Here is a 72089-nt window from a genome sequence, read left to right as displayed (position 1 = left end):
TTCAAAGGACAACCATTGATGAGAAATGCTCAATTGTTTACTACAATCAAGGAAGGAAAATGAGGAGTTCAGTGATGAATGAAATGTTTTTTTCTCTCAAAAAAAGGAAGGAGAAGAAGATGAACTTGTAAGAGTTTTATTAAAAAGAAATACTTAAGCTTCAAAGGGATTACACAAAAGTAAACTCACAAACTGATGTGGCTTGATGCAATATGTCTAATTGTAAAGTTACTTTTATTATAAAGTAGATCTAACGAATCACATGAAACCATATTGTGTTTATTTTTGTATAATCCTTTAGATGCACTCAATTTTTTTTCCTCCAAAATGGGAGAGATTTGGAGAGAGAAATGTTGCAATAGGAAAAAAAACTGTCAAACCATATTTTCTTCTCTTTATTTGCCTTTCACCCTTTCCCCATAATCATAATCTATATTTCTAGGGTTTTTTTCTTTTGCTTCGTAGAAAGCAAGTGGAAAGGGACTCCTCTTCTTGACAATAGTAAAAACAGTATGACCCAATGGACCAAATCATCACCAAAAGTTAGTGTTGGAATTTGTCAGGATTTCCGTTGTTGTCTCCTTAGATTATATCTATATAATATGTATTATATATACTTTCTTTTTTAATGTTTAGAAAATGATTTTTATACAGATTTATTATGCATGATTGTTTTTATTGACATAGGTTAATAAATGAGTTATATTTTACTCATAAAGAGATTCACAAAAATAAACTTATAAACTAACATAACTTAATGTGATATATTAGACTGTCAAATTATTTTTATTATAAAGTAGATCTAATATATTATATGAAATCAAGTAAATTTATAAATTTAATTTTAGCATATGTTTGTTACTACAGGAGCTCTCTATAATAAATGAGTGGCAATAGGAGTTGGTCGGGTGTGTAATATTGATTTATTCTAGACATTAATTAGCTGCCACGTGCAGATCTCAGCTACATTGAGAATAGAACAATATGCAGCAGGTCAAATATTCACAGCCTGAAGATCTCCCAAAATGTTGAACTACCTTAGAGCTCTGCTCTCTCTCTCTCTCTCTCTCTCTCTCTCTCTCTCTCTCTCTCTCTCTCTCTCTCTCTCTCTCTCTCTCTCTCTCTCTCTCTCTCCTGAAGGGTTTTAGTACCGTTATCTTACGACATCCGGCGTGGTCTCACTAGTTGTGAGATAGTATTTAGTGTTCAGTGTTTACTGTCTCTCCTCGCAACAATGGTCGAAGAAGAATTAACTAACTGATGGGAACGACTCCATCAGTCGCACGAAGAAACAACAGTTATTCAGATCCAATCTGTAGGACCACAAGCCACAACTGCTCAAGGAAATGTCTGTGTTATTGGTCGTGTCCTCTCTGAGAAAGGTGTAAACAATGAGGCATTTAGAACAACAATGGCCCAGATCTGGCAGCTTGAAGGGTGGGTGCGATTCAAAGATTTAAATGACCAATGTTTCCTGATAGAGTTTCAAAGAATGCAAGACAAAGAAAAAGTATTAAGTGGAAGACCATGGTGCTTTGACAAAACCTTGTTGACCCTCCAAGAAGTAGATGAGAAAACGTCCATCAACGCAACTCAGTTTCGATATGAACCTTTTTGGGTTCAGTGTCATAACCTCCCTCTGGCAGCTATGAATGAAGTTATAGGGGAAACATTGGGCTCCTGCTTTGGACATGTAATACGGGTTGATGCAGACTCAGATGGCTCGGTGTGGGGAAGATGTCTTTGTGTTAGAGCAGCTATTGACCTTCACAAACCTCTCCTAAGAGGCAAATGGCTGGACTTCGATGGACAAAGGTACTGGATATCTTTTAAATACGAGCGTTTGCAAAGCTTTTGTTTTCATTGTGGTGTCTTATTTCATAGAGGAAAAATATGCTCTAAAACACGATATAAGTCCCAGTCAGATGAAAAACAACACCAATATGGCTCATGGCTCAGGGCCCAGCCTATGAATTCGTCAATCTTTGATAGTAGAAAGCATAGAGGTAGTTAGTTAAGAAAGGAATAGAGAAGCCAGAAATCTGCATATAGAGATGATAATGGAGATAAGGGGAAATGGAATCAGAAAGGAACAAAGGAGGTCAGGTCTAATGAGGATGAGGGGGATGGAAAAATTAAATCTAAGGAGTCTAAACCAGTGGAAGGAGCTACGGGCAAACCTACCAGTGTGACCTTTGTGGAAGAGGAACACAATGCCCCAAAATCTCTTAAACCCCCTTTCACATGGGGAGGATCTACTAAAGGACAAACATATAGTGATGTAGAGATGGTGGGGCAGCATAAAAAGGAAAACTCCTTTCAAAAGCCTGGTCTGACTAATTATAAAGGCTCAGCCTATATGATGCAGTTGGATTAGAGCATGGGTCCAAATGGGGACAGAGCTGAACCAGATGCGTCCTTAACTACCAGTAATACCAAAACAATCAGTCAGGGGGGGGGGAATGCTCATTGGGTTTACTGAGTACTACACAAAAGCACACGCACCAGTGCAAAATCCCAACTCCTCTATGACTAAAAAGGCCCCTAATAGGACAAACATTGACCAAGAAGAGAAACCCAAAGGGGGCAAATGGAAAAGAAAGGCAAGGGGAGGAATAAGTCCATCTACTACTCTAAAAGATGTCACCAACCTCCAAGACCCAACTGGCCCCAAAAAGAGAATCTTAAGAGGAGAAAAAGAGATGGCCCCTTTACAAAAAAGAACAAAAAATAGTGCTCAAGTTTCTGAGTCCCAAAAGCAAAAGGCAGTGGCTGGTCCCCAGCACTGCCCACCCAAATGAGTCTATTAATATGGAATTGTCGAGGGCTTACCACTCAATTTGTATCCTTAGGAAGCTAACTAAGGAGAAGTTCCCCAAACTAGTTTTCCTTGTGGAAACTAAATATAACAAAAATAGAATGGAGGGAGTTAGGAGGTCCCTACAATTTGATGCATGCTTTGATGTCGAAAGTGTGGGACTTAGTGGTGGCATTGCCTTACTATGGAAGGAGGAATGGAAGGTCAAAGTTTTAAATTACACCCGATGGCACATTAGTGCAATGATCACTAGAAATGACTCAACCAGTCCATGGTTATTCATGGGTTTCTATGGACACCCTGACAAGATGAAAAGAGATGGCAGATGGGAACTCCTCACAAAGCTTAAACCTGAACCAAAGGTTCCTTGGCTGTGTGCAAGGGACTTTAATGAGATATTACACCAAAAAGAAAAGGTTGGTTGCCCTTGCAGACCCTATAGACAGATTGAAAAGTTCATAGTAGCACTAGAACAGTGAAAAATCAGAGACATACCAAGCGTAGGGCAAAGGTTCTCCTGGTCCAATAACAAAAGAGGTGAAGGCTATATAAAGGAAAATTTTGATAGGGCAATGGCAAACAAACCCTGGCTGGACCTTTTCAACTCAACAACATGTAATGTACTTGCAGAAGTGAAATTTGACCACTCCCCACTCCATGTCAATTTACCAGATCATTTTAAGAAGAGGAGAGGGAGACATAGGGTATTTAGGTATGAGGCAACATGGGAAATCAGAGAAGGAAGTGGTGCAGTGATAGAGGCAGAATGGAACAAGAATGTAATGGGAAACAACCTTGCTGAATCCATGAGGAAAAGACTAGAATCTTGTCAAAAAGGACTTACAGAGTGGAAAAAGGCTTTAAATTAGAAGGACAACTAGGCCCCTTATCAAATCTGGGCCAAAATAAGTCACCTACAAGATACAGGAGATGGTACTCACATAGATCGGTTGCAGGATTTGCAAAGGAAAGCTAAATCATTCCTTGAAGAAAATGACTTAAAATGAAAACAACGGGCACAACAACATTGGCTGAAAAATGGAGACAAAAGCACTAGCTATTTCCACATGCAAGCTACTCATAGAAGGAAGATTAACATTATTAAGTCCATAACTGGCCCATATGGAAACATAGTCACTGAACAAGAGGAGATTGGCTCAACATTCATAGGTTTTTTCTAATCCTTATTCAACTCTTCACTGCCTACTAACATTGAGACCTGCTTGTTTGGGCTTCGACCAAAAATCACAATTGAGATGAAGTTATGTTTGAGCAAACCCTTTATAGAGGATGAAGTAAGAATGGCCTTATTCCAAATGAATCCACTAAGGTCCTCAGGCCCTGATGGATTTCCTGCACAATTCTATTATAAAAATTGGGATGTGGTAAGGAAAGATGTGTGCTGTTTTGCTCTCCAAGTTCTGAACCACAATGGATCTCTGAATGAAGTGAATGATACCTACATTAACCTCATACCAAAGGTCAAAAATCCAAGGAAGATAGCTGAATACAGGCCTATAAGCCTGTGCAATGTGCTTTACAAAGTATTCTCGAAAACACTAGCCAACAGGATGAACTGATCCTCCCTCAGCTGGTTTCTATGAATCAAAGTGCATTTGTTCCTGAAAGACTCATTTCAAACAACATACTTGTAGCCTATGAGGTTCTCCACTCGATGAACACAAGAATCAAAGGAAAGAAAGGCTTTATGGCCCTCAAATTAGACATGAGCAAGGCTTATGACAGGGTGGAATGGGTCTTTGTAAATGCTGTTATGACCAAACTAGGCTTCCCTCCTCAATGGATCCAACTGGTTCAAAAGTGCCTTAATTCTGTCTCCTACTCAATATTGATTAATGGAGAGCCTCAACAGAACTTTAAGCCTACTAGAGGGATTCACCAAGAAGACCCAATTTTCCCATACATATTTATCCTTTGTGCTGAAGCCCTATCAACTCTACTACACAAAGCTGAAGAGAGGGGGGACATCTCTAATGTACCAATTGGTAGAGGATCCACAAGAGTAAGTCACGTATTCTTTGCAGATGATAATTTACTGTTTTGCCAAGCATCCCCCTTGGAACTCTCAAATATCATGGCCATTTTGGACATCTATGAACAGGCCTCGGGACAAGTTCTTAATAAAGACAAATCATCAGTCTTTTTCAGCAAGAATACTAAGAAAGAGATGCAAGCCCATGTTCTACAACATATTGGAATGAAATCCACTGGGACCTTTGAGAAATACCTCGGTCTACTAACTATCTTGGGAAGAAGTAAACTTAGAGCATTCCACTCCCTTATAGACAGAACTTGGTCACGTATTGTAAACTGGAAAACCAACCAGCTTTCCTCAACAGGCAAAGAAACTCCAAAACAGTACTCCAAGCCATTCCACTTTACTCCATGGGAATGTTTCTACTTCCTGAGTCCATAACCAAAAAGCTAAACCGACTCTTAAGAAAGTTTTGGTAGCGCTTTAATGAGGACTCATCTAAGATTCAGTGGATCCCTTGGGACCAACTTAGTTCAGCAAAAGAGAAGGGAGGTCTTGGTTTCAGGGACCTCAAAGTTTTCAACCTGGCAATGCTTGCCAAGCAAAGCTGGAGAATGATGCAAGACCCTTCCTCACTTGTTTCCAGAGTATTAAAACAGAAGTATTTCAATGCAGGGAAACTTTTGGATGCCAAACTAGGAGCTGGTCCCTATTTTGCTTGGAGAAGCATCTTAGTTGGATTGCAAACCCTCAAATTAGGCCTTATGTGGAGAATGGGTGATGGGTGTAGCATCAACATCTGGACTGCAAAGTGGATTCCATCCCTTCCTCACTTCCAAGTGATTTCTCCCAGAGAACCTAACTGCTGGTGTGAAAAAGTGTGTGATTTGGTTGAACCAGGACAGAGGAGATGGAATGAAGAACTCCTAATGGAGATATTTTCAAAAGATGAAATCAAGGCCATAACATCCATACCAATCAGTGCCAGAGGCAGGGAAGATAAACTTACTTGGGACCTTACTAACAATGGCCTATATTCTGTAAAAAGTGGATACCACCACCAAAAGCAACTAGAGGTAGAAGAATTGGAGGAGAATTCAAACAAACAGATGGAAATAGGAGTGTGGAAAAGGCTATGGAAAATGAAAGTGGCTCCTTCAGTCAAGCATTTCATATGGAGAGCATGCAAAGAAGCACTACCCACCCTAGCCAATCTGAAAAGAAGGAAAATAATTGAAGATAGTAAATGCCCTATTTGCAAACTTGAACCCAAAACCTCTGGTCATGCACTATGGGGCTGTACAGCAACTAGGGATGTGTGGAACCAGGGATGTATCAAGACCCAAAAGATGTCTTTCCAAAATGATCTATTTTTTAATGTGTGGTCAAAGCTGAATCAAAAGTTGGATACATATGAACTCAAGGAATGTGCTATCACGATGAGGGGCATATGGTCCAAGAGAAATGATCTCATTCATGGGAAGGGTTTTAAGCATCCAAATAACATTATACAAGGAGCCAAAACAAACGTCCATAACTACAAAGATGCAAACAGGCCCCAACGTGACCACCAACAGCCTGATCACCTGAAAGTTTTGTCATGGAAGAAACCAGCTAGAGGAACATACAAGGTCAATTGGGATGTAGCCCTAAATATAGAAACAGGTATAATAGGGTTGGGAGTTCTTGTTAGAGACCACTTGTTAGAGACCACCAAGGCTACGTTATTGGAGCACTAAGAGCAAGGAGACCTTTAGCAGGGAAAGCTTTTGAAGCAGAATCTTATGGTTTAGTAGTGGTAGCCACCTTTTGCAAAGAACTAGGCCTCAACCAGATCCACCTAGAAGGGGACTCAAAGCAATTTATCAACTTATTGCAGGGAATGGAAAGGAACTAGAGTCTAGGGGGTCTCTTAGTTGAAGACGCAAAGATCATCTTGTCAAGCTGTGGCAACTGGAAGGCATCACATATCTATCGAGAAGGCAACCAAGCAACTCACAAGCTAGCAAAATTTGCCTTACAATTAGATGAAGATGTATATGACATTGAAGAGTGCCCTTTGTGCATTCAATCAATTGTAATCTCTAAGCTATTTTCAACATAATCAATGAAGTTAGTATCCCATTTCAAAAAAACAAAGATCTCTCAAAATGCGATGCCAAAGATTGAGCCAACGTAAAAGTCTTGTGCCTCTCCTCCTTCCCCCACCATCGGCCTCCTCGCCCCACCATCGGCCTCCTCTTGTCTCTCTCTCTACTCTATGTGAAAAAACAATCATTATTGCTCTCACCATCCACTGTCCCACCAACCCCCGTCGGCCCACTCCCACCATGCACTGTCCATTGCCAATGATGAATTTGAGCTTCTAAAATAAATTTCTGCAGTTGGAAAAGTACTTCCTTTGAAAGAAATCTGGATCTTGGAACTTACTACTTTGATCCCATTCATACAAAATTATCCATCCTTTCTTCTTTGTTAAAATTAGAATGTACCTTTCTTTTCAATATAGCTCCAAAAATAGATAAACTTTAATTAGAAAAAAATAATTAACAAAGACTTCCTATGAAATTATCCATCCTTTCTTCTTTCTCAAAGACTTCCTCCCATCTTACAAGCCTATCAAATTGGTTTCAAAAGTCCACTTAGCAATTACAAGTGCTTGTCGATTAACAACTCTAGGAATCCATATGAACTTCAATTCTTTTTCACATACAAGTATCCATAACATAGTCAACCTAGCCTCTCAATGTTCATGTATTTGGCTTGTCAGTCTAATTGATGGCTTTGTAAACTTTCATGGAGTCACCTTTAAACTGTAATTTATCAATACAAGTTTTTCTGCAAGAAGACATGCCAATAAGGCAGCTCTACCTCCTGTGATGGTAGAGCCATTGTAGATTTCCTCCCTAAAGTTGAATGGATCAACAAAGAACTTTCAAAGTCACAGAGAACTTGTAGCAAACAGCTTATCTCCACTAGTTTCTTTTATCTCCCAGAAACTTGCAGCAAACATAGAACTTTCAAAGTTACAAACTAAAAATTTGTTCAGCAAACTAAAAGACTACTTCTAGAAATAAAAATTACTCGCCAGTAGATTACCAGCATCTTCCCTTCATGGTTCTTGATCGGTGAAGAACCCAAAGTAATTTAGAAAACAAATACAGGCATACGTAGGGAAAAAAAATAAAGGAAAGAACTTGCCTCTCCTCCCCTTGATGATTCAGATCAATCAGTCACACACCCTCTCTATGTCTATATTCTCTACAAATACACCAAAACCCACGTCAAATCCCCATGAATATAACTGACCCATTTGATAATCTCACTATTAAGGATGTGTTTCATAATACCAACCACACGGATGACCAGTAATGAACAAAGGGGCAGCACTGGTTGCCTGGGGACACTCCAATTCCAAAGTCAAAATAATAATACGAGGATAAGTCTATGTAGAAGATGAAGTAAATCAAATCCTAAACTTGGTACCTCTTGTAGACTATTTATAGAGGTTATTTCTTTGGAGTAATAGAAATTCAATTAGTCTTGTGAAGCTTTTTCCTTTTAGGAGTTTGAGCCTCTCTTCTATTAGGAATTTGAGTCTCTATCCTCTTAGGAGTCTGAATCAACTTATCTTATCTCTTCTTGACTTTATCTCTTAATTAAATTATAGGCTATGGGCTGGATTATTAGAGGATACAAATATCCCTTCCAATTATCCAACTAATTTTCTTTGTGCTGGCACATGGAAAATTAAATACTTTGCATTCTCTATACCTGCCTTTTACCCCACCGACTTGTGGGCACCTACATGCTTTTGTTGTCCCCCACCCCCGCTGAGGGCCCATGGGCATCTCCACTCTTTTGTAAAGCCTTAGAAGGCCTTGAGAATCTGCAAAATAAATTTTGAAAATTGGTCTCTAGTTTCCTGTGTGATTCCAGATTTTTTGTCTGTTTTGTGCTAGGTGGTGAAAAGCTTAGCTTAGAGAGATAGGCGGGAGATGCACTCGACCGCATTAGGGGTGAGCGCGAAACTCTACTTTGGCAGGAGGTGTACTCGGCCACATTGAGTGTGAGAGTAGATCTCTACTTTGGTGGAAGATGTACTTGACCATATTAGGTGTGAGCACAGAGCTTGATTTTGAGTTTGTTTATTGTTAGCGAAGAGTGCATATTCCATTATTAGTTTTTTGTTTATATTTTTATGGTTGTTCTTGCTATTATTGGTAGTAGTGGATTTGTTGTCCCTCGGTGTAAATTATTGTTGGTGTTGTCATTTTGTTGTTGGTGTTGTCGTAACCCATGCTTAAGTGATCAGGAAGCCCATCGACTCCCTAGGTCCACATTAGTTAGGCAGTTGCTGGGCCGTCAACTCATTCCCGAAGGAAACTAGCGTGATACGGTTGTGGAGCTCAATGGCTTGTTCCTATAGGTAACCCACTGGCGATAGTTATGGCATGAGCTTAGACGCTTGGCATCTGTTGGAGAAGATATTGTGTCAATATTGTTGTCCAAGTGAGAGAGGTCGAGCAATCTAGAAAGTTGCTAGCTTGTTAGGTGCCTAGAAGTTAGGCGGCCCTTGACTTTTCTTGCCTCTTTGCTCTTCACGAGGGAGGTCAGACAGTCTGATAACTAATCCTGCATGTTGACTCTTGGTGAGGTGTGAATGGTGGTGTGAAACATGTCCTTAACAGTGGTGCCATCTCAAGGATATTTGTACCCTCTAGTAATCAAGCCCACAGCCTATAATTTAGCTAAGAGATAAAGTTAAGAAGAGATAAGACATGTTAATTCAGATTCCTAAAAGGAAAGAGACTCAGATTCCTAATAGGAGAGAAGCTCAAACTCCTAATAGGAGAGAAGCTCAAACTCCTAATAGGAAAAGGTTTCACAAGGCTAATTGGACTTCTATCACTCTAAGGAAATAACCTCTATAAATAGTCTACAGGAGGTAACGATTTCTGGGCTTGATTTAGTTCATCTTCTACATACACTTACCCTCATATTATTATTCTGAATTTGGCATCGGAGTGTACCCAGGGCAACCAACGCCGCCCCTTTGTTCGTTACAGGTCATCCATGTGGTTGGTGGTGTGAAACACGTCCTTAACAGTGGTGTTGTCTATGGAATCTCTGTAGACTTCAACATGATTTTCACATGCCAAACATTACTTGATCATACGCAAACTGTGATCCAGAGACGTAGATACGAGATTGGTAGAAGCTAAGGAAAAACTGAAGAAAATGGTGACAGTTGTCGAGCAACTGCAAAAGAGAATGAAAAACTAAAACGGCAGAAAGACAAGCCCCCCTCCTATCCAAAACGGGCAAGTTGAAGAAGATACTCATAGTGCAGAAGGTATAAATAGTGAACAGATAGAGAAGAAAAGGTTGCACAACAAACAGCGCTGTCTGATTGACAAGTGTGAGGAGATGGCAAAGAGGATAGGTGGTTCTTCTCCAGTGGATGCGTTGCTTACTCACACAAACCTTCCTTATAGCAAGGAAGTCATGGCGATACTCCTATCATCCAAATTCAAAGTACCACAGATCAAATTGTACGATGGATCCAAGGACCCGGTTAATCACCTTGAAAATTTCAAGGCACATATGACCATTCACAGCTTCCCTGGGGAAGTGGCTTGTCGTGCTTTCCCACTAACATTAAAAGAGATAGCATGGGGCTAGTTTGGGACTTTACGTTCTGAATCTATTGGAAGTTTTGAGGAGCCAGCAAAGCAATTCCTTACACAGTTTATGATAAATAAAAGGCGTCGTAGACCAACCGCCTATCTGCTAACCATAAAATAAAAAGAAGGGGAAAGCTTAAAAGCCTATCTGACGCACTTCAACAAAGAAAAGCTCACTATGGATGACCAAGTTGAAAAGGATCACCTTGGCCATTGGCAGGCAATAAGAGAGAGAGAGAGGGAGAGGGAATGCTGGAAGCATACTACAAGTACATGCCCATTGGTAGGCAATAAGGTCCACGCCCCTTGGCAAGCAACGAGACTCGCGCCCCTCGGCCGGCAACGAGACCCACGCCCCTTGGCAGGTAACAAGACACACTCCCCTCGGTAGGCGATAAACCAATGCCCCTTGGCGAGCGACAAGACTTGCACCCCTCGGCAAACAACTAGAACACAACACATCTAGTGGGCAACAAGTCGTAGTTTCATGGAGAAGGTTTCACACAACGGCGAACAAATTTTCATGCTACAAAGCTCTTGGCCGCCTCACGGCGACCAAGTTGTGGTGACCGATGTACAACACATTGCAAACCTCAATGCAAGCAACAACTCTCCAACAACGCCTTGTTAAGCTATGGAAACCAACATGAAATGCCTTGTGCCAGGCAACAATTTCACCAAACAGTTCATAGCCCATGTTGGGCAATGATGGACGATGGGCAACTGGTTGAGGAGAACAATCCTAGCATGCGAGCAACTAATTGTAGTGAGAAAGGGCATCTGATGGAACAATTATGGTTAGTGAGGCCCCAAGCAACCACTGCCCAACTTGCTGGTCAGGAAACAAGACACCACGGGAGCTCCACGACCATCCTTTACCATGATAACTTCAAATTAGAACCATGCAACTTGGTTGCTGCACCGTAGTTGAACACAGCGGGCTACACCTTGCCAGCCTCACCCAAATAGCTCACATGATCCTTGGAAGTTAGCGACACCCCTACAAAGCTCGCCGCCCCCTTTAGTGGACAACAAGCTCATCATAGTACTTTTTGACAAAGACACGCAAGGTAAGCACAGCTCGCCCGTGGCAACAAAAAGTAAAAAAGGATATGCAAACTGGAAAATAAAAAATAAATACACATATATATAATCAGATACAAACAAAGCAAATAAAAGTCGACAGCACACAATCTCAAAAATGGAGTACCAACTACGAAGCCCATCATGTGCACTGTTAGGGCATCTTAATTTGTTATCAACAAAACAGATCATGTAGTATCACAGGCATGCCGGGCCTTCATTAATACCAAAGTATGGATGCCCACGGACATCACCTAGGGGTTACTGGACTTCACCACACTCTAGCAAAATGGCTCAGGTTAGAAAATCTCAAACTTGTAATCTATACTACACTAACCTATTTGGTTTTTGGTGAAAATCCCTCAAAGTAGTTGAACTCAGCCCCCTGCCACAACAGTGCAGTCGAGCATCCCCCCATACACTAATGACGAGTCTAAACAACTAGCAGTGCCATGTAAAAAGGGCACGGAGGTCAATAGATGACGCCACCCTTAAACACCTATGATGAGCCGTAGAAGCTCGCGGTGCCATGTAAAAAGGGTGCAATTTTCATCAAACCATGCCACCCTTAAACATCTATGACAAGCCTTAGAAGCTTGCAGTGCCATATAAAAAAGGTGCAAAGGCCATCAGACCACACTACCCTTAAACATTTATGACAAGCCTTAAAAACTTGTAGTGCCATGTAAAAAGGAAGTGGAAGTCATAAGACCACACCACCTTTAAACACCTATGATGAGCCTTAAAATCTCGTAGTGTCATGTAAAAAGGGCACGGAGGTCATTAGACCACGCCACCCTTAAATACCAATGATGAGTACAAACGACTTGCGGTGCTATGTAAGAAGGGCATGGAGATTATTGGACCACGCCACCCTTAAACACCAATAATGAGCCTAAACAACTCGTGGTGCCAATTAAAAAGGGCACGAAGAACATTAGATCACGCCACCCTTAAACATCAATGATGATCCAAAGACTCGCGGTGTCCATGAAAAATGGAAAGGTCAAGGAATGCTCGACACCACTCACCCATCGCCAAGAGTCAACAGGTAGGACAAGTTATCAGACTGCCTGACCTCCCTTGTGACGAGCAAACGGGCAGGAAAGGTCAAGGACCACCTGACCTCTAAGGCACCTAACACGCGGGCAACTCTCTGGATTGCCCAACCTCTCTCACCTGGACAGGAATATGAGCACAACATCTTTTCCAGCAAATGTCGAGCGTTTATGCTTGTGCCACAATTGCCGCCAGTGGGTTACATATAGGAACGAGCCATTGAGCTCCACAACCACATCATGCAGGTTTCCTTCAAGAACGAGTCGGCGAGCTCATCAACCGCCTAATGTGAACCTAGGGAGTCGACGGGCTTCCTGACCACTTAAGCGTGGGTTACGACAACACCAACAACAATTTACACCAAAGGGCAGAAAATCCACTACTACCAACAATAGCAAAACGACCACGAAAATATACACAAAAAATAAATCATGGAAATATGCACTCTTCGCTAACAATAAACAAACTCAAAATAAAGCTCCGTGCTCATACCTAATACAGTCGGGTACATCTCCCACCAAAGCAGAGATCTACTCTCACACTCAATGCAGTCGAGTACACCTACCTAGGGGTGTAAAAAAAGGGACCAGACCAAACTAAACCAGTGGGTTTAGTCTAGTACTGAGTTTTGTTCGGTTTGGTATCGATTTTATTTTTCTTAAAATCGGTCAAAATCAGTCTGGTTCTAGTTTTTTTTTTCTAAAACCAAACCGAACTGGACCAGTTTATATATATATATATTTTAATTTTTTATATTTTATAAAATTTTTATATATAATATATAATTATATATAAAATAGTTTTGTATTGTGTGATAAATTACTAATTAATATAATATTAAATTTTAAAATCTTATATCACTATATATACTATAATATATCATTATATTATATATTATAATATATCATTATAGTCTATAATACAATTATAATATAGTATAATATATTATCACTATAGTATTATATACTAAAATATACTATATTTTATATATTATATAATATATAATATAATATATTAAAACTGGAAAGCTGGACCGAATCGGACCGAAAATAAATAAAACTAGAGTACTGGTTTAGGAGAATAACCAGTGTATAATCAGTTTTAAAAACTGTAAAACCGGTGCATACCAATTCAGTTCAAAATTTTACCCAATAGCAGATTGAACTGAATCGGTTACACCCCTACACCTCCCGCCAAAGTAGAGTTCTGCGCTCGCCCCTAATGCAGTCGAGTGCATCTCTCGCTTATCTTTCCAAGCTGAACTCTTCACCACTTAGCACAAAACAAATAAAAAATCTAGAATCACACAGAAAACTAGAGACCATTTTTAAAATTTTATTTTGCAAATTCTCAAGGTCTTCTAAGGCTTCACAAGAGTGTAGAGATGCTCATGGGCCCTCAGCAGGGTAGGGGAAAACAAAAGCAAGCAAGCGCTCACAAGCCAGCAGGGTAAAAGGTAGGTATAGGGAATGCAAAATACTTAATTTTCCATGTGCCAGCACAAAAAATTAGCGAGGTAATTGGAAGAGATATTTGTACTCTCTAGTAATCAAGCTACAACCTATAATTTAGTTAATAGATAAAATCAAGAAGAGAAAGGGTAGGTTGATTCAGACTTCTACGAGAAAAGAGACTCAGATTCCTAATAGGAGATTCTTAAACTCCTAAGAGGAAAAGGGTTCACAAGGCTAATTAGACTTCTATCATTCTAAGGAAATAACCTCTATAAATAGCCTATAGGAGGTAACAAATTCTGAACTTGATTTATTTCATCTTTTACATACACTTATACTCATATTATTATTCTGACTCTAGTATTGGAGTGTCTCCAGGTCAACCAGTACCTCCCCTTTGTTCATTACAAGTCATCCATGTGGTTGGTAGTATGAAACACGTTCTTAATACTCATGATCTTGGACCACCAGCTTTCAAGTTCTCCTCCGATCAAGAACCATATTATTGCCTCTCTATATGCAACTCGCAGAGAATTGCTATGTGGGAGAGGAGAATCAGGAAGGGAGGGGAGAGGAAGAGCAAAGAATCGGGAGGGGAGAGAGGAGAGGGATAGAGTTGATTCCGAGAGATAAGATTCATTAGAAGAAAAATACATTTCATACATGTTGCAATCCTATTGGCTTATGTGAAAATAGGTATTACCGACCCATTTTGGGCTTTTCCCATAATAATAATACAGTTCTGCTAGGTACAAGCGCAACTATGCAAGCGGCATGTAAACGGAAAGACGTAGCAGTATCTACTATCAACTTAAGTAAGGAAAAAAAAAACAAAAAGAAATAAAAATGCAAAAAGCAGGCCATGTACCTTCGAAAACCACTTTAATCATGTTTCTCTAAAAACTCAGAAAAAAACGTTGTGAGAACAAGAAGAAAAATGATTCCCCCCCCCCCCCCCCCGAAAACCAAACCCATTTCTTAGATTTCATCTGGAAAAGAAGAAAAATGCATTTCTTCCCCATGAAAACCAAACCCATTTCTTATATTTCATCTGAAAAAGAAGAAAAACACTGGATTTCAAGACTAGCAAATTTCTCCCAAACCGATTTTGATAATTTCTCAAAAACTCATTTCACGATTTTGGCCAAACCCATTTCCGTTTATTGCTTGTTTTTGTTGATGCTAAAGCAGTCCGTTGGTTAATGTTGTTTAGCTTTCAGAACTCCCAAATCCAAAACTATGGTCGTTTTAGTACACAGTAAGCTCTCATAATAGCATTCTCATCACTTTTTTTCTTTTCGATTTTGTTAAAAATGGAGGACAAGTCTGAGGAAAGCTTAGGGAGAGAGGGAGGGAGCGAAGGATTCAGAAAAAAGGAACAAGTTCTTCGAAGGGAGAGAGACTTCGAAGGGAGTGAGACTGAAAGATGAGGGAGGGAGAATGGGAGTTTACCTGAACCAAAATGATGTGTTTTATCTAAAAGATAAAAATGAACTATTTTATTTTTCACCTAGTCACCGCTTGCGCCGCGGCTATGCGTGCCGCTTGTATCCAGCATTTTTCATAATAATAATAATACCCAAAACAAAGAAAAAAAAAAAGAACAAGGACAAAGTTGGTGTGCAATGGAATTTCACAAGAATCTGCAAAGGTGTAAAAGAAGACCAAAAGGTGCAAAAGAAGAGGCTCTCCGGATTAGACTTGTGGTGCAAAGGCCGATAACTGAATGAATATGCTTTGGTCACTTCCACACTCCAAAAACTAAAGCCCAAAAATAAACAAAAGCTGAGGTTTGAAAGAAAGAGCCCAAGCTGTCGTTCTTCTCGAGGACGGCAGTTTGCTGGGTTTTGCTTTTGTCCGGTTCTCTGTACCAATTGTGAACTACTAGATATTGACACGTGTTCTACTACCGGTCACAATGGAGAAAGTATTCGAACCGGGTGGGTCCAGTTTTCCTTAACCGAGACCCGATCCGGCTTTATAATTCGAGAACTCTCGCAATCTGCACCAACTTCCTCCTACGCGCGTGGCTTTCTCCACTCACATTCCAATAGAGGGCAGGAAATGACATTCCGTGTAGGGATGATCATTCCTAGGTTCGGAAGGAAAAAACATTCCTTTATTATCTTTAAAATATATCATTAAATTTCATTTTTTTATTAATTTATATACTTATTTTGTTTTACAATATGGTATACATTAATATATATTTTTTTTCATATTATTTAAAGAATATTTTTTATTTTTTAAATATTTCTTTTCTATTAATAAATTTGTAAAATTCATATATTATTTTATATTTACAATATATTTTGATATATAATATAATATAATTCAGTCTTATATACACAAAATAAAAATATATATATCAAATAAGAAACCAAAATATTTCTAAGATGTTTTTTTAGAAGAAAATGAAATAGAAGTATTTTAAATGATGAACAATCAAAATAATTTCATTCCATGATGAAAATCAAAGTAAAAGAAAATAAAAGAGGAAATGAAATATAAGTAATAAAACAATATTTACAAGATGAATAGAATCCGTTATATGTAGCGGATTATTGTAGCAAATTGTATTTTAGATTTCCTTTTACATAATTAGATAAAAACTCCTGTTTTGAGCAATTTTTCAAATACTTTACATTTCTTGTATAATAAGCCATTGATAATGCTATAAAACATTCACTCCTGAAAAAATAATCCCAATTATTTTACAAGTATAAAAGGAAAAAACTATTTGAACTGAGAATGTTTACAATTAAGAGTGATCGATTGTTTTTTTATTTACTTAATGATTAAGAAAGTAATTATTAGTGAATTAATATTTTTTTAAAAAAATGTTTAAAGATATATAAAAAATGGTTGAAATAAAAATAAAAAAATTAAAATAAAAGTACATTTACACTTATCGGTACAATGTGAGAGACACCATTCTCGATCTCCCTAGCATTATCTAATATAAAATACTAGTGATTTTCTGGGAAAAAAATTAAAAACACATTAACTTTGGAATTCCTTGTTATAAGATGTAACCATATTTATTTTGTTTCATTAATATTTGTATGTAAAAACTCATGAGGAATTTATTTTCGAGTTCTCAGGCCTTCTTGAAAGCTTGTATCATGGGTATTATGAGTATGACTATAAATTAATAAGATTGCTTATCAAGAAATTTGAGATGGACGCAGTCAAATTAGAATTTAACTCATTTCGTTTACTAAACATGAAGAAGATAAAATATCTAGGTCCAAGATCGAGACTAGTCCACCAGATCATTTCTAATAGACAAAAGAGAAGAGAGAAATGAGAGATAAGAATGCATAAATGAGTGAATCTATCATAAGGTAAATGAGGAGTGTCAGGAGAAAGTGAGAAATTGAGAGGTGGTCAAACACGTAAAGTGGACGTCCCTCACCACTATTGAGGTACACTCGAAAAGAGAGTTAGATAAAAAGCAAGTGGTCAGACGACTTGTGGACTCTGACTTCTTCTTTAACCTCTCGAATGGGAGTTTCAACTAGAGGGTATTCTCCAGTAAATATATTCAATATCTCTATTGTATAATGTAAAATGAGAGGTTATGAGAGATTGTAAACAAGACATTATAGTGGATTTCTTCTTACCAAACGCTTGTGGAGGTAGATATTATGCCGAGCTATATAATCTTTGTGTCTCAATCTCTTAGTTTTTATGCATTTATTTTTTATATATCGCCAAGGATATACACACCGACATCGTACAGCCACATCGAAGCACCACTGGGAGCACCAGACCACACCGATCAAGACTCGAATCATCATAGCGGGTCGTAAATGAATTTTTCTTCCATTCCAACCTGTTGTGTGATTTTTTACACATCAACAAAAATAGTTATTTATAAATATAAATTATTATTGATTATTAAACAATATATCTCATATTAAACTTAATTTGACTTGTGTAAACTTGAATAACTTTATATTAATTAATTCTTAAAACCTTATTTTGAGTTTATAATGAGAATATCTTAAATATGTAAAAAGATAGGAGGAAATCATATTCCTAATACCTTACGTACTTCTTGACTCCTTATGAATATGAATATATGATTAATATATATAAATATAATATGTATATAAAGGTATTATGATTAATAGTTCAAATTTATCTCGTTTACATCCTTAATTGTGAGGATTACCAACATAATAATATATTATAAAAATGATGTATGAAGAAACAGATAAGTGACACTAACGAGTTAAACAACTTAAGTCAAATTAAATTTATGTTGAATTTATCATAAGCTCTATTCTAATTCATTATTTTACATCATTTCGGTAACGAATTTGCGAATGATGTCAAAAATTGTCGTCAACAGGCTCCAATGAATATTATGAACTGCCCGAGAGGACCAAAAAGAAACTTCAAACCAGACATCATCTCTCGCGCGTGAGATTCTCTCTTATTTTTTTTGTAAATTAATCTTCATAATATCTACTTTTTCCCCATTCCAGAGGCCGACACAGAGTGTACCCACTACCCAAAACACAATAAATAAAGAAAATACAGGAAACCGCAGAGAGCAGACTTTGTTGTTGAGAAGATTTGGAGGTAAGATCAAGCTGTTTCAATGGCAGACTACATGGAAGAAGACCAAGAAACCATACCCACTTCACCAAGACAGGCATCATCCTCATCCTTTTCATCATCATCGTACGTCTTACTTCTTAGGGTTATGAGCAAAAGGAGAACATGGGTATGTATTTTTGTTACCGTATATGCCATGCTTTTAACTTCGTCCTGGAATTCCCTCAAATCCATACTTTCTTGGTACAAATTACAAGCCCAGCAGTCTTCCTCAGCTTCTAGATGGCCTGCCCTCTATGCCTCTGTGCTTCTTGGGGCTGTTTTTGGGGTGCTTTCAATGGTTGCAGCCCTTGCAGTGTTGGTTCCTGCCACTTTGGTGACATGGATCACAATTATGGTTTTACTCACCTTCTTTGGGAAGCCCAGGACGGCTTTGGTTGTGGAAGGGAGGAAGATTACTAGGGAAATTGTTGGCTTTGTGGTCAAGATCTTGTTGAAGGAAGGGAATGTTGTGGCCGCTGTTTGTGCTGTTTTGGGTTACTTTGCACTTGTCAAGAGGAATAGTGAGGGAGATTTAGTGAAGAGGTAAGAAGGGTTTTGGTGTTTGATTTTCTGGGTGGGATGGGTTTTTGCTGAGGGGATTTGGTAAAGTTTCCCATATTTTGGGCAATACCTTGAAACCTGACATATGTTGTTGTTTACAGTTGTGCTAGATTTGTTAATTCTAATGTAATTTATTTTTTTCACTGATTCCTGAGTTCTTCTTCTTCTTCCTCCTCTTTTCTTTTCTTTTCTTCTTCTTCTTCTTCTTCTTCTTCTTTTTTTTTTTTTTTTTTTTTTTTTTTTTTTTTTTTTTTTTTTTTTTTTGTGTATCCTTTGCTTGCTAGTGGTGTAAATTGTACGTGTTCTGCCCAAGAAAATGTTCTCCAATGTCTTATCTGTTCTTGCCAGTTTTAGCAATTAACTCAAAAGGTATATTTCAATGAAAATTTATCATAAAAGGAAGCAACCCACATCACGAAAACAATGAAGAAAACCGCAGCTTCAGTGATAACGACCAGTCAAAGCAATTTTCGCTCTAAAAATTCTATCATATGGAGATCAATTTTGCGGGAGCATGACAAATCATAACGATTAAATGCATTTTCTGCCCTTTTGATTGTTTGGTAATCAAGCAATAATGAACTTTTATTAATCTTCGTGCAAAAGTTCAGCTAATACAATAGGCTGAATACAATTCCGAATATCCTATGTGGCTGTGCACACAATGTCGTGCTCCAAAAGTAAAGCCTCCTTGCTGGCTAAAACGTGAGCAGCTACAAAGCTTCCCTCTTTACATAATCTATGTCCCAACATTGCAAAGCCCAAGTATCTCCATGCCTTTACCATGTCGGTCAACCGAATATATTAAGACGTGTTTTTAAGCTCTGAAAAATGAAAGCTGCAGCCATAAACCATGTAAAAATGAAAACTTTGGCATAAACTTCAAATAATATCAAGTCAAGGATTTAATTTCATAATTATTATCCTAATTTGGTTTTTCTTAATTATCAAATTAAGTGATTTAAGCCTCATAATTATTAAATCAAGTGGTTTGATTCAAGATATTTACCTTATCTCACATTTACGTAATTTTTCTACAAATAGAAACATGTGTCTTGTATTCAATCACAGTTAATGATGGTAAAAAGAATAAAGTTAGGAGTCCCGAACCGGGATCTCTCTCCTAGTTTTTTTTTTCTTTTCTTTAGTGATTAAGAAAAAATTATTTAATATTATTATAATTTTTTTAAATATTTAAAAGTATTAAAAAATGATATGAAAAAAAAAAAACAATGACTCTAGTAAAAATGTAGCACAAAAGTCTCTCTCTCTCTCTCTCCCCCCCCCCCCCCCCCCCCCCCCAATCCCCCGCTTGTCCTCTTCATCTCCATTTCTATAGTATTTTATTTTCTGTCATAATATCAAAACTTTTAATGTCTAACGCCAAACTCAATCCTGTAGACTATTTTTTTAGAAGTTGTTTTGCTAGATATACCTCTCATGGAATCTGCATGCCCTAAGAGTATTTTTAGTAGACGTGAGCCTTTTTTTTTTTTTAATAGGTTTTCATCTGTTGTGAATATTGCTTAAAGTCCTATACCCATTTTTAGCCTTTTAATTTTGGCTCTATAGTTGACCAAGATTTTATTTAGCTCATTATTAACTTAATTTTTCAGTCTATTGTTAGCCCTATCAACCTATTGTCAGCCATATCTCTAGATTTGATGTTTAACAATCACTTCATCACTAACGCAACTTCCATCATTTCATCAGTGATCGAAAAACGGATATGAAGACTACACTCAAATCTCAAACTCAATATTTCAAAGCTCTCCACCATAACTTTTAGGAAGATGTTGGAGATAATAATAAACCAAGAATTTGATTTGATTATTATCCTAATTTGATTTTCATAATTATTGAATCAAGATATTTGATTTTAATTATGATTAAGATATTTACTTGGATAATGCTAGTCCCACAAACAAAAGCCACCAATGTTGGTCACCAATTCTTTATTTATTTATTTATTTATTTATTTAATTTTTTACTTATTAATTAAGGAAATATTTTTAAATGATGTTGGGATTCTTTTTAAATATTTAAAAATATAAAATAAATGTATGAAAAAAGGAAAAAATAAAATAAAATAAAATAAAATAGCCCATTCGGTGGCCACATTAATGGCTATAGAGAATCCTTTTTTTTAGGAGCCGATAGCCACCCACATAGCAGCCCCGTCCCAAATTTATTAAAAAATCCTCACTTATGACAGGAGAATACTATGGTAACAATGAATCTTAGGTATCGAAAATAAATCTCAATAAACCAACCTTTCCAGAGAACCACTTTACATCTCTTAAAAAATAAACTACCCACCAAGAAAACACCATAAAAATGAATATCTAATATAAGGAATACCCAATTTATCTATGCAAATAAGACCACGAAAATAATCTTGAAATGATCCCAAACCAGAAAAATCTAAGATCATGCCTCTTATCTCATGTTTTGCCAAAAAGTCTGCTGCCATATTTGCTTCTCTAAAAATGTGCCTAAACCGAATATTCAAATCAAATGCTAATACTTTAATCTCTTCCCAATAATCCCAAAGAAACCAGTATTTACACACCCCCAACCCCAACCACTAAATAATAACAAAATATCCCTCAAATTCAGTTGTTTACACAAACGAAGGCCATTCAATACAGCTTTACATTTAGCAATAGTGTTAGTGGCATGACCATAAGAATGAGAGAAACCAGCAATCACATCTCCATTCGAATCCCGAATAATTCCCCCACCTCCTGAGGCCCCCGGATTATCACAACATCCACCATCCACATTCAACTTTAATCTTCCTCTCACTAGCTTCATCCACAAAATTAACAATGGCCTTTTCTTAACAATAGGTAAAATCGGACAAGATAAACTTTCCAGAATCACCTTATCATTTCCACCCATGTGTCGAAATAACTTCATATTGCTAGAAATATTCCTCAACCCCACTTTAACCTCCCTAATCACATTTTCAGGTTTAAATTTAAAACCTTCCATTCGAGTTGCACATATAGCTTTCCATAGATCCTAAAAAATAATAATAGGAAGGAAACCTTTAAGCCAACCCACCTGTGACTTCAAAGACGCCCTTTGCCACCAAATATTTAACATGCCTTTCCAATTCCGGATATGTGAAATATTAATATTACAAGATTTAGTAAAGAAAGACCATACCTTTTGAGCTCCTTCTCCCTCACATAAAATATGATGCAAGGTCTCCGTTTGAGGATTCACGCAACATTCACATCTTGATACCATCGGAATGCCTAAGTTTCGAATAATATCATCCATCAGAATAGCCCTTCTCTTAGCTCTCCATAAGAAAAAAGACATCTTCCTTGATATCCCATTTTGCCATAGCCATTTTTCCAGGGAAAAATTTCTCTTCTGTCAAATCAATTCCCAAGCTGATTTTGTGGTAAATTTGCCATCAACCGTATGCTTCCATACGCAAATATCATAGTCCTGCCGAATATAAATTTTTGACTCAATGATACTTTGAATCATCTCATCCGGAATCAAGTGCTACAACTACTATAATTTTAGCCCTGAAGCCTCAAACACATATTCAACTTTCAAATTCAAATCTCGTACTACAAGAATTGAATTCTTTAAAGGACCATTTCCTAACCAATTATCCATCCAAAAATTGCATTTTCCTTCCCGAATAAGCCACTTTGAATTAGATATCACTTTTGGCATTAAAGCCATTACACCCTTCCAAAATCTGGAACCTCTACTTAAATGCATCACTAAATACAAATGAGAATTACCAATATATTTAGTAGTAAAAAATATGGCCCACATGGATCCCCCTTGAATCAATCTCCAAGCAAATTTCATCATCAATGACCCTTTAACGTCATAAAGATTTGGAATACCAAGCCCCCCCTCCTCAACTGGAAAACATATATTTTTTCCATGCTATCCATTTCCTTTTTTTATTTTCCATCGATGAATTCCAAAGGAAATCAGAAAATAATTTCTCCAATTTAGATATCACCCATTTTGGCAAATTTAACACAGAAAGCATGTGAATAGATATACTATTCATATCCATGTAATATGGATCTATGCTCTGTATTCAATCACAATTGAAAATAGTAAAAGATATAGCCTTCAAAGTCTCTCATTGTCTCTCCTCCTCTTCTCCATCTCTTTTCTATTAAAAAAATTCCACTCAACAACCCTAGTACAACCACACACATGTTAAGAGAAAAAAAAATATAAAAAATAAAAACTCACATCAACTTGTGTGTGATGTAGAGCTGCTACGTAGAAGAACTCTTCATCCTCTTCTTCTTGTTGGGAATTGTGTTAAGCTCATCGAGGTGGATAGCTCGAACAAGACATACGAGCAAGTGCTACGCAAGAAAGTGCTAGGAAAGCAAGACCAACATGAGTACAATGAATAAAAAGAAACAATGAGAGCAACTTGAGTCGAGACGAAACGACTAAACTAAACTAACAAGACCTATGAGAACAAAGCGATTGCAAGAACAAGTGAACAAAATAAGAGCAGGCAAAGCAAGGACAAAAATTAGGTGAATGAAGTAGGCAAAGTGTAACACAATTGAATTAAGAGGGGACAACATTTACTATGAAAAGGTGAACAAAATGGAGGTTTGTTGAGCATAGACGAGTAACACATGCAAGGGTGACCAAGAGAAGATGGTCAGGAACGAAGTTATTAATTACAAGGCTCGAGGCATTATAACGACTCACAAAGGCAAGTACCACATAAAACTCCTATCCAAAGTTCTCTCTCCTTCTCAAAAGTTCTCCCAAAACTCATCTCCTAAGATCCTCCATTTGCCATCTAGCATCGGGTGGGAGCTTTGACACCTCATCCCCTCTTTGCCTTCATTACATTCAACATTGTCCTTCAGTTTTTTTTTTCGGTCTTTTCTTTTGTTTTCCTAAAATAACATGGAGATGGGCTGATTTACTAATTTTTGACCACCTTTGACCGTCATGTGCAGCTCCACAAGACTCCTCAGCTGCAAATCTATTAACTTATAAAATAATTGCGTCCATTTGAGTAGCACGTGAGACTCACGCTCGGCCTATATGACACTTGAGATCTACATGCTGCCTTATCATAGAGCGTGTACCACTACCATGCACGGCAAAAATGGGATCAGCGGCCTTGTATCTTGCAGATCCAACAAATGTCCTTGCATGAGCAGTGGTGCATGATTCCCACGCACCTTCACAGCACTATTGATTGTTCACTGGCATATCAGACAATCTACTAGATGCAATTTTCTTTTTCTTTATTTTTTTAATTTTGGGTTTTAGAAAATGTGTTCCTCTCTCTGGCAACGAGTGGAGGGGTGTCTACTGCCTAGTGCAGTCTTTTGTGTGGGTTCTTGGAGTGAAATTTCTGTTTCACTCCATTATTAGGAAGGCTGACAACCTACATGATTTGTATAAGCGATTGTCTTTAACAGATCAAGAGAATGAAAAAGTGGTGGTTGAGTTGGATAAATTGGATGATACGATCTGGAGTGGCAGCAAGTGTTTGATTATGTCTCTTCTCACTGATATACATTATAACTGAGAGGTGTTTATGATCACAATGAAGAAGGCATGGCATGCAGTCCATGGTGTTCGGTTTAGAGATCTCACCTCCACTCTATTCTTAACAGAGTTTGAATATTCTTGTGAAAAAGAAAGGGTGGTTCGTGCAAGCCCTTGGTCTTTTGACAAACACTTGGTGCTGAAGATGGAAGTTGATGGCAGCCTGCAAGTCCATGAACTTTAGATTTCTAAGGCACAGGATCTACCTTTATGATTTTCCTCTAAGGGCTAGAAATGAGTACGTTGATAATCTAGTTGGTGAAAAAATTGGACTGGTAGAGGAAGTAGATGTGGAAAAAGGTGAGATGGCTTGGGGAGAATATCTTCGAGTTAGGGTCACAATTGATGTTACAATACCTCGTTAACATACTGAGTTTGCTTCTCTCTTACCCTTACTCTTTATATTTATTGTTATTTCATATTTTGTTTATATTTTATATTATATATTTGATTTATAATTGTTATTTTTTTAATACAACTCAATTCACCCCCCTCTTGTGTTAGTCATCTGGGCAACAAAAACATTACCTGATTCTACTACGAAGCTCTTCACAATAATTATATTTAGCCTTCAGATCATTTACATGACAACCCTCAACCTTTGTAAAATGGTCTCATACAATCAATGGATCATTCCCTTTCCATTCTTAGGTAATGACAAGTACTACTAGTAGAGGCACTAAGGGGTTTTGATGTTTGAGTCTCTCTCAAGTCATCTCCCAAATTAATGATTAGTTCATTTGAATCAACATCAATCTGAGTCAACAAATAATCCATCTAATTTATAAATATATATATATATATATATTACATGTACATTATACATATTGCGTAACACAATAAATTATAATTACACAGCAGCTAGTTTGCAACGTGGCAAACATCATAAGTCTAAGACTCTAATATAGATTTTAGTTCATTCATCTTTCCTCTGTTTATATCAAACTATTTTTATTTTTTACAACATTGTTAGATTATGGGATCCAATGATCTCTCTTAGGAACTCGCTAGACTTATGGGAGTCTATTGGTGCTTGATAGCCTAACCCGCTAGTGCACCTTGTGTGCACTACGACACCCCTCATGCCCACCCACATCACATATAGATATAAGGCTTTGCACTGCCAAAGTGTATAAGGAAATAAATTTGCGTCTTTTCTAAAAGCGATTGCTTGTTAGTAGATATGGTAACGTAGGGGAATAAACGTAAGGCCCTTGAGGGGGTGCCCAAGTTCGAGTCCCACTAAACATAGGGAGTGCGTGCTTGGGAATAGATTAAATCCTTGTGGGGAGCCGGGGGTTCGAGGCCTTGCCAGCTACACACTCCGGCCAGCGATTGCTTTTGGCCTAGTGGTAAGCACTTGATCCTAACAAGTGGTATCAAAGCAAGGTCACGGGTTCGAGTCCCTTGGGTATCTTTTGGGGGGGGGGGGGGGGGGGAGATTGTTGGATTATGGGATCCAACGATCTCCCTTAGGGACTTGCTAGAATTATGGGAGTCTATCGGTGCTTGACAGTCGAACCCACCAGCCCACCTTGTGTGCACTGCTAAACCCCTAGTGTCTGTTTGCAACACATATAGATTTGGGCCTTTGCACTACCAATGTGTATAAGGAAATAAAGTTGCACCTCTGCTAAAAGCGATTGCTTGTTAGTAGAGATGGTAATGTGGGGGGATAGACCTAAGGCCCTTGAGGGGTGCTCAGGTTCAAGTCCTACTAGACACAAGGAGTGCGATCTAGGGGATAGATTAAATCTTTGTGGGGAGCCGGGGTCTTGAGGCCTTGCCAGCTGCACACTCTGGCCAGCGATCGCCTTTGGCCTAGTGGTAAGCGCTTGATCTTAACAAACACAATTAAAAATATCATAAATTAACAATAATAATTTTTTTCATGTAAAATAAATATTAAATCTAACCTATTAAGAAAAACCACCGTGAGAATTCGGGAATAGCACTCAGATGACTATTCACAGTCCCAAAAATTTGCTCAAAAAATTTTATAATATCTATACACAAAACATCAAGATGATCGAGTAATTTGAAAATTAGCATCTCAAATAAATATTTTCATGTATGTAACAAAGAATTCTTTGTTCGGTCATAGTGTTTTTAAGAGGCGTTGGCTATGCCCTAAAAGCCGTGGGGGTTAGTTGGCAGCTGGGACTAAATGGGAGGCTCGAGGTTGAGAGAGTTTGCCCTGAAAGTTGTGGGGATTCGTTGGGAGGTTGAGATGAGAAGTGAGAAGTAGAATACTAGAGTTGGCACAGTGAGATGAGAATCGAAATCCTAACCCAGAAGTGAGAATTGAGATACCTAAAGTCTGAGATTGGGTCAGTTTGATGAGGTGCAAGGATTTTGTTAAGTGAGATGAGAACTGAGAAGTGAGAGGGCTGAGAGTGAGAAGGAGTGAGGACTGAAGGTGTTCGCTGGAAGAAAAAGGGGGGGTTAACCCTAACTTTTAACCAAAAGACGTCGTTCTTTTTTTTTTTGTTTCTCACACGTTTTAATGCAAAATGACGGTATTGTTTTGTATCAATAATATTAAAAAAATATATAGTATATTAGCTGGCCAGACAGTTCAAACCTGATTGAATTGGAACCAAACTAGTCGACGTCAGTTTTACTAAATTTATACCATCGACCGACCAGTTCTTCACTGGTTTTGGCCAGTTATTGAATCCTACAACTCGTCTTTTTCGGCAATTGTGGGACTGGCCAGTTCCTGTTCACCCCTATTTACTACAACAACCTCAAATTACGAGGTAAATGGGTCTAATCATTTTACTGAAAAATCTCCTATCTAACTCAAACATCGAAACTATCATCTGCCGGAATCTATCAACCAAGCTTTGTCTTCTTTCTTACTGGGTTCATATGAGGAGCAGTGGACAACTCTTGGCATCGGGAAAATGTACTAATAAACCAGTTGAATATATAAGGCTTCAATTGCGGTCATATTCATATTTATCCTAGGATCCATCCCTTGATGATTTGTCACGTGTTGGTCATCCTGATCTCTTGATCTTCTCATCTCTTTCTTTTGAGTAATCTTGGAGCTTTGGTTACTTGTAAGGCATCTGTTACGTTTCCCTTTCATAAAGAGTAGGACCCGGGTGCCTTAGAGATTGGATGTTATGTAGCTTTTCAAATGTCGTCCTGCCATACTATAGTTTATGGCTGTTTGTCATCTATGAAGTCTTTTTCCACTCTTTAAGACCTATTGGCCCCAATAAGATTTAAGGATATCAAAGTGATGTACACTCTAAAGAACCTCTAAATTACATGGTTATATACCTTATAATAATGTCGTTTAGGTTCGCCTCAATTAGCAAATGAATATTTTCTCCACACAGTCAGGTCTAGGATTCAAATCCATCTACTATATATATTGAATTAACATGGACAATTTAGGTATCCGGAATAGCACCATTGATCCAGGTGTGAGTGCGGGTACCTGGCCATACCCAGATCTGTACTTAGATGTATAGCGAAAATACATATACAATCATTTTTACAATTATTTTTCATAAATTTAATGATGTGTCGAGTTATATTAACTCAATAAGACATATCAATGTAAATATAATAATAAACGATGAAGATTTTTCAGAGGGGCAGCATCACGTACATGTCAGTACTTTGACCCTACGTACTTGCTACCCGGCATCACTTTATCTAAAATCAAACAAACAAGCAAATTGAGGTGGAACTCCATATTCACACAGGAGAAATGTTACTCTCACGAAGAGAGGTCATTTTTATGTCCTTGTTTGTCTGCCAGAGGTGAAAGTGGAAAACAACTGCAAGCGAATCACACAGCTCATGCATAGACCCTAATACCATAGCAACCAGTAGACTGGATTGCATAATCAGAACAGTATTTTGGGAATTCCATAGTTTGTAATAAGACAATGGAATGTGATAAGGACATAAAATCATGAATTCCAAAAGCAAATTATTGTTAGGAGAACAAATGGATTTGTAAAGTGAGCTGAGATAAAATGTAATAAAAGTTGAATAAAATATTATTTTTATTTTAAAATATGAAAAAATTAAATTATTTATTATATTTTATTTAGATGTTTAAAAAAATTGTAATGATTAGATCAAATTATGAGATAAGATGAGAAGTTTCCTGTATCCAAACAAGGTCTAAAACTCCCATTAATGACAGATCCTACAATACTAAAAAATACAAATTAGGCAAAAGCTGTAATCAGATTAGAACCGTCCCACTACAATATGATCTCTGTAAATTAAATAAACACAGATTACCTTGGTTTTAAAAGAGCCACATATTCTTGAAATAAGTACTGGCTGAAAATTGGTGAAGTAAATAGGCTGTTTTTTGGTTGATTTTTTTTATGTTTTTGCAAGGAATTAATGCCACACTCGAATGCTCATCAAACATGGTTCCCATGTATCATGCAGCCTTGGATTCAACACCTCCAGTTTCTGTTTCTGTTAAAAAAAAAAAAACAAAGAAGCAAATTACATTATAAAAGAGTAGTTGTAATTTGCATGGTGCATGCGGCGGGAAAACTGCATAATTGATATTGAATTAGCACTTGTTGGCCATCTATTTGCTAAAGTAATGAAGGTTTGTCTACAAAGTAATTATTAACTAATCAAGACAAAAAAAAGATCAGACTGAATTAAAAAGTCTCTGTCTGTTAGTTAATAGGGATCCAATCATCTCACATGTGGCCAGTAATTACAACAGATGTTGAAGCCTCTCAAAATCATTATAAAGTATAAAATTCTACCTTTCTTAAATAATGTAGGATTCCATTTGTTAATATCTCAATCACTTCCTTTAATTTTCAGAGATAAAATATAATTTCTGAACTCATTTTTACAGTTAATTAAATCAAGCGAGACCTAGTTAAAATATTTACAGTTAATTTTCACTTTCAATTTCTCACAAAATAAAAGTTTGGAAGTAGAGCTGAACAAAAGATCCCTTGGGTACAAACCTAAATTATTTTTATTATAAAATAAATTTAAAATTTTATATATAAAATTACATCCAAAGAATTTTATTTTTTTACAGCTTGCCTTAAGTTTGTACTTTAAAAGCAACGAAAGACTACGGAATGTGGAATTGGATACTCTCCTTCCTTTTAGATCTAATTAACCGACAGTCTGATATACGAGCATTGCACCACACACAGCCATACCCACCACCATCATCCTCACTTTCACCCCCCTTCCTTCTCTCCTCAGTTTTGACTCGTTTCCCCTGGCCCATTGTTAGTTGTCCTTTCTTGGCTTTCTCTCTCATACTCGCTTAACCTCCTCCATTTATTGCGTACCCCTCCTTTAGCTCGCCTTTTCTTATTAAATCCCAAAACTCAGTCACCGACAAACAAATTCCCAACTCCCCTCTCTTTCTTTCCCTCCAAGTCACGAAATTTCGTCGCATTTTGACATGGGTATATGAAGTTTTTGAGTTTGATTGAGGATTATTGGTGTCTTCCAAGGCTTCTTTTGGGTTACCCTTCACAAAGGGGGATCTGGGTGTGGTAGAACACGGATGTTATATGCAATTTGTCTCCAAATCTGTGTCTGGGTTACTATAATCTTATCTGGGTGTCGGTGATTTCGAAGGTTTCGAGAAGTTAAGCCGAAAGGATTTTAGTTTGCGCTAATTTTGGTTGTTTGTCAATTTCCTGCTCCCAGAGTAGATACGCATTGAAAGAATGGTAGCAGGAAATGGTCCTTTTTACCCAATTCTTGGTTTTGCATTATTTGTGGCTTTCCTTTACATGTCTTTTGGGGATTTGATTTTCAATTATCATAAAGAGCCAGAGATTGGCTTCGTGGAGAGGAATGGGACTCAGTTCATGTTGGACGGAAGAGCCTTCTACATTAACGGGTGGAACTCTTACTGGTTAATGGACCATGCGGTGGAACAATATAGCAGACCAAGGATCAGGGCAATGTTGCAAGCCGGTGCAAAGATGGGTCTCACCGTGTGCAGAACTTGGGCATTCAATGATGGGGCTTACAATGCCCTCCAGATTTCTCCTGGTCAGTTCGATGAGCGAGTTTTCCAGGTATTAAACCATTGCTTTTGATACTTATGTTCTATTCGTCTCTCATGATTTATGTTTGACCTGTTTCCCATTATCATTTGATCTGATAAAAATATAATAAAGGTTTTCCTTTTTTATGTCCTTAGGTACGTTATAGCTCCTTATAACAATACATAAATGTCACAACGTTACTTCTCTCTCTGTCTCCCGGCGGGGGATAGAGTGAGACTGTGAGAGTGTTTACTGAATTCTGATTTTTTTGTAACGTAGTTCGAGACAACAATGCCTGTTTGCAGTGGGCAACCAAAGTTTTTGACACGACAAGCCTTGATACAACTTTAGCGTGCCTGCTGGTTGCTCAACTAAATTTCTGTGTCCTTGTTAACACAAATGCAAATACCATGGCTATTGGAACTGGGACAACATAAAACTGGGGACGAGCAAAAACAGAAAATTAAGCATTTTAGATATGCATTTAGGAATTCAATACACTCTGATTTCGTATGTTTTCCTGTGCTTATCTACAAATTAAATCAACTGGAAGTCTTAAGGGATTAATGTAACCCGCATTTTTATCTTATTCCAATTTTTCCAATTCTACTTTTCTTCCATTAAGTGGTTAGAAAGGTTTGGCTTCTGATTATGCTGACAACGCATATAGGCATTTACTGGATGACAATTGCAATTCTTTTCGTTTTAAAATTTTCAAAGTTAGTTTCTTCCGAAATTTTCATCTGCAACTAAAAGTTCATTGGTATGGCTCATTGATTATCAAATGTCAGTGCTGACCTGATGAAGGATGCCATAATGATGCACTCTGTTTCATTTTTGCAAGTTCTTCTGGAACCCGATGAGAACAATTGACTGGAATTTTGTTAATCATATTCTTTTAATACATTTTGACAACTGGATTGGTTGGCAGGCACTGGATCATGTCATTGCAGAAGCCAGACAACATGGAATCAGGTTGCTTCTTAGCTTAGTAAATAACTTGCAAGCATATGGTGGGAAAACTCAGTATGTAAAATGGGCATGGGAAGAAGGCATAGGTTTAAGCGCCTCCAATGACTCCTTCTTTTTTGATCCAACCATCCGCAACTATTTCAAGAATTACATCAAGGTATCTTCTTATCAAATTCTTTCTTTCCATAGAATGGTTTAGTGTTGCGAGCTTTTGTTATCTTAAATAAGAGAAGTGCTACAGCCACAAAGATATATAGAATAGAACTTTCTTTTCATAAACTCTTTCCTTTCTATTTTTCTACTTTCTTCTAATTCCGAATGCCCCTAAAAGTCTTTTTTCATAGACATTAATCATCGATGCTTTCTTTTTTCAAGCAATAGCTATCCAAAGATGTTTCTTTTTGTTATTATATCACATATTTCTATATCACATATTTCTCAAGTATGCAGGAATTATGATATTGCTATTGTATATTTGTTTAACATTATTGTTAATTTTAATTTTTTCCATTTGTCAGACTGTCCTGACAAGGAGGAACTCCATTACTGGAATTGAATACCGAAATGATCCCACCATCTTTGCCTGGGAATTGATAAATGAACCCCGTTGCATGTCTGATACTTCAGGCGATACTCTCCAAGTAAGTTGTATACCATTTTCTACTACCTGTATCAGATTCAGGAATAATTAGTAGCTGCTGTATCTATGATGTGAGTGTTCTTTTTTCCTTTCTTTCTTCCAAGGATTTGAGGTTTTTTGGTTAGGCATACAATAAGCAATGTCTACACTCAATGTGTGGAAGTGTACTGACAGACAGATTCTACTACTAATTATCAATACGAGTTCAAATACAAGTTAATCATGGCATAAAATTGCAGGATTGGCTAGAAGAAATGTCTGAGTTCGTGAAATCCATTGACAAGAACCATTTACTGACTGTTGGCCTGGAAGGATTTTATGGTCCTAAAAGCCCCAAAAGCTTGACCGCTAACCCAGAAGCTTGGGCGTCCAGGCTTGGGTCTGATTTTATTCGCAACACCAACATCTCTTACATTGATTTTGCCTCTGTTCACATCTACCCTGACCATTGGTAAGTGTTTCATGTTGATTAACTCTTTGATCTATTTTCGAGTTCTCCTATATACAAGCCTGATGTGTGATACCCCACTTACTGTGAGATCCATTATACACTAAGAAAGTCAAACCACTGATACTTTCTTATGTAAGGTAATGTGGCAGGCTACAACATAGTGGTGCGTTTGGTGCGTCATTAATCAGTTTTGCAAATTGATTTATTCTTCTTCCTATTTCCGAAAGGCAATCTTTGTGCATCTGACCTGTGTCCAATTTATTTTTAATTTTTTTTGCAGGTTTCATGAGCAAGAATTAGAAGACAAACTCAAATATGTCTCCAAGTGGATGCTTTCTCACATTGAGGATGGAGACACAGAACTGAAGAAACCAGTCATGTTCACTGAATTTGGACTGTCTAACCTGAATAAGGACTTCCTACCATCTCAACGAGATAGGTTTCACAAAACTGTTCTTGATACCATCTATAAATCTGCAAAGAAAAATGGATCAGGGGCAGGGGCTTTGGTCTGGCAGCTCTTTGTTGGGGGAATGGAAGAGTATCATGATGATTTTGCTATTGTTCCGTGGGGAAGGCCGTCAACATATAGGCTGCTAACCAAACAATCATGCAGGTTGGCTGGAATCCAGGGAGTGAGTCAACTAGATGGATATTTAAAAGAGTTGTGTTCAAAGAAAGAGTAGAAGTCTGATTCTCTCATCAGAAAAATTGGTAGTTTAACCTTTTTGTTGGGGGATGGGGGGGTTGTTATTTTTGGCTTCTTGATAATGAAAGGGTGAGAAGCAGGTCACTGTTTTTTGTACCTTTTTCCTTCTCATGTCCATACACATTATATACTTACATAGGTAAGAAGTGTTCTTCAAGAGCAGCTATAAGTATTGTAATTTTAGCTTTTTTTTTTTTTTTAACCCTTTCTGTGCCAAGTATTGTAATTTTTAGATAACATTGAAGCTTGTTTCCAAAAAGAAAGATGCCTTGATCAGAAACTCTCTGGGCTTGTAATCAATAGTATCAAGGAAAGATTTGAGCAGCTCCTACACTGTTAGCAATAGAGAGAAGAGGCACAAATCAATATTATTAAATTTGATTTGTAAAAATATTCAATTAAAATTAAATTTACTGATAAATCAAACATCAGCTTGCATATCAAATCTTAGGTTACTGTTGGAAGAATGGAATCTTGGGCGGCTCATGCCCCCGCCGTTTTCCTCTATAATCGTCGTGAAAAGAACAAAATTTGCCGGACTCCCTCAGTTACAGAGGATAATTATTTGTCAAGACAACAAATTGTGTACATAGATTTATGAAAGTACAGTTTCTAATTTCAATTTTCCTTTGTGCCAAACAAGAAACGGACATGGGCGTACAAACACGATTGCATCAAACCTAATCTAAAACAAAATTAAAAGCATACAATTAAATCAAAATACAATCGATTTCTAACTAGACCCACCCTTCTCCTTTGCCAGTCTTGGAGAGGTTCTAACCCCACTCCCGCCTGCGGAACTAGAACTACCTTTCGACTTCTTTCCCTTGCCCTTGGAACTCGATTGACGTTCTTGCTCACGCACTTCCTCCACTCCCCTGCTCCGTGTCCTAATGCCCACGATACCCGAAACCGACTCTTGGCACGATTCCTTCACTGGATCCACTTTGATCCTCGTGTTCTCCATTGCTACCCTATCAAAATCATCCCCAAGCTTCTTAACCAACCTCCTCTTAACCACATTACCTTCCTCTTCCTCGTCATCATCAACCAGAGCCATATATCTCCGCCTCTTCGTCGCGATAGGAGCCGGCGGAGGGGATTCCGAACGTGAAACAGTAACTGCTTTCTTCGGCACAGGTGGGACCGATACATTTGGAGAATCGAATTTCCTACGATCTTGGTTCGTCATGGACTTTTCGCGTTCGGCGCGGAGCTTGGTCACGTTGCCTTCGATGCGGCCCTGGAGGCGAAGGCGCTTGAAACTGAGCCCGCCCATGGACCAGTGAGCCTCTTTGGCCCACGACATAAAAGGATCTAGCACCGGGACGGGCGGATCCACCCGCTCGTCGCTGTGCTTGACGTCTGTATATATTCGCGGGCGAGGCAGACTGGAGCCATAAAACTTTCCGGGACCCAAAGGCACTACCATGGCTGTCAGGGTTTGGAGGATTTGGGGGAGTGAGTAATTTCTACAAATGTGGAGTGGGCGATATTTGGGTTATATAGAAAGAGCCAAATAGGTGGCGTGAACTGGCGCGAACCTTTTTGGCGGGAGGGTTTGGCGCGACAGGAAATTGAGGGCGGGGAGGGGAATTTCCTTCCTATTTTATTTGGGAGGTGGGGTGCAATTGTGTCTGGAGTCTCGACAGTTCAAGTAGAAGGTTTAAATGAGGGTGTAATTAGTCTAGTTCGGTCCGTTTATACGGGAGTTTTTGGACCTGGTACAAAATTTGGATCCATCTATTTTTAGGATTGAAATTGGATTAATTACTCCTAAAAATTACATTGGACCATTACATATCGGTCGGCTCAATTTGAACCAGGCCAATGTAAAATAGATGAAACATATAAAAAATTTAAAAATCACTTTTAATATATATTTTCGGCCCAATTATAGGAAAAGACCTTCCATTTTTACATTTTTGAATATCAACTATTTAATAATTTCTTCAATAATTGAGTAATTTTTTCCCTTCCTTTTTTTTTTGACAGATAAATTAATACAAAAATTATTTAAAATAGTAAAATTAAAATTAAGTGAATTCTTTACTATGGATTATGTATATAATTTATTAAAAAATAATTAATTCTAATTATATTTATAATGTTAATAGTTACTAACATAGTATTCAATAAGAAATGAATTATGATATGTAATACATATTAAACTCTTAATATTTTATATATGGTTAATGAATATTAAATAATTTTCATTGTCCATAGATACTTCATACATACTTGCAACTAGGTATCTTATAAAAAAAATGACATAATTACTTTAATTAGGTGTAGATACTACAGTATGTATCTACATGTAATAATATGATTTACCATATAATCTATTAGTTAATTGATAGTATATTGGTTAATACTTAATAGTTTATATGAATTTAACATTTTATATAGTCAATAGTGATAGGTTAGATAAAAATTATATAATTAGTTTATACAACTGCTGTATAAAATAATATATATAAAAAGTATTTTAAGAAACTATATATAAACTTTGGTCGGTCCGTTCTGGTCCAAAAATTTACACTGCGGGACTAGACTGAAAATTGAAATTCTAAGGTTATTTGGACTAAACTGACCAATATACTTATCGATTCAATCTCATCTGGTTGGTCTAGTTTTCTAGTTCGGACTGATATACTTACACCCCTAGCCCTATCAAATTCCTGGGCCTCAAATTTTCAAGATTTTACCATCTACTTCATTCAATAACTAGTGTGATCGAGCCAACCCCCGTTCCCACATCTCTTGCTAGTTTTCCTTAAACTTCGAGTTGATGTAATCCCCTACCAAGTTGATGGAGTAGGAAATGGAAACTTTCTTCAACATGGCAATTGATCAAAAACTAGTACAACCCTATCTACGATAGCCTCTCATGGTTGCAGTGGAAAATTGGGGAGGTTTTTTCTAGACATGCCAACAAAAACCATCTTTATGGTTAGTTTTCTCTTGAACCATATCGCAGTCTATTATTTAAGAGAACATGAAACCTAAGTTACTCTATTAATTCCCGATTTGTCCTCCATAACTTTTTTATACTTATTTAATTATTTAGTCCATACATTTGGAATTTTTTGGAGTGATTGTAGGGGTATCAACACCATCTACTAAATTTTTAGATTATTATAATAAAATTATTTCCTTACAAAAATAATTAAAAAAACTTATTAAATATTTATTCAACTTAAACATTGAAAAAAGTGGGCCACATAATACCCACTTGAACTTAGGATTGTAATCAGTCAAGTCTAATCAATCCAAAGAGAGATTTTCGGACCGGACCAAAACTTATGGTCCATCCATTTAACACCTTGAGATCATACTGGACCACTGGTAGTAGCTTGCCTATAGACTGTATTAGACCATTAGCTATTAGTCAACATGATAAATTTCAATCCAGGTCTGTGCAAAATGGGCTAGCTACTATTTGTTAAAGACCCAACTTACCTTTTTTTTTTGTTTATTTCGGCCTTACTAATACAAAAAGGTCCAAAATAAAAGTTTCGAATATCATCCAAACTATAAATAAAACAAAAAAATAGAAAAGGAAATAAAAAATATATATATAAATTATCAATATCCATCCATAAAGGTTCGCAATGTTCATAATAAAATTTAAACAAAATAGAGAAAAAAAAAAGAATTAAAAAAGCAATATCATCCAAACTCTAAATTAATTAAAATTAGAAAAGGAAAGAAAAACCTATACATAAACATTATCCATATCCATCCATGAAGATAGAAATTAACATAATAAAATTAAAAACAAAAAAAAAAAAATGAAAAGAAATGAAATAAATGCAATATCATCTAAACTCCATATAAAAAAAAAATTAAAAAAGGTAAGGACAAAAAATACATAAAATTTATTACAATCCAGGCATCTAGCCTTAAATCACCTACTTATAAAATAATATTATAAATTACTCTATAATCAAAATAAGATAAAATGTACCTAACCACCACCTAAATAACCAAAAGGAAATCAACACAGTCAAATGATCACAAATAAGTGCACAAGTTCAAGTCTCCACAAGTCACAATATACAATCAAACGATTTTATTTAAAAAATATGGCAATCAATATTTTTAATTTCAATATTTTATTCATACTAAAAATAAAAAATAAAAACTAGTAAAGTAGTATATTCTTCTTACCTCAATCATCTTCAACAGGTGTAGACATTATATTCGATGCCTCCAGTGAACTTTTAACTTCACTCACAAGTTCTATACATAAAAAATAAAACAAAACAAATTATATAAATTTACATAACAATAAATCATAAAAAGAACTAAAAGGAAATAAATTTTTTACATACCTCATATTTAGTTTTTCAAAATCTTCCACATCATCCATTAAAGTCCTAAGACTAATTGGAGTAGAAGAAAAACAAAGCCAATTTTGTACACAAATGAGGCCATCAACCATAATAAGAGACAAATTACTTTGAAACGAATCAAATATATGATTTGCCATGCTAAATGCAGATTCAGAGGCCTCTATAGAAACTAATATTACAATAACATCACATGCAATATTCTTAATGGAGTTTAGAATGTCAATTTTTCGTTCATCTTCCTCACAACTAGGTATCTATCCACCTCTAATTTACTTTTCAAAGAGTTTTATGTTTGCAATTGTTGCTTAAATTGAGTCAATCTCAGTGCTTTCCTACCCTCAAGTCTACTTGATGGGTCTCAAGGTGGACCGAGTTTTAAAGATCTCTTACAAGTTCTAGATGGGCCAATCACAAGGCCAAAAGTTAAGAAGATCAATGAAGCAATGCAAAGATGCAAGTATTAGTGTAATCCACTTGAGATAAAACTAGCAAGAGCCTAACACTCAAGATGAGCTTGAGAGAAGGAGATCCAGTTTTCATCTATGTGATATGCTATGGAAGACACAACTTGGGCCTATTGTTATTAAAGGCCTTGATCTTATTTATTTAATTAGTTATAGGAATTAGTCTAGACTACTTGGACTTGAGGATGCTTGGCCCACATTTGTTTTATTTTGTTGAATTAGGATTTCAAGAGGTTAAGTTACTGTAACACCGCACTATTCACTCAAGGGTAATTTTGAGAAAGAGAGACTTAATTTTCAGTTAGGGTTTTGTGAGAGTTTGGTTTAAATACCTCTTGTTGCCACATTTTAGAAAGTTTAGACAATTTGGTAATTATTTAATTAGGAGTTGAGTTTTATCTCTTCTAATTATTGATGAACTTTTGAACTTATCAAAAATAAATCACAACTTTTGTAGCGTTCCTTCTTATAATCTGGGTTCTTGAGACAAATTCTTTAACGAGTTTAGAATTTAATATAATCTAGATTCTTAAAACAAATTATTCAACGTGTATAAATTTTCCATCCATTGACTTGATTTTGGTTTTATTAGGTGAGTTTTCAAATTGATTGTAAGTTCAAGAGATTCCAATTTCGCGGGTTCATATAATTTGGTATTCAGAGCAAGGTTTCCAATCAAGTCTGATTCTATCTTTTATTGATTGCATTTTTAATTATAGGGCTTCATTGTTCTACGGTTGCCAAAAAAAAAAAGTGGCCGAAATTTCCTTGTTCCTAGGGCTGCTGCAATTGCTCTATCATTAGGGTTTGTGTTTCTTATTTTTGTGTTGGTCGAAATTTCCATCTTCTTAGTGCTGTCGTGTTCTTCATTATCTAGGATTTCGAAATTCTAGGGTTTCTTGCATATCTAAATTTGTCAATTGCTTGGAGTGTCGTTTCATTGACTCTTTTATACTTTCTTATCAATTTTTGTGTGTTTGAATTCAATTGTTTGATTTTCACAATTGAATATTGCTGTTTGTGATTCAATTAATGATAAAAGAAAAGAAATGAAAAGAAAAATTCAAAAAAAAAAAAAAGAGTATAGAAAAAAAGAAATTTGATTGAGCCTTATCATCAAAGGAGCTGAATACATTATAGTTGGTATCTTGTCTTGTGATTACTCTTTTCTTCGTATATTTTTAAGTCTCGTGTCATTTTATTCCTTCCTTATTTCTTGGACCTAATTACTAGTTAGAATAAAATAAGGTTGTATTGTCTTGATTGAGTTCAAAAGTTCAATGAAGAACAACAGGAGGGCTCCAAGGTGGATTGAGTTTTAAAGATCCCTTGTAAGTTCTAGATAGGCCAATCACAAGGCCAAGAGCTAAGAAAATCAAGGAAGTAATGTAAGGATTGGTGCAATCCACTTAGGATAAAACTAGCAAGAGCCCAACACTCAAGATGGGTTTGATAGAAGGAAATCCAGTTTTTATCCATGTGATATGCTATGGAAGACACAACTTGTGTCTATTGTTATTGAAGGCATTGGACTTATTTATTTCATTAGTTATAAGAACTAGTCTAGATTAATTGGTCTTGAGAATGGTTGGCCCACATATGTTTTATTTTATTGAATTAGGATTTTAAGAGGCTAAGTTACTATAGTGTGGCACTATTCACCTAAGGGTAATTTTGAGAAAGAGGGACTTAATTTTCCGCTAGGGTTTTGTGAGGGTTTAATTTAAATACTTCTTGTTGTCTCATTTAAAAAGTTTGGACAATTTGGTGATTATTTCATTGTGAGTTGAGTTTTTTTTATCTCTTCTAGTTCTTGATGAACTTCTGAGCTTATCAAGTGTAAATCACAACTTTTGTGGCATTCCTTCTTATAATCTGGGTTCTTGAGACAGGTTTTTCAACAGGTTTAAAATTTAATTAATCTAGGTTCTTGAAACAAGTTTCTCAACCAGTCTAAATTTTCCATCCATTAACTTGATTTTGGTTTTCTTGGTTGAGTTTTTAAATTGATTATAGGTTCAAGAGATTCCGATTTTGCGGGTTCATATCATTTGGTATTTAGAGCAAGATTTTCAATTAGGTCTGATTCTATCTTTTATTTATTGCATCTTTAATTCTATGACTTTATTGTTCTAGGGTTGCAAAAAAAAAAAAAAAATGGCCGGAATTTCTTTATTCCTAGGGCTACTGCAATTGCTATATCATTAGGATTTGTGTTTCTTACTTTTGTGTTGCCTGAAATTTCCATCTTCTTAAGGCTGCCATGTTCTTCATCATCTGAGATTTCAAAATTCTAGGGTTTATTGCATATCTAAATTTGTCAATTGCTTGGAGTGTTGTTCTCATTGACTCGATTATACTTCTTTATCAATTTTTGTGTGTTTAAATTTAATTGTTTGATTTTCACAATTGAATATTGATGTTTATGATTGAATTAGTGTGAAAAAAAAAAAGAAAAACGAAAAGAAAAATTCAAAAAAAATAATAAAAAAAAAGAGTATAGAATTTTTTTTTTATTAAGTCTTATCATCAAAGGGGTTGAATACATTATAGTTGGTATCTTGTCTTGTAATTATTCTTTCCTTTGTATATTTTTGAGTCTCGTATTATTTTATTCCTTCATTGTTTCTTGGACCTAATTACTAGTTTGAATAAAATAAAACTATATTGTTTTGATTGGGTTCAAAAGTTCAATGAAGAACAAGATAAGAGGGGGAATGATGGGCTCCAAGATGGACTGAGTTTTAAAGATCTCTTGTAAGTTCTAGATGGGCCAATCACAAGTCCAAGAGTTAAGAAGATCAGTGAAATAATGTAAGAATTGGTGCAATCCATTTGAGATAAAATTAGCAAGAGCCCAACACTCAAGATGGGCTTGAAAGAAGGAAATCCAGTTTTTATCCATATGATATGCTATGGAAGACATAACTTGGGTTTATTGTTATTGAAGGCATTGGACTTATTTATTTCTGTGATGACCCGTTTTTGAGTGTATTTTCGCTGAAATAATTGTTTTTATTTTAATTAATATATTAGCTATTTATTTTAATTTATTTGCGTTTTTTAATGTTGGTTTTTTAAATTAATTTATTTTATTTGGTGTTGTGTTTTATTTAGTTGTTTTGTGTTTTTTTTTAATCTTTTTGGCGGGTTAGTTTTGCTTTCCGGAATGAGGGTTGGACCTCATCTTTTCCCTTTTTCCTCTCTTTTTTCTTTTTCTTTTTCCTTTTTTTTTCTTTCTTCTTCTTTCTTTTTTTTTCTTTTCTTTTTTTTTCCCTCCCTTTCTCTCTCCCCGATCGGCTCCCCCCCCGTGCTCTCTCTCTCTTCCCTCCCTCTCCCGCGTCGTCTCTCTCTCTCCTCCGGCCCAGCGCCGTCCGGCCACCTCCCGACCTCCCACCGGTCCCATTTTCTTCCCCTCCCTCCGGTGCACCTCCCCACCGAAAACCACCCCCAACCGGCCGGCCATTTGGCCGGAAAAAGCTTCCAAAGGGCGCACGGATTTCACTCCGATCCGCCGCCGTCGCTCCACCTCCGGCCACCATTTCTTCACCACTTCATCACCGACCTCTTGCCGTCCTAACCCACCCATTTCCGGCCTCCATCGACCACCGGAGCAGCTCCCACGAGCTTGTTTTCCGATTTGCCATTTTTGGCCATTTCCGGCCATTCCGCCGCCACCCACGGCCGTCCGTCGCTTCCTTTAGCTTCACAACCACCTCTAGACCATTCCCTATCAATCTCGTGTCCTAGTTTGTCCCCGTTCAAAAGTGGGTTTTTCGGACCCAAGGCCACAGTGAATTTTCACTGTGACGTTGCTGTTTTTCCGCCGTTAGCAACGCCGCGAGCTTTCTAAAAATACCGTATAGCGCTGTAAGTATTTTCCAAACCCTATTTTCAGATTTTAATATATATTGCTCATTCAATTGATTGATTTATTTAATTATTTATTTAATTGTTTGTTGTTGGTTGTTGATTCCGGACTGAGTCCGAGGAGTTTCGGGAGTCGGATGGATTGAGGACGGAGTGTTTGTTTGGTTGGTTGTTATTGGTTGTTTCGATTGGGCCGTGTGGTGTGCGTTGCATTTTATTTGTGTGCGTTGCATATCGCGTGCATGTGCATCATGTTTATCGGCGTTTTGGCGTTTGGGTGCGTGTGTCTCACGAGCCCAAGCCGTGATGGGTTATTATCACGGTGGAGCTCCTCTGGTCACTCGGGAGCGGTCAATACTGAGTGACATCCCCTGAGTAGTCGTCTGGGCGCTGACGAGTTCGGTACTAGAGGATGGGTCTGGCCCGGTACATGCTGAGCACGAGTCCAGGCATCGCTCTATTCACCGATTCTGAGGCCCTGCGCGATGATGGAGTAGTATTAGAGGATGGGTCTGGCCCGGTACGTGCTGAGCACGAGTCCAGGCATCGCTCTACTCACTGACTCCGGGAGCGGAAATTAGAGGATGGGTCTGGCCCGGTACGTGCTGAGCACGAGTCCAGGCATCGCTCTACTCACTGACTCCGGGAGCGGAAATTAGAGGATGGGTCTGGCCCGGTACGTGCTGAGCACGAGTCCAGGCATCGCTCTATTCACCGATCCCGTGGCCCTTCGCTGGCGAGGGCTAGAGGATGGCCCGGCCCGGTACGTGCATGGCACGAGTCTGGGCATCGCTCGTTTAGGTGTCGCACGCGTAGCCGTTCTCTACGGTGTGGCACTGAGCCAGGGTGTGCGGATGATCCCTAGGGGAGATCATGGTGCATACGGAGCGGGTTGTGGTATGGTTTTTCAGTTATGATCCATTTTCTGGGAAAAATGGTGGTTTGGGCCATTATCTGGGATAATGGCGAGGTGTGGCTTTATGGAGGTTGGTGGGCCTTTTGGGTTTTGGCGTGCGTGTTAAAATATATGTGTAGCGGGGCGTGTGTTTGTTTGATCTTGTTTTCTTGTTGTTTGGGTTGTATGTATTTTCATCTGGTAGTGTTTGGGTCATACTTACCTGCGGAACCTTTCTTGGTTCCGTAGCTTTTGGTGCAGAGATCGAGGAAGAGGAGGAGGAGGCTGAGCCCGAGGATGCGGCTCCGCCGGGTTGCTGATGCTGTGCTTTTTATCTGTTTTCAAACTTGTATTTGTGTTTCTTGTAATATTTTATTTAAGTATGTTTTAAACAGTTTGTATTTCATTAAGAAAAATTCTGGTACTTATTTATTGACTTGCTTCTCGCTGCGTTTGTCTTGTGCACTTTGTCGCTCTTGCACACACTTGGCACACGTCGTTAGGATGGTGGTCCGGGTTGTCACCATCCGGACGTCTCGATTTCCCCGTGTTCGGGCGTGGGGATTTGGGGGCGTCACAGGTGGTATCAGAGCGGTTTGGCTCTGGGTAAAACCACATGTCCCGTAGGTAGTACCAGAATGTTTTAAAGTTGTGTTTTAAAAATTATGTTAAGTATAGTTGTTTCCTTTGTTTATTTGTTTGAGCTTGTTTGCTTGTTTTTATTTATTTAGTTATGTTTTAACATGCCGGTTTCTTTTGTTTCTTGATGTGTTGTGTTGTTTTTGTTTATGTTGGTTTTGTGATGGTTTTATCTGTTTTCTTAAAGGAGGGTCAAGTGTGGTGTTGTGACAGGAAATGGGAAGACCAGGAAGACCAAGGAAAAATACTCAGGAACCGCAGGACAATACCTCCAGAGATGACTCCATAGCCGAGGCAATAAGGCAGATGACGGAGTTTATGCAACAGAATATTAGGCCACAACAGACAGGGCCTTGGCCACCACAAGGAGGTCCTTGGCCACCACAAGGAGGGCCTTGTCCACCACCCGGAGGGCCTTGTCCGCCACAGGGAGTGTATTGGCCACAACCAGGAGGTCCTTGGCCATATCAGGGAGGGCCTTGGATGTATCCGGGCGGGTCAAGTAGCATGGTGCAAGCCGGATGCACCTATGAGCGCTTCCTAGCGCATCGGACTCCACACTTCACTGGAAATGAGGATCCTATTCAGGCTGGAAGATGGATCAGAGACCTGGAGAAAACCTTTGAGGTGTGTGGATGTACTGAAGCTCAGCAAGTACTCTACGCCAGCTATCTTTTGCAGGGTATCGCCTCTGATTGGTGGGATACCAGGAGGGTGATGCTGGAAGCTGAGTTGGGATCTTTCGCTGCAGTGACCTGGCAGCGTTTCAAGAAGGAGTTCAATGACCGCTTCTTTCCCGCCTCGGTAAGAAAACAAAAGGCAAGAGAATTCTCTAATTTGATCCAAGGGGGCGCAACAGTGGAACAATACGCCCGGAGGTTCATAGAACTTGAGCAATTCACTCCTCATCTTGTTGCCACTGAGGAGTTGCGAGCAGAGCGTTTCCAGGAGGGACTACGCCCTGATATACGCCGTTTGGTGGTCAGCCACCGGATATCCACTTTTCAGGAGTTAGTGGATGTGGCCACCCTTATAGAGCGGGAAAATAATCTGGGTATGGGCTCCCCTCCAGGACAAAAGAGGCGGAGTTTTTCTGGTGAAGGAAGTAGCTCGGGTTCGCCCAGAAGTTTGTACAGCGGTCCGGGACTCGATCGCAAGCATCCTCAAGTGTTCGCATGGGAGGACGTGTACCTGTATGTGGAATTTGCAATAGAGCTCATGCGGGCGAGTGCTCTTCTGGTGGAGCTCGATGTTTTACTTGTGGCCAGCCGGGCCACTTTTCCCGAGAATGTCCAAGAATGGTTCAAGGGAACAGTGGAGGTAGGCGCGGTGGAAGAACCAACCCGAGACAACCAGTTCAAGCCCGGGTTTATGCTGTCACACCCGGAGAGGTAGATGATGAGGCACCAGCGACCCATGATGCTGGAGTAATCACAGGAAGAGTTCGTTTGTATGAGTTTTATGCTTATACCTTGTTTGATTCCGGTGCTTCACAATCGTTTGTGTCTTCCACGTTTGCTCGGGTGTGTAACTTGGTCACGGAACCGTTGCCGAAGGCTATGGTAGTGGCCCTACCCGATGGTGAGAGGGTGTGGTGTTCCAAAGTTGCTTCTTCACACTCCATGTCAATTGTGTTTTGATTTGCAACTAACTTTATAAAAAAAGAGTTGCAAGTTACATATTCACAACAAGAAAATCGTAAAGTTGCATAATGAAATAGGTTAAGAAATCTCACAAACAATCTTATATTTTCCCAATCATTCTTATTGGGAGGCTCTAACTTCTTTGATGTTCTCCCTCCTCATCCCATTATCATCATCACTCCCATCTCCAACATTATAAAGGAAGCCCAAATCTTCTTACTATAACTGTTCAAAAGCCTTTTAAAAAATTTTAGCCATCTCCAACATAAAATAGGTGGAGTTCCACCTAATTGGTATATCTAGACATACATGACTTTTGCACGTAATCTCTTCAAAGTGTATACACGACTTAAATGCACTCCATCTTTGTAGAGAAGATTTAATATATTTCACAATAATTCTTATATTGGCAATAGACTCATCATATTCTTTCAACTGCTCATGAACAATCAAGATTAAGATGTAGGTGCAAAATCTCACATGCAAGAATTCATATTCTAAAATAGTGTCATCTCTTTTTCAAACTACTCCACTATTCTAATTTGCATTATTAAAAGTGATTGCAAGTATTTTTTGCTACTCCCAATCAATCAAGTTCATCTCTATGGGCCTACTAAGTGTATCACCCTTGTGATATTCAACTAAACAAAAACAAAGGATCTTCTTTTGTAGTTTCCAATCATCATTAATAAAATGTGCAGTGATACACATATAGTTTACTTTTTGAATGGATATCCATGTATTCATGGTAATGGAAATTCATTGTCCTTGAAAATCACTTCTCAATTTATTTTTTGTCCATCAAATAGATACTAACAATTAGCAATCGTAGCATGAGATGAGGTCCCCACCCACTTAAGTTGAATAACAAGTATAAATCTTTTAAAACTCTCCCCTTTAATAAACTTAAATGGCTACTCATCAAGTATAATCATTTCTGTCAGGGCTTGTCTATAAGCCTAAACACTAAAGGCTATAGGACCAAGTCCCCCATTGCTACTTCCTCAATCCTTTGCCTTCCAACCTAAGGTAGTTTGAGAGTTATCTATAACTATTAAACAGATATCTCTTAAATTGATGTTTAATGTGATACTTCATGGATTTTTTACCGTTCGCTTTTGTATCGCATGTATAATAGGTACCACAATAATTACATGCAGCCCTAGGTTTACTTAGATCACTTTTTAGTGTTCTTGTGAAGTGATCTCAAATCATTGACCTAGGTCTACTACTATTCAATTTAGTACTTACATTGGGTGGGAGTGGAGGAATGTCTTACCCTTGTGTTGCATCTTTAGCATTATCTGTGGTAGAGTCTCCTAGAAGCATTTCTTTTGAAGTGTCCATTTATAAAAGAATTCAACAAAAATTAATTAAATTAAATGAATATCCATAACCAAAAATACTATATAAAGACACTAAATGTAGTCTATATTGTTAAATCTAGTGCTAAGATTACAAAATAAGACGTAAGCCAACGGAAATAATATCCCTCTTTCACCTTAAATGAACTTATTTCCCTCTTTCACCTTAAATGAACAATACATAATTTGAGAGATCTATTTCACTATGTAAAACTCATATTCTCAACAGATGATTCTGGTTATGCTTATGACAAAAGAACCATATCCCCACTGAAATTAGGAGAAGTCTTGGAACTTGCATTAGCAGTTCACTATAAGCACACACATTAAAATGTATGTTAGAGTAATGCACAAGTCTCTAACTGATTCGGCATTTAGATCAACTAATCATCAAATTCAAGTTAATAAGTACTACATAAACATTTGCTACAATGCAAACTAAAATACACAGTGAAGTTATGCATATACGTGCATACATACAGAAGCACAAACCTCAATTAGATGTATCTTATTCCACGACCAACTAAATAGCAACATACTTCAAAACATTGGAACATTAACCTAAGCTATCATTGGCAAAATGAGCTCCACAAATTCTTCTTATTACCACCGACATAATTACCAAAAAATTACCACCAACATAATTGAAAACAATAAATCTATTCAAATTCTGGCTTAAACCAACACACACCACACTCCTGACATGGCGAACCGGTTTGTTTGCCCACGTCACGGTTCACCTACGTCTGCCCTTACCTAAGAAAAGATCTCCCATCCCACACCCATCAATCAAGTTCTTCTCCCTCGCCCTTAACCCCTCACCATCCTAGATCCCCCTCATGCCAGTCACCTCTCATTTTCACCGTCACCCCTCAATCGAGAAACTCTCACCCTCACTTTTGTCATCACCCCTCGCCCGAGCACATATCATTTTTGCCGTTGATGCAAAGTTTCACCCACCCACTCGAGCATCACTTGGTTTATCCCTCATCTATCAAGATCCCAACCAGAAAAGCACTCATCACCCGAGATCCCTCTCACCCCAGCACCCCTCACTTGAGATCCCCCTCACTCCCCTCTGTCTCTCACTGTTGAAACTCTAGTCCAACTGATTTGAATTTGTGACCCCAACTATTTCAGAACACGGCTCACAGATTTCGCCCTCAAAGAAAACCTCAGCCCCATCTCCCTCACCCCTTTCATTCAATGCTTCGAGCCTCTCCCTCACTAATTTGGTTTTCACTGTCACCGATTCCTCCACTGTGTGGCCTCTCTCTCTCTCTCTCTCTCTGACCATGGTCTCAGTCTCCCTCAACAAGCCCTGTAAGGATCTCGTGCTAAATCTTTTTGATTAAGTTTTTTTTTTTGCTTCATTTGGTTTAATTGTGTTGTTGTGTGTTAGCTAATTTGGTATAATGTTTTTGCTCCTATACACTGATTTGGTTTAATTTTTAAGCTGCATTTGGTTTAATTTTGTTCTTGTGTGTTGGTTGAGTTGGTTTAATTTTTTTACTACTATACACTGATTTGGTTTATTATACTTCTTTTGCTGTTATACATTAAAGGACTCAACTTATAAATTGAGTGACCCATACAACTCCTCTCAAATTGATTGAAAAAACATAATGTGTGCATATGAACAACTCATTTATTGAAGGACTCATTCATGCAACCTTGGGTAGTTATGACCAAGGTTATTTTGAGTTGGGCTGTAAATTTGTGTGTTCTAGATAAGTTGAATACTGTCAACAATAATTTGAGGATGAAAGCACATACTGCTTAGGAGCTGTTATGTCATTTACGCTTGACATGTGGTTTATGAGTCTATATACATAAACATGAGTCTATAGACACCGATTTGATTTAGGAGTCTATATAAATAAACATGAGACATGTGCCTCCACTATACATAATAGTAGGTGGCTGAGGAAATTATTTTATCTTGAAAAAACTTTTCATTTTTAGTAGTTATCTTTATCAGCTTGAGCTCTGTTTTACTATTGAATTAGTAATAATAGCATTAATTAAACATGATGAAGTTCTTCGGTGAATGAATGTACTTGAGATGCCTTGGAATATATCCTCTCCCATTCTGCAGCATTTTCATTGAATGCCATTTGGTGGCTTGAATGTTTCATTGTTAAATGATATTTTTGATATTGAAGCCTTTTGAACTAGTTAAGGGAACCCAAGCAATAATAATCTTGCAGTTGGATATCTTGGTACTTTGACAACGGACCCGGCTCATGGTTCAGAAATCCAGTAAGCTTTTGAATAGCACAAGACAATTGAAAGTTTTTGCCTGTAGAAAATATTGGAAAGTCGAATTATATATCTGTAGAGTTATTATGCCATTTACACTTGACATGTGGTTTAGGAGTCTATATACATAAACATGAGTCTATAGACACTGATTTGGTTTAGGAGTCTATATAAATAAACACGAGACATGTAACTATCCAGCATACATAATAGTAGTTTGTTGGGGTTCTCTATCCTAAAATAATAGACAAGTAAACATAAGACGAATGCTTCTTGATATTTTTATGGCCAATACTATCCAAGTTTGTAATAATTTTCTTGAAGGCTGGAGGAATCACCAAAATGTTGGTGTGGTTTGAAAGCACCATTAAAGATCTCCCAAACCATCAAAAATCTTTGTATGTACACTTCTAGAACTATTACACTTCCAAAAAGATAAAAAATACCTACACCAACAATACCATATTTTCCTATGTACACTTCCAGAACTATTACACTTCCAAAAATACCAAAAAGACCAGAACTATTACACTTCCAAAAATACCAACACCAACAACACCATATTTTCCTATATATACTTCTATAACTATTACACAAAATACCCAATGCTGTGATTATCAACTCAACAACAAAGTCACGCTCATATGCTGCTCATTCAAGTTTCATCGTGTATGCTGTAGTTACCTAATCCACTACACTGGAAATATAAAAGAAACCATTAGGCATTCATTGAATACATACTACCGGTTTCCACAAAATCTAAAAATGCTTTTTAGTGGTGCTATAATAGTAAACTCATGATATTAGAAACTCCTTAATTGATTTGCACTAAGTCCCATGATTTGGTGAACATGACGTATCTTGGATATATCCATTTGCAAATTAAACAGTAGGAATTGTTACATCCTGTGCAAAAGTGTTGCAGTTCATGTTTCATTAAGACAAATGTTTCCATGCATGCAAGAGGGGGTGCCATATATATATATATATATATATATATGCCTTTAGAATGGAGAAGAACTCATGCACACTTGCCACATATATGCAATTGTTGTGTGGAAAATTTGGCTAGGTGTGTGAATGGCCTCCAATATTAGTGCGAAAGATCACTACTTGAAAGAAACAAATGACATCCATAAGGAAAACTTTAACAAGTTCTATAAATGGAAAACATGGCAATAATATCACACCTCCTCATTCCTAATTGGCGTTGGTTGTATGATAGTACAATACTAGGTTGAGATAACAACCTTGTCAGCACTAGGACTAAGTTCTGCTTCTGGGACCTCAAGATTTGTGAATCATCATCAAATATTCTCCTGCTTATCTAAATTGACAAAAAAAAGAAAAAGACAGACATCTATTAGAAAGGAATATGCATGCAGTAAATCATTTGAACAATTAGTCGACCATAGAATACTAAATTTTTCTTCTTTCTCTTGGTTCTGGCCTTCTCAATCGAATGTACCTTTTTTTTCATTGGCGGTCTCCCTATCCCTTGAACTACATAGGAGCTTAATATTTTTTTACCCTTGTCGGTGACGACGTTCTCCTTCACTTTTGTTGAACCAGACTATCTTTGTAATCCTTCAAAATTGTGCTCGAAGTCATCCAAAACATGAAGGAAAGCGTTTACATGTTCATCTCTTGTGGATACACGTGTGGCTAATTTCAAACATCTTTTAACCATAAGGTCATATTGTCCTACATCCAGCTTGACCCGCAAGTCATCATAGCTACTCTTGACCACTTTTTATCTCCTCTTTCGGTCTTTCCTCCATTGATCCAATACATATTTATTTGGAAACTCCTTAATGTGCTACATCTGACACACTTTAAATGCATGCCTAAAGATAATACCCCTCATCTCAAACAGGGTACACTTGCATTTAACTTCGCATTCATCCTTATTCAAGTAAACTAAGTACTTCATGATTTTTACATGGTCTTCGAATGATATTTCTTCAAAAGCATCGAAGGTGGAAATGCAACCTTAGGAGCTAACGAGTGTGCAATTACACAATATCATCCCCTAAACTTCTTTTTGTACCTCTTTAAACTTTGCATTCGTGTAGAATGTTTGAAACTGCTTCTCAAGCCGAAATGATGTAACACATGAGATTGTCTGGTTGCAAGAATTGAAATCAGCTATCGTCTCCACCTCCACCTTCTTCCTCAAAGCATTGTCAAATTGATCAACAAATTCTTTTAATGTCATACTAGAATGCACAAATCTGTCAAAGAAAGTGTTCATGCTTTCCGACTGTTGCATAGTGCTTTTCCAACCCAAAATACATTCTTCAAATAGACAAGTACCCAAATTGACCTTTCGTTGTACAACTCTTGCAACCATGCATTATTAGCAAGATCATACTTATGAAGTAGTTGCACCCCACTTCTCCTCAAATTCATTGCAACTCTATGTATCATAAAGGGCACTTTGAATGGAATTCTTCAACCATGTGTTGAATTTTGAGTGAGATTCCAATTTCTAGGGCAATTTCTGAATTATATGCCAGAGATAGTATCTATGGAAACTATTTGGATATACAATGGCAATACCTCTCTTCATTGCCCAGTCTTGGTCTGTTATGATGTCTTGGGGTGCCTGTCCATTCATGCACTGTAACCATGCTTTGAACAACCACAAAAAAGTACTTGTGTCCTAACTTAAAATCAAGCCTGACCCTAATAGTATGGATTGTCCATGATGGTTGACATCAAGAAAGAGCAAATGGCATCCCGTACCTATTTGTTAGATATGTTGTATCAAATGTGATAACATCTTCGAAGTACTCATATGTCGTTCAACTTCGTTCGTCAACCCAGAACACATTCTATACTCGAAACTTGTTATCCACATCCATGATGGACACAAAGCCATCATTCATCTCTATCATTCTCTTAAAATAGTCATTCAGTGCTTCATCACCTTTCTTACCTAACCTCAAATATCAAGTTTTGTCAAAAAAATTATGATAATCTTTCTCTTGAAATTGTAAATTCTCAAACCGCCTTGTATCAGTCACAAGTGCTTCAAAATTTGTATTCATTCGAATGCCTGCTTTTTCATAAAAGTCAAGCATTCTCTGATAATATTCATCTAAAAATTTGTAAGATCTAAAAAATCTAGACTTTTGAGGGCTGATAGTACTACGATTGTGCATAAGATCAATAGTGGTTAAAACCCATACCCCATTCACTAACTTTGCATTACAATTAGTTTTAATTGTTGGTTGAGACTGATAAATTACTGTTGCTAGGATAGTACCTGCCGCCACGTGCACATCCAATCATCACATACTTTGTAGTCTCATCTACCTCTCTCTGTCTTTTTTTGTGATAACACCAAAACAATATTGCTTTGCATATCGTTTGTAATAGGCTAAAACCTCTTTATCAGCTGTAAACACCATACCAAATTTTGGAGGCACGACAAATTTATCATTATTTGATACTTCATTCATCTCCTCCACATCTGGCTCTATGTTGATGTTGGATGAAGTTTCTGAAAATAATATTTACGGTCATATTAGCATTTTTATTATATACATTTAAAATTTAAAATTAACTCATCAGACACAAAGTGTCCAAGAAAGGAATATGACAAAGTTTGATCGTTCGAGTGTGACTTATCTCCAACATTAGTTTCACTTTTAGCAGTAAACGACATAGTTGATGAAGGACTTGGGCAGTGTGGGTAGGGCATAGTTGGTCCACATGGTGTTATTGCCAGATGCTGCAAATACCCACCGTGTCAAAAGGAATTGAATGCATACACGTACACAAAAACATTTTTCAAATATAAAAAGATAATCCCTTGATCGTATCTTCAACTGGTCTCAACTCCTCCGGATTACTTGATTGAGGGAAGGGCATAGTTAGTCGAAATGGTGGCATTGTCGGATGTTGCAAATACCCAGTGTGTTAGAAGGAATCGAATGCACACATGTACAGGTTGACATTTTTCAAACATAAAAAAAATACTACCGTGATTATATCTTGAACTGGTCTCAACTCCTCCGGATTACTTGATGAAGGGTAGTGCATAGTTAGTCGAAATGTTGCAATCACCAACTATTTTAGAAAGACTCCATTATAAATAGTGTAGCACGCAACTAAAAAAAAAATTAATAAAAAAACATGTCTACCTGGCTACCCCAAGTGTATGGATATGGATTTGAATATGTATTTGATGGCTGCATATATGGTGGGTAGTATGGATTTAGCAGATCATAATATCCCTATCACAATGTGTAAAAAATACATTAACTTAATGCTACAATATAAAACATTAACAACATTTTCAACTAAGAATGTGTATCATACCTGATTCGATGAAATCGATGTCAAAGGTATGGGTGGCCCTTCATCTTCCCTTTTGCCCCTCACGCTATTTCACTCAAATTCAATTACAGGTGACTAACACCCCCCCTTCCCCCTTCAACTACACACTCAAAAATAAAGATATAAATAAGAGAATAGCCACCCCCTTCATGATCCCGAATAGCTAAACATATATGTGAAATAGATGGAAAGCATTTGCATAGTTTAGATCATGTCCGAATGTAAATATTATATTTCAACTCGTTTAATTTGTGACTATTTTTTTAAAATATCATAAGAAATATTTTTAATGATGATCTTTTTAGCGTCACAAAAAACAATTTTTATATATTGTGATGCATATAGTTGGTTAATTTGATCAACATTATATATTTTTCCTACCTAGTGCCTACAATATAATTTATAGAAACACACACACACACACACACACACACACACACACACACACACACACACACACACACACACACACACATATTTGTTTTTAGCATATCCAATAAAAAAAGTAAAGACAAAATACCTTATATCTTTATATTAATAAGCGGCAATAAGCAGGCACAAGTTGTATAACTCTTTCTACCAATTTTGCCCCTGTTTGTCACTTTTCTTTCCACTTTTACCCCTGTTTGTCTGGTTAAACTCCCATTTGTTTCAATTTTCGAGTTTTGTCACCCTTCAATTTTCTGGAACATCAATCTACAGTACTTTATCTTTTTACATTTATGAACTTATCTCTGCTTTCCACCGCCTTCTTCAATTTCTGAAACATTAGCCCATGTTTGAATCACCGCTTCACTCACTTTCTTGCAGATCAGCCCCTTCCACCGCCTTCATATTTTGTCTCAATCAGTTTTTGGACTGAACTTGTCTTCTCCCAATGTCTTCTATTCACTTCTTCATCTTCCTAGTGTTTTCTACTCAGACCAATTCACCGCCTAATCCACTTTATATACCCCAGTTGCCCAACCAAGAAAAATAAAATAGAGGAAAATATTTTCAAGATCAAAACCAAGGAATGGCCACACCGCCGCTCAAAACTTTGTCATAACGAAATTGACTACTGTTGATATTATTCATCAACTGTTTACTGATATACAACACCAGCAACATAGATAACCATACAACACCGTCCGTATGCATGAACATAAAGTGATGGAGCCCTTCCCTTTCTTCATGGCCATGCCACCTTTTCAAATAGGACTAAACCAAATAGGATAACAACATCTTCACCTACTATTGTGATTGCCACACCTTCAACTACCTCCTCGAAAACGACTTTTGTAGAAATCATGAAATGAAAGAGAGAGGACTTGTTGGGGCAGAGATCTGAGAGGCATGCATATAGAGCCATAGAGCTTCTAGGGAGTTGCATACCCATATACACAAAATTTCTTTCACAAGCTTTTGGATTATTTCAGGAGAGGAAAAATATTTACAAACAGAGGAACCAAAAACTGGTTTACTTCCATACAAACAAAAGAACCAAACAAAAACCAAAAAATAAAAAAGGGTAAAATTGGAAGAACATCACACAATGATATCGGAACCCAAAAAAGAAAAAAAAAATACCTGAACTTTTTGAAGTTAAAATCCCAACCTCTCGGATTCGCAGGATAAAAACGAAATCACCAAAACAATGATACCCATATACACGAAGTGCCTCAATAGAGAGAGGAGAGATAAGAGATTACAAGTTCTTCATGTTAGATCTACATCCAGGTCTGAAAAACAAACATGCAAAAATGAAACCTATAATTTTTTTTCACAAAACAACCCAGGCAAAAACAAAAAAAAAAAAAAAAAAAAAAAATCCACAAAAAAATAAACGAAAAGATTAGAATGAAATAAGAAACTTCATTTCACATATATGAGAGCCTCGGTCCCAAACTCCGTTTAAAAAGAATAAAAAATAAAAAAACTCAACAAATCTACCCACAGCAGGCAACAGTAGAAAAATAGAACCCACAGTGTGGCTATCCATTAGGGGAGAATCCATGGTGGGGAAGAACCGATGGTGACTAAACCCACGATAAGTGAAAGAGAAGAGAGTGGAGGAAGAAAAATGCAGAAATTCTATGGGAAATGCTGTGGGGCGAGTAAGGGAAGAGAGGGGAGGGGATCCTACTTAAAAAAAAAATTGAAGAGAGAGAAGAAATTAACCGTTGATGTAAAAGAACCAGTGGTCAGGATGTAACAATATGAGCGGTAAGAAGAGAAAAAAAGCAAAAATAACATCATTTAGCAAAGGACCCTAGAATCAAAGTTTAAAATACAAAAGTAAAAAATTAAAATATTAAATTTGTGACACTAATTTCAAAAGTAAAAAACATGTCTACCAATCCACCCAAATTCCAATCAAATAAAAAAAGAAAAAATGACGAATATTTTTAATAGAAAATAATAGAGTTACTATTCCACTATTATTCATCTATTATTCTTTTTGTATTTGAATTTTTTTTATTATTTTACTTAATAATTAAGGAAGTGGGTATTAGTTAAGTTATATATTTTTTTAATTTTTTCTGATTAAAGATGTTAAAAATTACTTAAAAGAAAATTTTAAAAAACAAATTGAAATGCATTTGAGTAGTGGATGGGTGGTAATAGGGTAGTAACCCTATCACTACCCATTTTTAATCGGAAAAGCAGAAATAATGGTGATGTGATCATATCAGAATGTATGCTTACTTCCCACCAAGATTGTTATTATTTCAAATTTTAATTCCATTTAAGATATAATTTCCCTGCAAATGCATTCTTAAGATATTATATCACTTTCATCCCAACTAAACTTGTGATAATCCCAATGAGAAAAAAAAAATACAGAAAATGTCTCGTTACCAAAATAATACTACACAACAAATATCCACAAACGTTATACATTAAAAAAATTTACTATAATTTTTTTTAAAATAAATTAATAACTTTTACTCTTTGGTCAAAATAAATAATATTAACAATAATAGTGTATTTTGTAGAGAAATATTTGTGGTTTAATATTTTTTACGAGCAACATTTGAGAACATGATATAAAGGAATAATGAACTATTTGACATCAATTGATTGAATAAATGACATGAATACATCCAATTTACGGATACAAAAATTATATGAGAAATATTTAAATATATATCATATTTGGAAGCCAAACAAATTTAATAAAAATTTAATAATTATTTTTTTGAAAATCTGTAAATATTTTTTAAAATATATATTTAAATATATGGTCTAAAACATATTAGGTAAATATAGGTAAAGTTTTTCTGATTTTAAAGAAGGCTTTTATTACAATGTCATAAGTGGAAACAGTTTTATTAATTTATTTAAATTATAGTACACACGAACAATTTCAAAAAATTTTATTTTATTTTTCAAAAAAATTATTTATTAATTTATTACATTTCTAAAACACACTATAAGAAATAAAAGAAATGCAAAACATTAATTAATTTTACATGCACTTCTAAAAGTAAAATATTAATAATAACATATTATATTTTAAAAGTACCATGAACTTATAATATAATTCATTATGAAATATTTAATTATACTATCTCACCTATTATTATTACTCTTAATGGTTAAAGTCAAATATGTGTTGTATGTTACGTATTTATAGAATAAACATATAACATTTCAATTTGAAAAATATAAAGTTTCAATTTAAAAAATATAACATTTCAATTCATTGTTATTATATGATTAATTTTATCTAACAATCAAAAACTTATTTACAGTTTGAAACAATATATTTAATGTGATGACTCGCTTTTGCGTGTATTTTCACTGAATGGTTGTTTTTATTTTAATTAATATTATTTTATTTATTTTAATTTATTGCGCTTTAAAATTGGTTTTTAATTTATTTGATGTTGTGTTTTATTTATTTTAGTCGTTTTATGGTTTTTAATCTCGTTTCGGAGGATTTGTTTTGTTTTCCCGGAGTGAGGATTGGACCTCATCTCTTTCCTACATCTCTTTTTTTCCTTTTTCTCTTTTCTTTTTCTTCTTTCTTTTTCTTTTTCTTCTTTCTTTTTCTTTTTTTTCTTTCTTTTCTTTTCCTTCTTCTTCCTTCCTCCCCGCGTCGACCCCGTCTCTCTCTCTCTCTCTCTCTCTCTCTCTCTCTCTCTCTCTCTCTCTCTCTCTCTCTCTCTCTCTCTCTCTCTCTCTCTCTCTCTCTCTCCCATGCCGTTGCAGCCCAACCCCTCGACCCGCTGCCGTCCGGCCGCCATGCGGCACACCACCCCCACCGATCGAACCCCCTCCCTCCGGCGCACCTCCCCACCAAACCTCAGCCCCATCCGGCCAATCATTTGGCCGGAAAACGCCATCAAAGCCCCCACGGTTTTTGCCCCGATCCGCCGCCGTCGCTCCACCTCCGGCCATCATTTCATCACCACTTCATCACCGGTCCCTTGCCATCCTAACCCACCCATTTTCGGCCTCCAATAGTCACTGAAACAGCTCCCACGAGCTAGCTTTCCAGTTTAGGAAATCCGGCCATCAACCTCCATTTCCGCCGCCACCCACGGCCAACCACCACTTCCAATAGTTTCATAATCGTCCTTAGACCATTTTCTATCAATCTCAAGCCCTGGTTTGTCCCCATTCAAAAGTGGGTATTTTACAACCCACGGCCACAGTGAATTTTCACTGTTACGTTGTTTTTTCTCCGCTGTTTGCAACGCCGCCAGCTTTCTAAAAATACCATATAGTGCTGTAAGTATTTTCCAAACCCTACTTTCAGATTTAAATATATTTTGCTCATTCAATAATTATTTATCTGTTGGTTGGCTGATTTCGGACTGAGTCCGAGGAGTCCAGGGGTCGGATGGATGGAGGACGGAGTTGCTTGTTTTATTGAATTATGTTGGTTGATTATTTTTGTGCATTGATATAGCATTTACATGGTGCATGCACGTGTGTTTTTGTTTAATTGTGAAAAGCCTGTTTATTGGCGTAAGTGGACTTACGGGTGCGTGTGTATCACGACCCCAAGCCGGGATGAGGTATTATCTCAGTGGAGCTCCTCTGGTCACTCGGGAGCGGAATAAACTGAGTGATGTCCCTTGGGTTGTCGCTGGGCGACGACAGGAGCGGGGGTTAGGGGGTGCTTGGTTACGAACGCGTCGGGCACGGAATCGGGCATCTCTCTACGCACCGACTCCGTGGCCCTTCACTGGCGAGGGCTAGAGGATGCTAGGCGATGAACACGCGGGGCGCGGAACTGGGCATCGCTCGTTAGGTATCACATGCATGGTGGTACTCTGCGGTGTGGCACTGGAGCCAGGGTGTGCGGATGACCCCTAGGGGAGGTCATGGTGCATACTGGTTAAAATGGATTATGGTTTGAGATGAATAGAGGCCAAATGTGACTTTTGGCGTGATATTTGGAAAGGTTTGTTTTTGGGCCAAATGAGTTTTTGGCGTGTGTGGAAAATTATGTTTTATGGGTTTTGCGCATTGGCATCACTTCATGCATGTTGTTTGAGTTCTATGTGTTTTTATCTAGTGGTGTTTGGGTTTTACTTACCTGCGATACCATTTTTGGTTCCGTAGATTTTGGTGCAGGATTCGAGGATGAGGAGGAGGAGGCTGAGCCCGAGGATGCGGCTCCGCCGAGTTGTTGATGTTATGCTTTATAGTTTGGTTTAAAACTATATTCGTGTTTTGTAATATTTTATTTATGTATGTTTTAAACAGCTTGTATTAATTTAAGAAAAATTCTGGTACTTAGTTATATGACTTTCATTATCCGCTGTGTGTTCCTTCGTGCACATTTGTTGCTTTTGCACACACTTGGCACTCGTCGATAGGATGGTGACCCGGGTTGTTACCATCCGGACGTCTCGATTTTCCCGTATCCGTGCGTGGGGATTTGGGGGCGTCACATTTAAAGAAATTATTAAATCAAAATCTTTAAAAGAAAACAAATAATATATAAGTATTTGCAAAAAATAAAAACAATAAAATCAACTATCATATCAATTTCATCCTAACCAAACTTGCGATGATCCCAATGAAAAAAAAAGTAGAATATAGAAAATGCCTCTGCTACCAAAAATAATACTACATAGTTAAAGTCGGGAATGTTGGAGTTATGAGACGTACCAAATATATCAACTAGGCACACATGCATAGCATGTGCTTGCCACCAATTAAACATTATAATTAGAATATTTTAACTGCTAACATTAACAAATAATAATTTATTCACTACTGTTAGGTGTTGAGTTTATTTAAATGCGTATGATGACATCGCATCAACACCAGTGGTCATTTTCAAATCCATAGCAGAACAAATTTTGGATTGTGCAACGATAGATCTCATAGAACATACAAGCGAGATAAATCTATACATTTAAATACATTTAAAAAATTTAATACATTACCTCTTTATATGTTTTCATCATTACAGGAACATCTACCATATCTTGAGGATGTTGCAAAATAAAATCTAAGGTAATGAATGGATGATAGTTTTGGGCTCACACATGAATGAATTTGGAAGATTACGCCAAAATAGGCGTAATGTATTGTTTGCCAATAACATGCCGAAAAGAGTAGGATGGCTTTTCAGACCTTTATTTTTAAAACTTTCAGTTATTGTAATGTATAAATATAAAATATTTATATGTAGTTGTAAATATGTTTGTGGAAGTTTTATGTTATAGTTATGAATATTTTACAGATAATACGTATAATGTTTATTGTGAGCACGAATAAATTTTAAAATATAGATGAAACTCTGCTCGTTTATAGTTAAACTCGAAAATTTTGGAGTTATGAAACATAAGAAAAATATCAACTAGACACACGTACATCGCACGTGCTGCTTTACTAGTATATATATATGGCTAGTATAGCTTACATGAATTATATTGGTTTACAACTCAGCTCATCACGCATGCAAGTTGCATGACGACGGGGGTGCAACATCTAAGTACTGTTTTCTAAACCAATGAATGAACTTATTCCATGCATATCATATATGCATGCATATTTGAGATTTTGTATTTCATTAAGCATATTCTAAAAGGAGGTTAATTAATTAATTATTAGGACAAATAGGAGAGTTCAATTTGCCAGAAGTTGAAGGCTTCATGTTCTTGCAACATTAAGATATTACAATTGTTCCCACAAAACAAAATAAAAAAAACCCCCACAAAACAGAACACAGCACCGCACAAAACTCTACAAAACAGAACACAAAACCCCAACAAATATATAATGAACACAAATCACCAAAAACCCCACAAAACACTCTACACACAAAACACAGTTAAAAAAAATGCAAATTGACATATCTATTAAACACAAAAACACACAATATGCTAGAAATGGAGAGACAAAACGAGAAGATAAAAATAAAAACTTCCTTTCATTTCTTACCCTTGTCTGTGGAAAAATATAACAATGCTAGGCGGAAGAACATAAATGGGCGGTGCCTGCTATAACGATGAGCTAGGCGGTGGGGGAGAATGATGCCAAACGTTGAATGGGGGGAGAAGGATGCAGCATGTACACTTGGGGGGGTGGGGGGAATTCAAATGGGTCTGGCTATACCAAAACACATGGTTTTGGTTTTTTTTTTAATAAAAGGCCACATAGGTGGTGTGTGGAAGTTGTATAAATAGTAGGAAGTTGCATGGATTTACTCAATTGAAAAATTAAAAATCAACACACTTTAGCTAGCAATGGTAGCGATTAGCAACTAGATGGCGGAAACCAGTCACCAGCACAATAGCGTGGGACGGATCACAGGCTTTTGGTTTTTTGTGGGAGTTATGGGTGGATGAAGGTCGAAGGGTGAAGGGGATGAAGGGGTAGAACTGAAGAAAGAAGGCTGGAGTCTAGAAGAGTTCGTCATTTAGGGTTTAAAAACCCTTATGTTGAAATGACACCGTATAGATTTAAATACACTCTAAACGTCATCGTTTCCCTAATTACTATCAATATTTTTATACCATTTTTTTAACAAATAAATTAAAGGATAAAAATTATAGAAAATAATAATGATGATCTAATTACCTCATTAATAAAACCAAATGATATTAATAATGTTACTACGTTAGTACTCAAGACTCAATAGTATGTGTATGAATTATGATAGCTTTACATAATGGCCTATATTAAAATTTTAATATTTTATATATAGTTAATGAATAATTGGTCCATGAATATTTCATACTTGTAACTTAGTTATCTTAGAAAAAATGTACCTAACTATTTTAATTAAGTGTAGACACCAGAGTATGATTAATGCATATAATGTTATGATTTATCATATAATATATTACTTAAATGTATATAGCATATTAGGTAATATTTAATATTATATTCAACATTTTATATAGTTAATGATTATAGGTTAGATGAAAATTACATAATTAAGTTTACAACTACTATATAAAATGATATATAAAAAATAATTTAAAAAATCTATACATGTAGTTTGGTCGGTCTGGTCTGAAAAAACCATATCCTAGGACTAAACCGAGAACCAAAATTTTGAAAACAAGTGTACCAAAACCTACCATCAGGATTATCGGTCCAGTCTAGACCAACCATTCAGTCCGATTAAGTTTTCCAATTCAGACTGGTTAACTTACAACCTTAAGTGTAGCATATAGAAAAAGAACAACATTACTCTTTATACTTTATTTTGTCATCTCCAATCACACTTGTTGGTTTAACACATTTTAAGTGTATAGCAATTTAAATGGTTGACATATAAAACAACTTATAACGTTTAACATAAGCAATATGAGTATAATGACAAAACCAAAGATGAAGAAATGCATTTCTCTTAGAAAATTTTTTAGGTAAATGTTATTTGTTGCGGTTTTACATGCAGAAATCCAATTAAAAATCGTAAAAGAAAAAACTCTTAAAAAAGCATACAATAGTCCATGCCATCTTGTATGATCCTGCCTTTCCCATCCAAAGTGAAAACATCAAATTCCATGCACAAGAGGGAGGTTGCTCGCTCCATCTCACGATGGCTAGAAATCCATCATCATATCCATGAAGAGAGGTCCTCTCTCTATCATATGATCAAGGATGGGGAGATCTCCCAAGAAAATTCCTCCTCATTATGTAGTGGGCTAGGTGAGGTCTTCCATCCATTACACATGTAATGTGGGCCGGAAGATATTTCAGAAAGGGAGGATTAGGAAAATCTTATTAATAGGAGCCTTCTCTACACCTCCAGGATAAGCATGAAAAAATTCAAAACTTAAATGGTATGATGCGCTTTGACATGGCCATTACAATTACTACTATAGAAACACTATTTCTCTATTAGAAGCGAGTGATTAAGATCTAATTCATCGAATCATAAAAAGGCTCAAGGACAACAGGGATTTTATCCAGCTTGCCGAGTGGAAAAACTCATACTTCACCGCCAACATTACTAATAGGCTTACTCAGTAGGCCGAACGCTATATATGCTTGATCACTACTCAACTTTTCCACACCTCGGATGTAACAGCTCGCTAGAAATTCAATTGTGAAATTTCTATTAACTTTAGGAATCTCGTGAAGACCCCATAAGTTTTCACGAATCCATTAATCGTATAGGTTTTTGTCTAACTACATAGTTAGTGTTATTATTTACTATGGTATCAGAAGTGTGTTTTTGATTATTGGAGATAGTTAGAAGTGTCAAAATGTATTATGGTTTGTGCCATTAGACTCGGAGGGTTATTTAAGATCTTATGGCGTAATAACATTTTTTCATATTTTCGGACAAAACGTCTGTTCAAAACTGTAGATATTATTGGATAAAAATATCTTAAACTAATTTTGTGGATATTATTAGATAAAAATATTTTAAGCTAATTTCGTGGATATTATTGGGTAAAAATATCTTGAATTGATTTTTGTAGATATTATTAGGTAAGAGAGTCTTACACTCCACTCTCACTCCGGGTAAGAGAGTCCTACACTTAACTCTCACTTTAGGTAAGAGAGTCCTACACTTAACTCTCACTCCAGTCTCATCTCTTTCATATCTCATCCATAAGTATTTCCTAAGCATCTTATATACATTTTATATTATTATTTTAAAGATATTTGATGTTAGTTTCAAAGATATGAAATTTTATGCAAAGAGATATTCAAATAAGCCAAAGTGTGGATATTCTTGGCTAAATTTATGTTTTGGTTAATTTCTAACTATGTGATCTTGAGTTAGAAGCTTATATATGTTTTAGGACATATTTTTAAACCATATGATGGTTTGGTTTGAAGATCATATATTTATAAGTCATAGATCAAGAGATTTATCAAAACTAGTTGAGGAAAAAGTTTCTGTTTTTGGACTAAGTGTAAAACCAAAAACTCCAAATGTTATTTTGTGATTTTGATGACTTTAGTTTGATGATTTAAAGCATGATTGATGTTAGGATGATATTATGAATATGTTAGAAGTAAGATTTGATTTTTAAAATTCTTGGAGATATTTTGATTTAAAGTCAAAACTTGTGATTCAAGTGCTTGAATCTTTTTACAAAAAATTTTGGTGTTGATTATTAGATCTATCTAAATGGATGTTTTAAGTACGGTTTTGAACTTAGGATTGGAAGATGTTTGTTGCAAAATTTTGGTTTAAGTATGAGTTTTGAAGTTGGAAGGAATTGCAACAAAAATCAAGGGAAATGGCCTATGGATGTTTCGGCCATAGTGTGTTTTCCATAGTTGTGTTTTGTTTTAAATTTTTCTAAATTGATATTTAAGTTTAGGACAAAATTTACATGAGAAATGTAAATTTTGGAAACTTTTGGAGTTAGTATGCAAAATCCTTAAGTTATGGGTAAAATGGTCATTTTCCCACATGTAGAGAGTAAAATGAAAATTTTACTCTTTAAGTTAGTATTTTCCATATTTCAAATTATTAGTGATTTAGTTCTAACTTTTAGAATCACTAATTACAGTTCCTCGTGATCGCAGTTGAAGTTTTATAAGAAACGCGAAGATCGAGGTAAGTTAGCTTTTAACTTACTAACAGTCTACTGTGTATGTGTGCTAAGTAAAGGAACTACAGTGTATATATGTGTGTTATCATATATGTCATGCTATGCCAAGTTATCACCTAATTGTCTATTATACATAATTTATTCTGTCATCAATTTTTATCTGTTACATAATATATTCTGTCATGTATTACTGTACCTTACAAGTACGTCATGCTAAGTATGCCATCTATTACATGTATGTCAAGTTATGTAATATTCACTGTTGCAAGTATGTCATGTTAAATATGTTGTATATTATATGTTATGCCATATTACGAAATGTTTCTATCTCAAGTTGGTCATGTATTTTAAGTTATGTTCAAGTCACGTTATGTTACGTCAGGGTTTCAGTCATTTCGTATTCCAGTCACGTTTCATCTTGATTACTTATGTATGGGTCACAGCAATTGTGGCGCATACACTACGTGAGACACAGCAATTGTGACACGTAGAATACATGGGGCTACAACAACAATTGTGGAGTATGTATTTACACGTAGAATACATAGGGCCACAACAACTGTGGAGTATGTATTTTTCATGTTAAATCAAGTTTGTGTAGAATATATGGGTCCACAACAACTGTGGAGTATGTATTTACATGTAGAATACATGGGGCCACAACAACTGTAGAGTATGTATTTTTCATGTTAATTCAAGTTTCAAAGCAAGTTCATGCTAAGTCAAGTATCAGATCAAGTTCATGTCAAGTCAAGTTTAGTTCATGTTTCAATTTAAGTTATGTCAATTATGCTATGTTGTACTCCAAGTTATGCTTTAATTACTTATGAATTTGATTATGCATTTATGCTTTTACTGTCATCCATGCATCATTAGCTTGTGTGGAAGTTTTTTTGTTAACTTACTGAGATTTGTAATCAAATCTCACTTTGGTAGTCCCAACTACCATTCCCCCCGAATGGTAGATCTTTTTACAGGACCTGAAGGAGAATCAGGAGCTGATCAACTAGACACAGTTGACTAAGTGACGGTACGACATAAATGTTAATATAGTAACTAACGTAAATTACTACTTGTACGATTGAGTTGCATCTCTAGTACTTTTTGGATCATAACCATTTTGGACTAGTGTTGTGATCTTAGTTGTTCAATGGATTTTTATGTATGAAGTATGTTTTAAGCATTTGAGATATTTTCAATTTGGTGCATAGTATTGCTAAAGAAAAAATTTATCCGATGCGAATATTGCATATTGTTAACTGCATGTTAGGAATATTGCATCTTATATGTCATGAACGGGGGCAGGTAACCTTGTGTTGCATGTCTCGACGCTTCAAATGTCCGTCCGATCCCAAACCGAATTTGGGGGCGTCACATCGGAACTCAATTAAAAAGTTTAATTATTGCAACTTGTGTGCCAACTGTTTGTCTACACACCTAAGGGCCAATCCGTATGTACAATGCATGCAACAGTTGTTGCCTACTCTGCAACAAGACCTCAAAGCCGGTGCCAGCTGCATATATCGTAACACAAGTCCAGCTCCCACCGGGCAATATCCACCAACTCTCAAATGATAGAATCAAGTTCGCTCGCGTGGACTGTTGCCAACCACCTTGTCACATGCATATGCATACATATAATATGTGGGTGTAATCATGTGGTTTTTTCTAAGTAACCTGAGACTCAATTTTGAAAAGTAATTGAGTGACATCTCATATCATGATCAGTGAGGTTTGCTTGTTATATGCTAACAATTAAGCTAGTTGATTGATTTGTTGCTAGTTGATTGATTTGTTGCGAATACAAGATTAATAATATGGTTTATAAATGATCTATATGCCTTTATTTTTTAACTACTCAAAAGAGCGATTTCTGCATAGAAATGCTAAGATTATTTTGAAAATGGAAGAAAATAAGACTCGTAATGCAAGCCAATCATCTTATGTATGCTTCGGGTTAGAGAATTTGATGTCTAGATCTATAATTTCCCATGTACGCAGAGGTTAGGTGACTAAAGTCATACTGACATATTCTATTGGTGAAAGTTAATTAAATAATAAATGAATTTAACTTCAATCTAAATCATATCCTTTACACCCTACAACCATTAGTTCTTTTTGGAGAATAACAAACCTCTACACAAAGAGAATCAAGTGCTTTAAACTAAAAGAACAATAATTAATATAAAATAATATAAATTCAATAAAATAAGTTAGGGTTGCTGGCCATGCACCCCTCGATCCCTAAGATCGAGGCCGTGTGGCTGGACCACCCCATTTAAATTGAGACCCTAGGAGTGGTTCTTACCACCTTGCAGAGGAGATCAAATCCACTTGAGCAAGGTGCTCTAGGCTCATCCAGAGTGAGGTGGCCAGATCCACGTTTTTTGCTTAGTTTTATGTAGTGATCATCCCGTGCGAGGTGATCATATCACTACCTAATATATTTCTCAAAACTTTTATTGATCCTTTAATCATAAACTGTTTGTTGAAAATAACCTAGCTAGTACTATATCTTGCTTTAGAATTAAAAAATATAAAAAGTAAAATTTCGTATCAACCTTTCATTAGCTAGAGTGTGTGCGTAAATTAAGATCCGAGCAACCAGGGTTGATCTCTTGATTAATTCATAATTTTTATAAACTTAAGTACTTCTTATCAAATGTTATTCAAGTAGATGAGACTAACCAAATGTTCATATGTCAAGGGTTGCAATAGCTCCATGCATGCATTCTATAGTACTTCATAATCATAAAAGTAAAATACTAGACAACAAAATTTTCTTTTCTCTTACATAGATGCAATAGAAATAGAAGTCTCCAATCCACAAAATGTGCCAAAACTAATGCGACTTCTTCCACTATCGGCCTCAACAAATTTTCATTTTTGGCCGTCCTTAGATCCTCCACATAATCAAGAAATAAAGATTATTGTTTGCTTATTTATTTTCCTTTTTAGCATTTCTTTCATCATAATTAACATGTTAACAAGTCTTCATTTGGGACAACTTATCCCAAATCTTGAACCTTTAATTTTATTTTAATGCATCATGATTTATAAAACAATTTCTCAAACTAATGATTTAATTGAGAAAAATATTTTGCACACCGAAACTAAAAAAGATTTTGTACATTAGACCATATATATACAAAAAAAAAAACACATTACATACTTAGTCTATAAAGAATTAATACTTTGTGTTAACATCGTGTTTCGTATGCCTTTGGGCCAGGCTCTCAGCAATCTGGATCTTTAGTCTTGCAGCCTACGAACACAGAGGAACGATCGAGAGGAGGTGACCCTTGTGGTGGCCGGGGGAGTCTTTGATGTCAAAATTAGTATTGCTCTTAGAAAGTATGCGAGAGAGTAGAGAGAAGTAAAGGGTCAAGAGTCAAGAGTGTAACCCCTTTTCGATACCTGGCCTTGAGGGTTAGGCAACCATGTCTTGCAGCTGGGGGGAGGGATGTCCTCCTGAAGTTCCTTTTTCCATGCTCATTTAATGCAGTATGGCTCTCTGAAGAATGTATTTAATGTTGCGTGATCTTCTGGTGAGTGCATTTAATGCGGTATGATGCTTTGTTTCGTCTTTGGGTTTAGTCCCATCGATATGATGTGTTCCCTTTTTCTTTTGCCCGGGCTAGTTTTTCGAACTTCCTAGATAATGGACTAACCTATGCTGCAAGGCCCCGAATCCGATTATAGGGTTGAGAGCCCTTTAGTCAAGTCAATGGATGGCTTGGTTGATAAAAGCCCCTATGTATTCGGCTCAGCACTGGGCCTTTTGGGCCTGGGGAAAAAAACCCCTAACATTTTGTACCATCAATTAAGATTTTTCCATAAAGATAATGTCACGTTATCTACTTTTCATCAATTTTAACAGTTAGAGCTTAATGGGGTAAATATTGTAAGTACTTTTATGGTTAAATGGTGCAGTGTGTCAACTTTATAGTTTGAAATGCAAAGCTCAAATCAAAAGTAAAAAATATTTATTTTTTCAAGACATAAAAGAAGTTGCTTGGTGCCTCCAATTTCATATTATCGCCTAATACTAGAGGTGGATAACGAATTCTCGTTATCTGCCTCGTCTGCTAATTCCACTTGTCTGGCATGGGTATGAGTAGATAATTTGCTCATTAATCTCGAGCAAGAGGTTGATGATCTAGGGTTTTGTAGAAAATAGGCATGGTAACCCAACCTATGAATCATCCACTTACCACCCATTATGATATATAAATCAACAATTATTCTCTCAAACTATAGTTTAACCTAATCACTATTATTCTTTTTCTCCCATCTCTTACCTCCTTCTCATTCTCTTCCTTCCTTAAAGGCATAGGCCCACGACATCGTAGGTATTTGCAAGGCAGGACGCATGACGCACGCCTACGGTCTCTCCAAGATATGATAACTTCTAATTGTTTTCTAATGGTAATATGTGATAACCCTTTCATTTTAACATAGAGACATTGATATTATAAAGATCATAAAATCATTGTACAAGTATCAAATTATAATTTAAAATTTCATCTTCATCTCAAGAAATGTTTGTTTGAATATGCGAAGAAATTATATGTTGTGTAATCTTAGAAAAGTAAATTATCTTGAACTAACAACGCTTAAAAAGAGGTTAAATTTATGAACAATAAGGTTTTACCTTTAAAAATAAAATGAAAATATATAATTTCAAATGATAAAATAAAACATAAATAAAAAACAATAAATATTATAAAATTAAAAGTGTTAAACTGAAATTAACCTAATTCCATTTTGAAACAAGTCAAACTATATATATTCTAAATGAGAAAATCTAAACTCAAGAACTGGAGGAGTATATGGGCCGGGGATGGAGATTTTTTATTTTAGAAGGGATGAGGTGGAAAGTTGGGAATGGAGCTAAGATATAGATATGGGAAAACATTTGACTACCTACACCAAGTACCTATAAAGTTCAATCTCAAGTTAAGGTACTCCAACAGAATGCTAGAGTTAGTGAGCTTATTGATCACCAAAAAGCCTGCTAGAATACCAATTTTTAAAAGGAGGTGCTTAGTGAGGAGGAGTCTAAGATTATTTGCAGGTTACCTTTGAGTAAATTAGGAGCTGAGGACACACTACTCTGGGGTTTGAGTAAGAATAGAGTCTTCACTGTTAAATGCGCTTATTATCTAGTAGTTTAGAGATTGAGGTGGTTGGGGGAGACCGGTCTTATTCTAAAAACTTCAAAGTAGGGTGGAAAATGATTTGGAAGCTAAATGTACCTAGTGTAGTGAAAGTCTTTATATGGAAAGCTGCCAATGAAGTTATTCTAACTAAAAGCAATTTGTATAAGAAGAAAGTCATTGATAATGCACTATGTCCAATTTGTGAACAAGTGAAGGTTTTGACAGGTCATGTATTAAGGAGTTGTGGTGCAACAGCTGATGTGTGGGTTGATTCCCTTAGTTCACTTAAAAAAATGGAGCAATCAAGAGGAGAACTTCATCACCTTGTGGGAGAGGATGGTAGACAAAATGCAAGGTTCAATATTGGAAGAAACAACATGTGTACTAAGGAGAATTTGGCTCAAAAGGAATAAGTTTCTCTTTGAGGGGAAGTTTGATAGTTTAGGTGTTGTTTTTAACATGGCAAAGGTTGAACTTGAAGAATACCAGTAAGCTCAAGTGTCTATAAAGGCAATAGAGGGGGAGTCAAGGCCAGTGAACAGATTGGTTAAGTGGATTAAACTAGGTAGTGGGTTCTTGAAAGCAACTGGGATTCAACCTTAGACTGTGGAAATACTAAAATGGGAGCTAGAGTGGTGATCAGGAATGAGGAAGGGGAGTTGATTACTACACTATGTATGCCTCAGGATTATGGTAATAACCCAATTATTATTGAATTCAATACTCTTTGGAAGGCGTTGACACTTTATGGGAAAATTAGGTTATCAAATATAATATTTGAAGGGGATGCATTGGTTGTTTTAAAGGATATACATAGGCAGGAACCAAATTATTCATGGTTTGGTCAGATTATTGAGGATATCAAGTCTGTTTTTTGGGGAAGATGGAGTTGGAAGCTGTAGTATACACATAGAGAAAGTAATATTGTAGCTCATCAAGTAGCCAAACTAGTATTACAATGTGAAGGGGAGAGGGTATGGTTAGAAGAGGGTCCTACAGTTATTTTATTTTATTTTTTATAATAAAAAACACGTACACTTTCATTACTGAATAATCAAATCAGACAATACAATTGCACTAATACAATTCGATACAAATCCTAGATCTACACACTTAGAACTACATAATAAAGCATTCTTTGCAAGAATTTGTGCAGCTTGATTAGCAATCCTCTTAACATAGCAGATCTGCCAAGCATCCATACCAGTTAAAACATGCATAATTTTCCCCACAATATGCCCATACCGTGTGAAATTCTCCTGTGGGTTATTCACTACATCAACCGCATTCTTAGCATCTCTTTCAATAGCACTTGATCAAAGCCAAGTTCACAACAGAAATACAAGCACTCAAAGCTGCTCTAACTTCAACTGAAGTGGAATTAGCATTGAACAACACTAGTTCTCTCAACACTGCTAAAACCTCTCCATGTAAATCTCTAACTACAACCCCAACACCTATTTATGAATGAACATTGTCAACTGCAACATCCCAATTAACCTTAGCCCATGGCCTCTTAGATGGCCTCCATCCTTGCTGACCTGCTTGTCTACTACAACGGTGGGATATCCTTTCAGACTAAGCCAAACTCTTGCAACTGCTTCCTAGCTTGACAAATAAGAACAGTGGGATGGATGAAAGAATTCTCATATATCACAGCATTCCTTCTTAGCCAAATTCTTCTTACAATAATTGCCACTTCAGAAAATTTATTTGCGTCTAAAATAGTAGACATATGTTCCATAAGTGATAGAAAGTCCAAACCCCACCCACTCATTTTCTGTAGTTTATGGCAACCAAGACTCCACACATATTCTGCTACTCCACAGTTCCAAAAAGCATGAATCACATCTTAAGGAAACAAACCACAGATAGAACACATATAATATTCAATCACCGTTTTCTCACTAGATTTGCTCTGGTTGGTAAGCCATTGTGACATGCCTTCCAAATGAAGACCTTAACTATCTTTTGAATAGATAGAGTCCACAGTTGTTTCCAAAACATGTCTCGACTTGATTTGTTAGAAGGTTCCCTTGAAATCTAGTCAATCAACATCTTTTGCAAGTGATAAGTACTTTTCACAAAGAAACTCCTAGACTTAGTACCTTGCCATATCTGCTTGTCTTTACTAATCATCATATCAAGGGGATCTGTAGTATAATTTCAACATCACTAGCAGTAAAGTTTTGTCTCACCATATTAGAATGCCAGCTCCTATTATCAACATCAATTAAATCATGCACTTTTGCTGAGATGGGCAGATTTATACGAGGAGTCTGAAATTTAAATGTCCAAGGTTTAGGAAGCCATATGTCCTTCCATATAGATACCAACCTCCCATTACCAATTCTCCAGATCATACCTTCTTGTAATAAACTCTTAGCACCATGGATTGATCTCCAAGCATATGAAGGCTGAGAACCCAATCTAGAATTTAGAAAATCTCAATT

General features: G+C 36.7%; 3 protein-coding genes across 3 annotated transcripts; 2 read left to right on the top strand and 1 right to left on the bottom strand.

Annotated features, from left to right (window-relative positions):
• Positions 1 to 18574: 18574 nt before the first annotated feature.
• LOC122304003 lies at positions 18575 to 19416 on the top strand. Its single transcript, XM_043116014.1, has one exon. It carries the CDS (start codon positions 18710 to 18712, stop codon positions 19253 to 19255), a length of 546 nt encoding a protein of 181 aa, XP_042971948.1. The 5' UTR covers positions 18575 to 18709; the 3' UTR covers positions 19256 to 19416.
• A 10541-nt stretch (positions 19417 to 29957) lies between these two features.
• On the top strand, positions 29958 to 33815 carry LOC122304001 (mannan endo-1,4-beta-mannosidase 2-like). Its single transcript, XM_043116012.1, has 5 exons — positions 29958 to 30911; positions 31813 to 32010; positions 32372 to 32494; positions 32733 to 32944; positions 33225 to 33815. Exons 1-5 carry the CDS (start codon positions 30555 to 30557, stop codon positions 33628 to 33630), a joined length of 1296 nt encoding a protein of 431 aa, XP_042971946.1. The 5' UTR covers positions 29958 to 30554; the 3' UTR covers positions 33631 to 33815.
• A 432-nt stretch (positions 33816 to 34247) lies between these two features.
• LOC122304002 lies at positions 34248 to 35152 on the bottom strand. Its single transcript, XM_043116013.1, has one exon. It carries the CDS (start codon positions 35083 to 35085, stop codon positions 34387 to 34389), a length of 699 nt encoding a protein of 232 aa, XP_042971947.1. The 5' UTR covers positions 35086 to 35152; the 3' UTR covers positions 34248 to 34386.
• Between the last annotated feature and the right edge of the window lie 36937 nt (positions 35153 to 72089).

This window comes from Carya illinoinensis, chromosome 3, assembly GCF_018687715.1.
Source record: "Carya illinoinensis cultivar Pawnee chromosome 3, C.illinoinensisPawnee_v1, whole genome shotgun sequence".
NCBI classification, from domain to species: domain Eukaryota; kingdom Viridiplantae; phylum Streptophyta; class Magnoliopsida; order Fagales; family Juglandaceae; genus Carya; species Carya illinoinensis.
The sequence above is the reverse complement of the archived record's forward strand: the minus strand, read 5'-3'. Positions and strand labels throughout refer to the sequence as shown.

Excerpts from the sequence above, each read along its gene's own strand:
- LOC122304002 (XM_043116013.1), bottom strand. The coding sequence starts at position 35,085 with ATGGTAGTGCCTTTGGGTCCCGGAAAGTTTTATGGCTCCAGTCTGCCT.
- LOC122304003 (XM_043116014.1), top strand. The coding sequence starts at position 18,710 with ATGGCAGACTACATGGAAGAAGACCAAGAAACCATACCCACTTCACCA.
- LOC122304001 (XM_043116012.1), top strand. The coding sequence starts at position 30,555 with ATGGTAGCAGGAAATGGTCCTTTTTACCCAATTCTTGGTTTTGCATTA. Across the intron at positions 32,011-32,371 it reads ATTTCAAGAATTACATCAAG|ACTGTCCTGACAAGGAGGAA; the intron begins GTATCTTCTTAT and ends TCCATTTGTCAG. Across the intron at positions 32,945-33,224 it reads CACATCTACCCTGACCATTG|GTTTCATGAGCAAGAATTAG; the intron begins GTAAGTGTTTCA and ends TTTTTTTTGCAG.